General features: G+C 43.5%; 1 protein-coding gene across 3 annotated transcripts; it reads left to right on the forward strand.

Moving 5' to 3' along the window:
• Nucleotides 1-9958: 9958 nt before the first annotated feature.
• On the forward strand, nt 9959-55373 carry LOC121572212 (hippocalcin-like protein 4). 3 transcript variants are annotated; one of them, XM_041884149.2, is made up of 5 exons: nt 9959-10277; nt 52941-53118; nt 54603-54721; nt 54871-54967; nt 55160-55373. In XM_041884149.2, the coding sequence occupies exons 2-5, from the start codon at nt 52957-52959 to the stop codon at nt 55355-55357; spliced, it is 576 nt and encodes a 191-aa protein (XP_041740083.1). In that variant the 5' UTR covers nt 9959-10277; nt 52941-52956; the 3' UTR covers nt 55358-55373. The 3 variants fall into 3 exon arrangements, with proteins under 3 accessions (XP_041740083.1, XP_041740082.1, XP_041740084.2); XM_041884148.1 differs by lacking the exon at nt 9959-10277 and adding an exon at nt 37669-37899; XM_041884150.2 differs by lacking the exon at nt 9959-10277 and adding an exon at nt 37670-37957.
• The last annotated feature ends 16716 nt before the right edge of the window (nt 55374-72089 follow it).

Consider the following 72089-nt stretch of genomic DNA (forward strand, 5'->3'; position numbering starts at 1 on the left):
CTTGAGGTTCCTAGGGGTCTCCACCGAACGAGGTAAATCTGCTTTTGGTTTTAATGCACCGTATTACTGGAACTAAATTCAAAATACCGTTCATCTTGATGTTCTGGTGCTGTTCGGGCAATTAAAAAATATTGATTGGGGACTTATTTGTGGAGGAATGTAACTGTTTTTCTGGGTGATTTGTGATGTTTTATTTGTGCTTCCCATTACTGTGTTTTTATTATTTTTATCTGCAAATGTTTGTGTATATTTCTGTTGTATCTACGGGGCACATTAGTGTAAAAGAGACCTAGGTCTCAATATGTTTCCCCTGTTAAAATTAAAATACTTCTCATAAAACCACCTAAACAAACCTAAATCCAGGGGAAAATGCTCTGTGGACCAATGAAACTAAATTAGAGCTCTTTGGCAATACAAATCAGTGCTGTGTTTACTGACGACCAAATGAAGCATTCAATGAAAAGGACACCCTCCCTACAATCAACGATTGGGGAGGTTTGATAATGCTGTGGGGTTGTTTTGCTGCCTCTGGTACTGGGTGCCTTGGATCATTAAAGCATTATGAAATCAGCAGATTAGCAGGTGTTTTGTAGTCCAATATTCATCATAGTGTCCAAAACATTGGGTCCCCATTGAAGGTTGTGGGTCTTCCAGCAGGACAACGACCACAAAACCCACATCAAAAAAGCAGCCTGGAGTGGTTCAGGAAGAGATGCTTGACTGTTCTGGAAAGAATCCAGATCTGAATCACATCCAAAACCAATGGCGAGATCTGAAAGCAGCAGTCGGTGGAGGGCACTAGAGCAGATTGCTGATAGAAAAGTGGGATTGCCAGTAGAAAGGAGCAGCAAGCTCACTGATGGCTACAATAACCCGTTTGTCTGCAATTATCTTGACCAAAGGTTGTGCAACCAATTACTAGCTCTGGGGTGCAAATAATATTGTCCATGCCATTTGTCTTTATTTTCTCAATTGAAATTGTAATATTAAGTTTACAAAAATAAAAATTGGTTCTGTAATGTTGAAAATCTAATAACAAGGTGTGGAGACCAAAAGTGTAGGTGTTAATGTTGTCCAGGTGGGATAGAACAGTGTGAAGTGTAGGTGTTAATGTTGTCCAGGTGGGATAGAACAGTGTGACGTGCAATTGAGATTGTGTTGTCTGTGGTCAGTTGGAGTGAATCCAGGATATCTGGGATGATGGAGTTGATGTGGGCCATGACAAGTCTTTCCAGGCACTTCAGGATGACAGATGTGAGTGCTACAGGACAATAGTCATTTAGACAGGTTTCCTTTGATTTCTTGGGAATAGGAACAATTGCGGTCTGCTTGTAACATGTTGGGTTTACAGCCTGGGACAAGGAGAGGTTGAATATGTCTATGAAGATGCTTGCCAGCTGGTCTGCTCATGCTGTGTGGATGTGGCTGGGGATTTTGGCTGGTCCCGCGGCTTTGCTAGTATTAACCCCTTTTAAAAGACTTGCCGGTACTCAAATCAGCCACGGAGAATGAGATCCCGCAGTCATCAGGAACAGCTGGTCATCTGAATCACACAGTCCTCTGGAGCACACACACACACAGCAGAGAGAGAGAGAGAGAGAGAGAGAGAGAGAGAGAGAGAGAGAGAGAGAGAGAGAGAGAGAGAGAGAGAGAGAGAGAGAGAGAGAGAGAGAGAGAGAGAGAGAGAGAGAGAGAGAGAGAGAGAGAGAGATTGTGAATGTTGACAGCAGGATACTGTACTAAACCCCCCAAAACTGCAAGAAGACACAGTCCAAAGACTTTTGAGTGGAGTAGAGTGTGTATGAGAGTCTCTGTGCGTGTGTGCGTGCGTGTGTGGAGTGCAGTAGAGTAGAGTGTGTATCTCTGTTACCATCTGGTAAGCGCTATCGGATCATTGAGTCTCGGACCAACAGATTCCAAGACAGGCTGAACAGCTAACCCTAGCTGTCTCCCTGCACAGACCTGCACCTTAGTGACTATTTGCACAACAAGCTCTCACAGTCTGACCTCAGAATTAGACGTTCATCCATGTTCATCGATAATGAGCTCTTTAAAAAATGAACCCAAGACTGATTAACAATGCCGACTACCCAAGGAGGCAAGAAAATGGTCTCTTCTCCGACTTCTTTGCCTGTAGTTAAGCATCAGAAGACAGCCCTCAGCACTGAAACTGAGGCCTTTATAGCTGCCGCGATTTCTGAGGCGTTAGCCAAGCAACAGAACTCTGTCAAGGCTATTGCTACAACGGGTGTTAGCTGAGGCGGTGGAACGGGTGTTAGCTGAGTCGGTGGAACCACTCAACAAAAAAAATAAACATCAAGAGACTTTAGTCGCTGTTGAAGCTCTTACAATCGATGTTGAGAGACGGATGAAAGTGATTGACAATCTGACTACTAAAGTGGACAACCTGTAAGGTGAAAATAAGGTAAGCAAACGGAAAATCAACGACTGTTCTTCACTAATGGAGAAGATGCAGGGTCAAGGTATCTGTGATGGAGCACCGTTCACGTCGCTCAAATGTAAGATACATTTCTTTTAGAAGAAGGAGACGAGACCGATTATCCCATCGAATTCCCACAGGGAACGATCCCTAAAATGAATCCCATCCATATCTCACAAGGTTGAGATAGAAAGAGCCCGTCGCATCTACTCGGGACCTGGGACTGGTAATGCTTCAGTCAGACCCGAGGACGCTGTTCTTCAAGGTCCTCCGCTTAAAAACGACCGTCAAGCCATTCTACAAGGAGCCAGAGCAGCAGAGCTCATTCACCACGCCGGTAAGGTACTGCGGTTTTTCCCCTGACTACAGCACGCACACCTCCCAATGCCGCAAAGCCTTCAACGAGGTCCGGAACAAACTGAGACTGAGGGGCATGCAGTCATTCCCCGGTCTATCCAGCAATGCTCCGGGCCACACGCAGGGGAAATGTGCATGTCATTCGCCACAGCACAAGACGCCAAGGAGTTTGTGGCATCACTGGGAGAGGACAACCACAAGCACCACTGTGAGAACCACGCCGCTGGTCCTGTTGTGAGGAGGAAGACTCAACAACGGGGCCATGCAAGCACGGGGGAACCTATGGAAATAAGTGAACTTGGTCAAGAGGATTTATACACAACTTCAAGGAACTTTGAGGAACATTTGATCTAATTACTTGTTTTCATTACGAACTTCGACAACGGAGCACCAGCTAGCTAGCTAGCGAACTAGCTTTCCAGCTAGCTGGGTGATTGGGACAGTAGCGTAACAGCTACAGTAACGTTAGCAGCTAGCTAAGTAAGTCATTATCACCACCGTTAGCTATGTAACTGATTATCGCTTCAGTAGTATTCAGTGTAACCTACATGTTGTTGAATGTTTATCTAGCTTCTATAAACTAAAATTATATTTTACAACTAAGTTACGTTTACAACGTTCGCGTGATAACTTTATCTGGTGGTAGCTGGCTAGCTGACTTGTCTCATGTTGCTATGACAATAACTGCGTAACTAGAGAAGTCAACTATCACTATCACCGCTGAATTATTTCGCAAGTTAGTTCTCCATGTTTGTGCTACGTTTAGGCTTAATCATTCAGTCAATCGAGCTTTTCTTGCCGTTCTCACATCTCCATTGTGTCTGTTAATGCAAGATATTTAGGAAATGGAGTGAGATATTCAGGTGGTATTGGGAGGGTTTTAGTGATTAGACACCGCTGCGTTCAGTCACGGGTCTAACATTGAGTGGAGAGGGAGGACTGTTGTGTCCTAACCTGTCGGGGAGGGGAGGGATTCTTTATTTCAATTGTTCTGATACATTTTCGCTGGGTTATTGGGGTGGAATGGCAATCTGAATGGTTTTGTAATTATATATATATCATTTTATCCATCAAACTGGTATTCACATCACCGCAGAAGGATCGTGGCTAATTTATTTCCTGTAATCTGAGTGGTTCTAATGAGCCAAATGAGCTAATTAAATGTCTTTGACTTATTACATAGGAATAAAGTTGACATCGCTCTATTGAAAGAGACACACATCTTTTAGAGGGTGTAACCAGAAGCCTGCTCGATTTATTGGAGTATACGCTTATTATTGGAACTGACATGAATGCCGTTATCGATTCTAAACCAGATAGATCTGGACCTTCTCAGAGCTCATCACAAGTGAATGCTTCCAATGCACTTAAGCAATTAAAAAAAAAAATCTTAATGACTGTTTCGTAATCCCTCAACTAAGGACTATACATGCTTGTCTGGTAGATGTAAAGACTTTCTCGAGGATCGACTATGTTTTAACATCTACCGATATTACAGGTAACGTGGAATTTATGAAAACATTACCGGCCATTCCATCTGATCACAATCCCATTCTATGTAAATTTCAAATCTTCCCGATGAAAAAGCACTGAGACAGAGGTTTAATAATACTTTACTACACAACTCTGACTTCATCTTTCAATTTAGACCCAATTTAAAATACTTTTTTGAAATAAATGATCACTCAGTGGAGGACTCAACTACGGTATGGTTAGCTGTAAAATGATCCATAAGAGGAAGTAACACAAACGTTTCCTCTAATTTGCAGCAACGAAGACATCAGAAGATCAGTGAATTTTGAAAATCATTGTAAAATGCTGGATGATTCTCTTAAAAACAACTATTCAACAGAGAGAGAAATTGAACTGAAAACAAGTAGACTGGAACTCAATGACCTGTTTTGTGATGTACAACATAATTCATTATGCCAGAGGTTGCAACAAAAATACTATTTTCAAGGGAGTAGGCCTAGCCACTTGCGGCTGCAGCTTAAACATGCTGAAACAAGATCACCAATACAGCTGATCAGATCTCCTACTAAGGGACTTAAACATGCTGAAACAAGATCACCAATACAGCTGATCAGATCTACTGCTAAGGGACTTAAACATGCTGAAACAAGATCACCAATACAGCTGATCAGATCTCCTACTAAGGGACTTAAACATGCTGAAACAAGATCACCAATACAGCTGATCAGATCTACTGCTAAGGGACTTAAACATGGTGAAACAAGATCACCAATACAGCTGATCAGATCTCCTGCTAAGGGACTTAAACATGCTGAAACAAGATCACCAATACAGCTGATCAGATCTCCTGCTAAGGGACTGATATCTGATCCTACAGAAAAAAATACAACTGTTAGAGCATATTATTCAGATTTATACGGTTCCTCACATAGCTTTGATACTTCTGCTTTTCGGCAGTTCCTGGGAGAACCTTACGTTGCCCAAACTCTCTCAAGAAAGAAACAGTTTCATTAGAGGAACCTGTCACTTTATCTGAACTGAAAGCTGCTCTTTTAAATACGAAGAAAAATAAAGCGCCCGGCATTGATGGAATACCTCCTGAACTCATTCTCAACTTTTGTGATGAGTTAGGACCAGTTATTCTTGAATCGCTCAACATTGCTATTGAAAAAGGACAATTCCACAGAGACATCAATACAGCTATTATATCCCTAATCCCTAAGAAAGTAAAATACCTCACAAATTGTGTTAATTTTAGGCCAAATCAGTTTAATCGGAACAGAAAGGAAGATGTATGCCAAGGTTCTAGCCATGCGCCTATAGAAAGTTATTGACAAGCTCATACATCCTGACCAAACAGGGTTATTAAGGGTCGTCTGGCAGCTGATAACATGCTATCATTAGAAGCAGAGACAGCGTTTGACCACTTAGAGTGGGAATATTTCCTGAACATTTTGGTTTTGGGGCTAGATTTCTACATATGATCGGCACCATGTATGTGAATCTTTCTTTTGTTATAGCTACTGGCACTACCCATTCTAATCCATGTTACCAATAATTTGTCACTATTTCTGAGACTATATGATGTATTGTTCAGTAGATTTACTATGTAATATTAATATATTTGTTTTTGTCTCATGATTTATTGGTGTGTGTGGGGGGGGTGGACCTTTAAAAATATATTTATAAATGTATTGTATGAATCCTATGAAATCATAGCTAGACAGTACGACCTGCAGCATGGTCAAGCAAGTTATTGTTTTTGTTAAAGTTTACTAAACAACTACTGCTTTAGAACCAAGTCAGCCCAAAGACAACAGGACCACTGCCTCCACTATTCCAGCACCATTTCAACGTAAACATTTAAACATCAAATCAACTAGGCTTGGTTTTTGTTTTTTTCCCAACTTCTTCCATTTAAGAATGATGGAGGCCAATGTGTTCTTGGGGACTTTAAATGCTTTGGTACCCTTCCCCAGATCTGTGCCTCGACACAATCCTGTCTCGGAACTCTACAGACAATTCATTTGACCTCATGGCTTGGTTTTTGCTCTGACATGCACTGTCAACTGTGGGACCTTTATGTAGACAGGTTTGTGCTTTTCCAAATCATATCCAATCAATTGAATTGACCCCAGGTAGACTCCAATCAAGTTGTAGAAACATCTCAAGGATGATCAATGGAAACAGGATGCACCTGAGCTCAATTTCGAGTCTCATAGCAAAGGTTCTGAATACTTACGTAAATAAGGTATTTCTGTTATTTTTAATGAATAGGCCAAAACAATTACAAACCTGTTTTCGCTTAGTCATTATGGGGTATTGTGTGTAGATTGATGAGAATAATGTTTTATTTAATCAATTTTAGAATAAGGCTGTAACGTAACAAAATGTGGAAAAGGTTAAGGGGTCTGAATACTTTCCCGAAGGCACTGTATACGCTTAGTTTAATACAGTAAAAACAACTTAGTCCAATCAAATATCATGTGGCTGTCCAGGTACTGACTTCTGTCTGTGTGTGTGTGTGTGTGTTTGTTTGTATGTGCGTGCATGTGCAAGTAAAAAAAATAATGTTTTTGACTCGCCCTAGTTGGAGAATAGTGGAACGCCAATGCCATCGTCCTCTCTTTCATGTTGGCAAAACGATCTATGGCTCTGTCATACAGTAGGCTTTTAGTCTGAGCTTGCTAAACATGTCGAGAAATTCATGGCTTTACCCATTTCATGGATTTATCAGTTTAATGTTCTTACCAGTTTCATGGGATTAGTAGTTTCATGGGATTAGTAGTGTCATGGGATTAGTAGTGTCATGGGATTAGTAGTGTCATGGGATTAGTAGTGTCATGGGATTAGTAGTGTCATGGGATTAGTAGTTTCATGGGATTAGTTTCATGGGATTAGTAGTTTCATGGGATTAGTAGTTTCATGGGATTAGTAGTTTCATGGGATTAGTAGTGTCATGGGATTAGTAGTGTCATGGGATTAGTAGTGTCATGGGATTAGTAGTTTCATGGGATTAGTAGTTTCATGGGATTAGTAGTTTCATGGGATTAGTAGTTTCATGGGATTAGTAGTGTCATGGGATTAGTAGTGTCATGGGATTAGTAGTGTCATGGGATTAGTAGTGTCATGGGATTAGTAGTGTCATGGGATTAGTAGTGTCATGGGATTAGTAGTGTCATGGGATTAGTAGTGTCATGGGATTAGTAGTTTCATGGGATTAGTAGTTTCATGGGATTAGTAGTTTCATGGGATTAGTAGTTTCATGGGATTAGTAGTGTCATGGGATTAGTAGTTTCATGGGATTAGTAGTTTCATGGGATTAGTAGTTTCATGGGATTAGTAGTTTCATGGGATTAGTAGTTTCATGGGATTAGTAGTGTCATGGGATTAGTAGTTTCATGGGATTAGTAGTGTCATGGGATTAGTAGTTTCATGGGTTTAGTAGTTTCATGGGATTAGTAGTTTAATGGGATTAGTAGTTTCATGGGATTAGTAGTGTCATGGGATTAGTAGTGTCATGGGATTAGTAGTGTCATGGGATTAGTAGTTTAATGGGATTAGTAGTTTCATGGGATTAGTAGTGTCATGGGATTAGTAGTTTAATGGGATTAGTAGTTTCATGGGATTAGTAGTGTCATGGGATTAGTAGTGTCATGGGATTAGTAGTTTAATGGGATTAGTAGTTTCATGGGATTAGTAGTGTCATGGGATTAGTAGTGTCATGGGATTAGTAGTGTCATGGGATTAGTAGTGTCATGGGATTAGTAGTGTCATGGGATTAGTAGTTTCATGGGATTAGTAGTTTCATGGGATTAGTAGTTTCATGGGATTAGTAGTTTCATGGGATTAGTAGTTTAATGGGATTAGTAGTGTCATGGGATTAGTAGTGTCATGGGATTAGTAGTGTCATGGGATTAGTAGTGTCATGGGATTAGTAGTTTCATGGGATTAGTAGTTTCATGGGATTAGTAGTTTCATGGGATTAGTAGTTTCATGGGATTAGTAGTTTCATGGGATTAGTAGTTTCATGGGATTAGTAGTGTCATGGGATTAGTAGTGTCATGGGATTAGTAGTGTCATGGGATTAGTAGTGTCATGGGATTAGTAGTGTCATGGGATTAGTAGTGTCATGGGATTGGTAGTGTCATGGGATTAGTAGTGTCATGGGATTAGTAGTTTCATGGGATTAGTAGTTTCATGGGATTAGTAGTGTCATGGGATTAGTAGTTTCATGGGATTAGTAGTTTAATGGGATTAGTAGTTTAATGGGATTAGTAGTGTCATGGGATTAGTAGTGTCATGGGATTAGTAGTGTCATGGGATTAGTAGTTTCATGGGATTAGTAGTTTCATGGGATTAGTAGTTTCATGGGATTAGTAGTTTCATGGGATTAGTAGTTTCATGGGATTAGTAGTTTCATGGGATTAGTAGTTTCATGGGATTAGTAGTGTCATGGGATTAGTAGTGTCATGGGATTAGTAGTGTCATGGGATTAGTAGTGTCATGGGATTAGTAGTTTCATGGGATTAGTAGTTTCATGGGATTAGTAGTTTCATGGGATTAGTAGTTTCATGGGATTAGTAGTTTCATGGGATTAGTAGTGTCATGGGATTAGTAGTTTCATGGGATTAGTAGTTTCATGGGATTAGTAGTTTCATGGGATTAGTAGTTTCATGGGATTAGTAGTGTCATGGGATTAGTAGTTTCATGGGATTAGTAGTGTCATGGGATTAGTAGTTTCATGGGTTTAGTAGTTTCATGGGATTAGTAGTTTAATGGGATTAGTAGTTTCATGGGATTAGTAGTTTCATGGGATTAGTAGTGTCATGGGATTAGTAGTTTAATGGGTGGAGTAGAGTGTCTCTGTGTGGAGTAGAGTGTCTCTGTGTGGAGTAGAGTGTCTCTGAGTGGAGTAGAGTGTCTCTGTGTGGAGTAGAGTGTCTCTGTGTGGAGTATAGTGTCTCTGTGTGGAGTAGAGTGTCTCTGTGGGGAGTATAGTGTCTCTGTGGGGAGTATAGTGTCTCTGTGGGGAGTAGAGTGTCTCTGTGGTGGAGTAGAGTGTCTCTGTGTGGAGTAGAGTGTCTCTGAGTGGAGTAGAGTGTCTCTGTGTGGAGTAGAGTGTCTCTGTGTGGAGTAGAGTGTGTCCATGCTGGACGCTTACCTTGGACAGAAGGTCATTTCTCAGCCAGGGGCCTGAGTGACCTTCACAGCACTTCCCCTTTTCCCTTTTCTCACATAGGAACATTACCACTACACCACTACACTACAGCCCTCTGATCCTGATGCACACACATGGGGACATGCGCATGCATGCACACACACACACACACACACACACACACACACACACACACACACACACACACACACACACACACACACACACACACACACACACATATACACACACACACACACACACACACACACACATACACACACACACACACACACACACACACATAGTAGCTTGAATTTTTGTAAAACCCAGAAATAGTAATTATAGATTATAGGTCAACACATCTCTGCATGCAAATTTGCTAAGCACCCGCAGTTACAAAATACATACATTAACCTTCTCCCTGTCCTGCTGGCATGCTCTCTCTCTCTCGGTCTCTCTCTCTATATCTCGCTCTTTCTCTCTCTCTATCTCTCGTCGGCAGGGCTACAACTCTTCGCGCTGGCAGATAGTTGCTGTTTTGATTGACAAGGCAGATCATCCAATTATATCGTCCATATGTATTATTTGAGACTCGCCCCCAATTGGTGCGGGCACAAGGCGGTCCTTAGGCAAATTTGTTGACAAGGGAGACGCATGAATTCATTCATTTTCACTGAACGGAACGTAGAGAGCGAACGACAGAGTGAGGCAACGGGAAAACTTGCTGATTTGGAGTAGACTTCAGTTGTTTCAGAGCTTTTGAGAAAATAATTGTAAGAGCACCGTAAAAGGATTGATTTTTCTGTAAGGTTCTGAAGAGTCGTGTGTTCTACATATTTCAAGGTAAGGAAAGAGATACACTTTCATTGTTTTATGAATAGAGACTAGACAACTAAATAGTCATTTCTTGCGCAACGATGTTAATGTGTAGCGGCATGGTAGTCAAACTGTGTTATAGGTGGATTATTATACCCAAGTCAAAGGAAGGACATAGTGACACGCACGCAGACGCACGCACACACGCACACAATAACAACGAGGGCATGGGCAGCATGAGCGTTTGAAGCTTTCTTTGCGCAAATAATATCTATCTATCTATGTATCTCTCTCTCACACACTCTCATTCTCTCTCGCGCTCAATTCAATTCAACAAATGCCAAAGCAACGTATATGAAGTATCACAGAAATTAACTATATTTATTTGTTTGAAATGTTGCAGGATGAAATCTCTTAAAATGCACCATCTCGTTTTCAAGAATGTAAAAATTTTTATAAATAAAAATTAATACTTAGCAATAAGAAATACGTAATCAATATGTTTTGAGCAACAATATTAATAGATATGAACAAAAAACAATCATACATGGGAAATAATTCACTCAAAAGAAAATAAACTATTGAGAAATTAAATCTACAATTTCTCATGTATGTGACAGGGTGGAATCTACTCTCTCTATTATATAATGACAGGCCAGGACATAATCTGCAGCAAGATCTATTGTCTTATCTTTTCCCCTAACAAAATGCAGATTTTCTTGTCAACAGCTCTCTCTATCTCTCCCTCTCTCCCTCTCTCCATCTCTTTCAATTAAACTCTCTCTCTCTCTCGCTCTCGCTCTCTCGCTTCTCTCGCTCTCTCGCTCTCTGTCTCTGTATAACGGGAACGCAGTAACAGGTGCGTCTGATGGTTTGCCATGGTGACAATCTGTTAGCTCGCCTTCCATGCGCACTGACGCGAACACGAGCAAACATGTCGCCACTCGTCATGTATAAGATGTTGTCAGATGTATGTTAGTGTGCCCCAGAGTAAGGAAATAGAAGATGGACATGAGAAATAGACTGCTGAAATCCTGTTGAAATGAACTAAGCATCATGGTATGATTTTATGAGACATGTCGTGCTTGGATGTCCTTCATGCTTTAATGAACATTCAGAAAATAGCAATATCTATGGATGTGTCCCAAAGGCCACCATGTTCCCTAAGTAGTGCACTACTTTTGACCAGAGCTCTATGGGACCTGGTCAAAAGTAGTGCACTATAAAGGGAATAGGGTGCCATTTGGGACATAGCCTATACTGTTAATCTGGAACACTAGAAACTGATAGTTGAAGTTGTAAGGGTAAATTGAGATAGAGAGATACAGCATCATACTTGGCAGATAGAGAGATACAGCATCCTACTTGGTAGATAGAGAGATACAGCATCTTACTTGGTAGATAGAGAGATACAGCATCCTACTTGGTAGATAGAGAGATACAGCATCTTACTTGGTAGATAGAGAGATACAGCATCTTACTTGGTAGATAGAGAGATACAGCATCTTACTTGGTAGATAGAGAGATAGAGCAGCCTACTTGGTAGATAGAGAGATACAGCATCCTAGTCCCCTGTAGCTCAGTTGGTAGAGCATGGTGCTTGCAACGCCAGGGTTGTGGGTTCGTTTCCCACGGGGGGGCAGTATGAAAAATGTATGCACTCACTAACTGTAAGTCGCTCTGGATAAGAGCGTCTGCTAAATGACTAAAATGTACTTGGTAGATAGAGCAGCCCACTTGGTAGATAGAGAGATACAGCATCCTACTCTCTCTCTCTCTCTGTGTGCGTTTCCAAGCCCTCAGCACCACTAAACCTCCACTAGTGAGTCATGTCATTTTGGGGCACTACTTGGAAAAGGTGCACTTGAACATTGGGGAAGCGACAACATGGTACCAGCACCGTTCAACCAGAGAAGAGTTGCTACCAGCACCATTCAACCAACTGAGAAAGCCAACCACTACAATTAAAATGTAAACATTGTGAAGCAGAGAAGAGTTTCTACCAGCACCGTTCAACCAACTGAGAAAGCCAACCACTACAATTAAAATGTAAACATTGTGAAGCAGAGAAGAGTTTCTACCAGCACCGTTCAACCAACTGAGAAAGCCAACCACTACAATTAAAATGTAAACATTGTGAAGCAGAGAAGAGTTTCTACCAGCACCGTTCAACCAACTGAGAAAGCCAACCACTACAATTAAAATGTAAACATTGTGAAGCAGAGAAGAGTTGCTACCAGCACCATTCAACCAACTGAGAAAGCCAACCACTACAATTAAAATGTAAACATTGTGAAGCAGAGAAGAGTTTCTACCAGCATCGTTCAACCAACTGAGAAAGCCAACCACTACAATTAAAATGTAAACATTGTGAAGCAGAGAAGAGTTTCTACCAGCATCGTTCAACCAACTGAGAAAGTCAACCACTACAATTTTAAATGTTCTTTATTGCTTTGAGGCAGGTCAGTAGACTGAAACAACTGAACCAATCATAAGTACAGTAGTCTGATGACATCACAGTACAGTAGACCTATGGGATCGATAGGTCAGCTGCTATGGATCAGACAGTGACAGTGTGCCCGTTGATGCTACAGACCGCTCTCATGTGACAGGCCAAGCTTATCATGGGCACATTTATGTCCGAGAAATTGGCTGGTGTGTGTTGGCACATTTCATTCACTGTATAGATAACGCTCTATTGTAGACACACGTATACAAACGTACACAATACTTGCTACCGGTCACTGGTCGGGTTTCCTGCCCGATTACATTGCAGACACATGCCAGTTCTCCTGGATAGGTGTTTTAACATGTCAGTCAATGACGTGTCACACAACTATTGGTTGACGCAATGCAACGTCTGCAATGTGGCCGAGCAGGAACTCAACCAAATTGTCTGTGTCTGTTGGCACATTTTAGAGAGCATTAATTAGAACACTGTAACACAGTAACACAGACTGTAATTGGCTGATCAGGAAGAGGGCTGTAGCCCACCATAGTGTCTCAGGGCAGTGGTTTGGGAGTTGGGGGTGGGTACTCAGTAGTGGGTTACTAGTGGGAGTGGGTACTCAGTAGTGGGTTACTAGTGGGAGTGGGTACTCAGTAGTGGGTTACTTGTGGGAGTGGGTACTCAGTAGTGGGTTACTAGTGGGAGTGGGTACTCAGTAGTGGGTTACTAGTGGGAGTGGGTACTCAGTAGTGGGTTACTAGTTGGAGTGGGTGCTCAGTAGTGGGTTACTAGTGGGAGTGGGTACTCAGTAGTGGGTTACTAGTGGGAGTGGGTACTCAGTAGTGGGTTACTAGTGGGAGTGGGTACTCAGTAGTGGGTTACTAGTGGGAGTGGGTACTCAGTAGTGGGTTACTAGTGGGAGTGGGTACTCAGTAGTGGGTTACTAGTGGGAGTGGGTACTCAGTAGTGGGTTACTAGTGGGAGTGGGTACTCAGTAGTGGGTTACTAGTGGGAGTGGGTACTCAGTAGTGGGTTACTAGTGGGAGTGGGTGCTCAGTAGTGGGTTACTAGTGGGAGTGGGTACTCAGTAGTGGGTTACTAGTGGGAGTGGGTTACTAGTGGGAGTGGGTACTCAGTAGTGGGTTACTAGTGGGAGTGGGTACTCAGTAGTGGGTTACTAGTGGGAGTGGGTGCTCAGTAGTGGGTTACTAGTGGGAGTGGGTACTCAGTAGTGGGTTACTAGTGGGAGTGGGTGCTCAGTAATGGGTTACTAGTGGGAGTGGGTTACTAGTGGGAGTGGGTACTCAGTAGTGGGTTACTAGTGGGAGTGGGTACTCAGTAGTGGGTTACTAGTGGGAGTGGGTGCTCAGTAGTGGGTTACTAGTGGGAGTGGGTACTCAGTAGTGGGTTACTAGTGGGAGTGGGTTACTAGTGGGAGTGGGTACTCAGTAGTGGGTTACTAGTGGGAGTGGGTACTCAGTAGTGGGTTACTAGTGGGAGTGGGTACTCAGTAGTGGGTTACTAGTGGGAGTGGGTACTCAGTAGTGGGTTACTAGTGGGAGTGGGTGCTCAGTAGTGGGTTACTAGTGGGAGTGGGTACTCAGTAGTGGGTTACTAGTGGGAGTGGGTTACTAGTGGGAGTGGGTACTCAGTAGTGGGTTACTAGTGGGAGTGGGTACTCAGTAGTGGGTTACTAGTGGGAGTGGGTGCTCAGTAGTGGGTTACTAGTGGGAGTGGGTACTCAGTAGTGGGTTACTAGTGGGAGTGGGTGCTCAGTAATGGGTTACTAGTGGGAGTGGGTTACTAGTGGGAGTGGGTACTCAGTAGTGGGTTACTAGTGGGAGTGGGTACTCAGTAGTGGGTTACTAGTGGGAGTGGGTGCTCAGTAGTGGGTTACTAGTGGGAGTGGGTACTCAGTAGTGGGTTACTAGTGGGAGTGGGTTACTAGTGGGAGTGGGTACTCAGTAGTGGGTTACTAGTGGGAGTGGGTACTCAGTAGTGGGTTACTAGTGGGAGTGGGTACTCAGTAGTGGGTTACTAGTGGGAGTGGGTACTCAGTAGTGGGTTACTAGTGGGAGTGGGTACTCAGTAGTGGGTTACTAGTGGGAGTGGGTTACTAGTGGGAGTGGGTACTCGGTAGTGGGTTACTAGTGGGAGTGGGTACTCAGTAGTGGGTTACTAGTGGGAGTGGGTGCTCAGTAGTGGGATACTGTCCTCTGTTGGGTCGTGACTAAAGACTGAGTTATCACTAGAAACAATGTTCTCATGTGGCAGGTGTGATTTAGGTGTCTGGGCAGAGCCAGAACAGGTCCAAACAGCTCTGTTACCCTGCTTAAAGGGGCAATCTGCAATTGGTACATCCATTTTATTTGTATTAATCAAATCCCCTCAAAAATATTTGTCATATACACGTGTTTAGCTGATGTTATTGCAGGTGTAGCGAAATGCTTGTGCTTCTAGCTCCGACAGTGCAGTAATATCTAACAAGTAATATCTAACAATTTCACAACATATACCCAATAAACACAAATCTATGTAAGGAATGGAATTTAAGAATATATACATATATGGATGAGCAATGACGGAGCGGCATGGACTAAGATACAGTAGAATCGTATAGAATACAGTATATGCATATGAGATGAGTAATGCAAGATATGTAAACATTATTAAAGTGACTAGTGTTCCATTTCTTAAAGTGACCAGTGATTTCAATAGGCAGCAGCAGCCTCTAATTCTAGTCTATATCTATAGGCAGCATCCTCTAATTATAGTCTGCTGCAGCACCCCCTGAAAATCAAAACAAATAAATAGTATTAATTTTTTTATTTTTGTTTAAAACATTTCTTATCACAAAAGTAGTGCGCTGGGCCTTTTACTAGTGTCGTATCAGCGGACTGATATAGCCCTCTGTACAGAATAAAACATAAAAGATGTCTGCCACTCAATGCAGACCAGAGGGAGAAAACATTCAGGAAAATAGCATTGCGTCAGCTAGGCTGGACGCTGAGAGAGAATGAAGGCTAACTGACAGGCTCGCCGTTGAACTCGTCATCATTCTTTTAGAATCCAGAGGACATTAAACAATATAGACTTAAGATACACTGAGTATACAATACATTAGGAACACCTTCTTAATATTGAGTTCATTTTTTGAAGAGAAAAGGACAATATGAAAATCTGGATACGGTCAAAAATCTGGAAAATAGCATTGAGTCTGCTAGGCTGGATGCTGTGAGAGAATGAAGGCTAACTGACAGGCTCACCGTTGAACTCGTCATCGTTCTTCTCGAATCCGGAGGACATAAATCAAATCAAATCAAATCAAATTTTATTGGCCACATGCGCCGAATACAACAGGTATTCCCTTAACCAACAGTGCATTTATTTTTTAATAAAAAAGTCAAATAAAACAACAACAAAAAAGTGTTGAGAAAAAAGAACAGAAGTAAAATAAAATAACAGTAGGGAGGCTATATACAAGGGTGTACCGGTGCAGAGTCAATGTGCGGGGGCACCGGCTAGTTGAGGTAGTTGAAGTAATATGTACATGTGGGTAGAGTTAAAGTGACTATGCATAAATAATTAACAGAGTAGCAGCAGCGTAAAAAGATGGGGTGGGGGGGCAGTGCAAATAGTCCAGGTAGCCATGATTAGCTGTTCAGGAGTCGTATGACTTGGGGGTAGAAGCTGTTGAGAAGTCTTTTGGACCTAGACTTGGCACTCCGGTACCGCTTGCCGTGCGGTAGCAGAGAGAACAGTCTATGACTAGGGTGGCTGGAGTCTTTGACAATTTTGAGGGCCTTCCTCTGACACCGCCTGGGATAGAGGTCCTGGATGGCAGGAAGCTTGTCCCCAGTGATGTACTGGGCCGTACGCACTACCCTCTGTAGTGCCTTGCGGTCGGAGGCCAAGCAGTTGCCATACCAGGCGGTGATGCAACCAGTCAGGATGCTCTCGATGGTGCAGCTGTAGAATTTTTTGAGGATCTGAGGACCCATGCCGAATCTTTTCAGTCTTCTGAGGGGGAATAGGCTTTGTCGTGCCCTCTTCACGACTGTCTTGGTGTGTTTGGACCATGATAGTTCGTTGGTGATGTGGACACCAAGGAACTTGAAGCTCTCATGTTCCACTACAGCCCTGTCGATGAGAATGGGGGCGTGCTCAGTCCTCTTTTTTTTCCTGTAGTCCACAATCATCTCCTTTGTCTTGGTCACGTTGAGGGAGAGGTTGTTATCCAGGCACCACACGGCCAGGTCTCTGACCTCCTCCCTATAGGCTGGCTCATCGTTGTCGGTGATCAGGCCTATCACTGTTGTGTCGTCGGCAAACTTAATGATGGTGTTGGAGTCGTGCCTGGCCATGCAGTCATGGGTGAACAGGGAGTACAGGGGGGGACTGAGCACGCACCCCTGAGGGGCCCCCGTGTTGAGGATCAGTGTGGCAGATGTGCTGTTACATTTTTTACATTTTACATTTTAGTCATTTAGCAGACGCTCTTATCCAGAGCGACTTACAGTTAGTGAATACATTTTTTTTATTTTTTATTTTATTTCATACTGGTCCCCCGTGGGAATCGAACCCACAACCCTGGCGTTGCAAACGCCATGCTCTATCAACTGAGCTACATCCCTGCCGGCCATTCCCTCCCCTACCCTGGACAACGCTAGGCCAATTGTGCGCTGACCATGAGTCTCCCGGTCACGGCCGGCTGCGACAGAGCCTGGATTTGAACCAGGATCTCTAGTGGCACAGCTAGCACTGCGATGCAGTGCCTTAGACCACTGCGCCACTCAGGAGACTACCTACCCTTACCACCTGGGGGCGGCCCGTCAGGAAGTCCAGGATCCAGTTGCAGAGGGAGGTGTTTAGTCCCAGGATCCTTAGCTTAGTGATGAGCTTTGAAAAGCACTATGGTGTTTTTAAAATCTGGATACAGATGTAGGATCTAAATTTGAGCCAGTTTGCTACAGCAGGGAAATAATCCTGCAGCAACAAGACATGTGAGGTATTATAATGAATGGAAAAAAAAATTTAGGGGTTGATACAATTTTCATTAGAGCAAATCAAGTCTGAAATTTCTGTGGAAATTACAAACTTTAGAAGAGTTTTTAAAATAATTGTCAACAGAGCTCATTGCTTATTATCGGATGTATTAGGTTACAAAATCCGACATTTTGGATATGATGTTAACGATATGTTAGAGAAAGACTGAATGATTCAGAACATGAAGAATCATATATGTCTTGGTAAAAAGTATCTTACAACATAAGAAAGTGAAATGTCATCACCAAAGCGCGTTTTCACCCAATCTGGCCAGAGTGGGTGGACACCCTAGTGTATAGCCTCAAAACATGGTTATGGTTGATAGTGGTTACATTTCTCCAGCCTCATCCCTCTGCTGTGTTCCAAATCAGGGGCAGGGTTTCCACTTTGTTATTGTTTGAACTGCAGATTGCACCTTTAAGCTTTTTAGGTGTACTCAAGCAGTAGAATCAGATTTTTAAAAACAGGTAAAAATACACCTTATGGAACAACGGGGACTGTGAAGAGACACACACAAGGGTATAGACAGATGCATACACACACATTGTGATATTGTTGTATGGTGGTATACATTTTTTTGTATTGTAGATAGGTAGTGGTGTAATAATGTCATGTGATGTACTGTTTTATATTTTGTTTTAATGTAATGTAAATGCTTTAATATGTTTGGACCCCAGGAAGAATAGCTGCTCCTTGGGGATCCCTAACAAAAATAAAGTTAACAACATACCTCTCATTCACTTACAGCAATAATGGGACCTTAGCCTGGTCCCAGACCTGTATGTGCTGTCTTGCGACCTGCGATGGTCATTGTCACGCCCTATATAGGAGTTGGCAAGACACACAAACAGATCTGGGACCAGGCTAGGTGAAACCTAGATTGGTATTTCAGCAGAGCAAGGAGGAAGCGATTTTCGGAGGCAAAAAAAGCTACTTGCTAGTCAAGAGTTGAGTCACAAATGGCATCCTATTCCCTATATAGTGCACTTCTTTTTTTACCAAAGCCCCATAGGCCAATCTAGCGTACCTGATCCTAATAATCAGCTGGTTGATAAACTGAATCCGGTTGGTCACAACTGAGGTTGGAGCGAAAAGCTACACGATGGTAACTCTCCAGGAAATAGATGGGAATAGATGGGTGAGTCCTGACAAGGAGCCATTTGGGATGCAAATATGCTCAAAGGTCTTCTACAAATCTTTGAGTTAGGTTACCTAGGTTACAGTCTGGTCTGTATGTCATCACTGACGATGGTGCTAGCAGCTAGACTATAATCAACACGTGAGTCATACCTCTTCTGAGTCCCCAAATTGCACCCTATCCCCTTTTTAGTGCACTAGTTTTGCATGTACACTATATATAAAAGAGTATGTGGACACCCCTTGAATTTAGTGGATTCGTCTATTTCAGCCACACCCCGTTGCTGACAGGTGTATAAAATCGAGCACACAGCCGTGCAATCGCCATAGACACACGTTGGCAGTAGAATGGCCTTACTGAAGAGCTCAGTGACTTTCGACGTGGCACCATCATAGGATGCCACCTGTCCAAAAATTCAGTTTGTCAAATGTCTGCCCTGCTAGAGCTGCCCCGGTCAACTGTAAGTGCTGTTATTTTGAAGTGGAAACGTCTAGGAGCAACAACAGCTCAGCCACGAAGTGGTAGGCCACACAAGCTCACAGAATGGGACTGCCGAGTGCTGAAGCACGTAGCGTATAAAAATCGTCTGTCCTCGGTTGCAACATTCACTACCGAGTTCCGAACTGCCTCTGGAAGCAACATCAGCACAAGAACTGTTCTTTGGGAGCTTCATAAAAATGGGTTTCCTTGGCCGGACAGCCGCACACAAGCCTAAGATCACACAATGCCAAGCGTCGGCTGGAACGGAAATATCACATTCTTTTACTCAGTACTTTGTTGAAGCACCTTTGGCAGCGATTTACTGCCTCGAATCTTCTTGGGTATGACGCTACAAGCTTGGCACACCTGTATTTGTGGAGTTTCTCCCATTCTTCTCTGCAGATCCTCTCAAGCTCTGTCAGGTTGTATGGGGAGCGTCGCTGCACAGCTATTTTCAGGTCTCTCCAGAGATGTTAAATCGGGTTCAAGTCCGGGCTCTGGCTGGGCCACTCAAGGACATTCAGAGACTTGTCCCCAAGCCACACCTGTGTTGTTTTGGCTGTGTGCTTAGGGTCATTGTCCTGTTGGAAGGTGAACCTTCGCCCCAGTCTGAAAACCTGCTCCAGAGCGCTCAGGACTTAATCAAGGATCTCTCTCTACTTTCCCTCGATCCTGACTAGTCTCCCAGTCCCTGCCACTGAAAAACATCCCAACAGCATGATGCTGCCACCACCATGCTTCACGGTAGGGATGGTGCCAGGTTTCCTCCAGAGGTGACGCTTGGCATTCAGGCCCGAAGAGTACAATTTTGGTTTCAACAGACCAGAGAATCTTGTTTCTCATGGTCTGAGAGTCCTTTAGGTGCCTTTTGTAGCGGGCTGTCATGTGCAATTTACTGAGGAGTGGCTTCTGTCTGGCCACTTTACCACAAAGGCCTGATTGGTGGAGTGCTGCAGAGATGGTTGTCCTTCTGGATGGTTCTCCCATCTCCACAGAGGAACTCTGGAGCTCTGTCAGCGTGACCATTGGGTTCTTGGTCACCTTCCTAACCATGGTCCTTCTCCCCCGATTGATCAGTTTGGCCAGGCAGCCAGCTCTAGGAAGAGACTTGGTGGTTCCAAACTACTTCCATTTAAGAATGATGGAGGCCAATGTGTTCTTGGGGACTTGAAATGCAGCAGCAATTTTTTGGTACCCTTCCCCAGATCTGTGCCTCGACACAATCCTATCTCGGAGCTCTACAGACAATTCCTTTGACCTCAAGGCTTGGATTTTGCTCTGACATGCACTGTCAACTGTGGGACCTTATATAGACGTGTGTGCCTTTCCAAATCATGTCCAATCAATTGAATTTACCACAGGTGGACTCCAATAAATGTGTAGAAACATCTCAAGGGTGATAAATGGAAAAAGGATGCACCTGACCCCAACTTCGAGTCTCATAGCAAAGGGTCTGAATACTTATGTAAATAATGTATTTCTGTTTTTTATTCGTAAAAAATCTGCAAAAATGTATAAAAACCTGTTTTCGCTATAGTTAACTAGGGGAGCTGATGTTCATAAGGCAGTGATATAGTGTATGGTGCATTTCAGGCAAGTCTAGCTCCGATAACGGGTTGTTAGCATGACTGTTTTACCGTGTGTGTGTGTTCATGCATGCGTGTATGTGTGTATGAATGTGTGTGTTTGTGAAGAACAGTTGCTACCCAAAGGGTTTCTGTATGCTTCAGGCTAATGTCTGTCCCCTGTTGTCCCATGAACTGGCAGAGGCCGTAACCCAGATGTCTCCCGGGGTTCTCTCTCTCGCTCTCTGTCTCTGTCTCTCTCTCTCGCTCTCTTTCTCCAGTCTCTCTCTCTCGCTCTCTTTCTCCAGTCTCTCTCTCTCTCTCTCTCTCTCTCTCTCTCTCTCTCTCTCTCTCTCTCTCTCTCTCTCTCTCTCTCTCTCTCTCTCTCTCTCTCTCTCTCTCTCTCTCTTTCTCCAGTCTCTCTCTCTCTCTTTCTCCAGTCTCTCTCTCTCTCTCTCTCTCTCTCTCTCTCTCTCTCTCTCTCTCTCTCTCTCTCTCTCTCTCTCTCTCTCTTTCTCCAGTGTCTCTCTCTCTCTCTCTCTCGCTCTCTTTCTCCAGTCTCTCTCTCTCTCTCTCTCTCTCTCTCTCTCTTCTCTCTCTCTCTCTCTCTTTCCAGTCTCTCTCTCTCTCTCTCTCTCTCTCTCTCTCAGTCTCTCTCTCGCTCCTCTCTTTCTCCAGTCTCTCGCTCTCTTTCTCCAGTCTCTCTCTCTCTCTCTCTCTCTCTCTCTCTCTCTCTCTCTCTCTCTCTCTCTCTCTCTCTCTCTGTCTCTCTCTCTGTCTCTCTCTCTGTCTCTGTCTCTCTCTCGCTTTCTTTCTCCAGTGTCTCTCTCTCTCTCTCTCTCTCTCTCTCGCTCTCTTTCTCCAGTCTCTCGCTCTCTTTCTCCACTCTCTCTCTCTCTCTCTCTCTCTCTCTCTCTCTCTCTCTCTCTGTCTCTCTCTCTGTCTCTGTCTCTCTCTCGCTTTCTTTCTCCAGTGTCTCTCTTTCTCTCTCTTTTCTCTCTGAAGTAAACTCTTTCTAAACAGATAAATCGTTTTTAACTAGGCTATAACATTGTTTTGCAAATGGCTGTAATTACAGGGCACCTCTGAAACACTATCCGGCGAATTAGAGGACACAAACGCTGTGTCCCAAACGGGACCCTATTCCCTGTATAGTGCACTACTCTGGTCAAAAGTAGTGCTCTATATAGGGAATAGGGTGCCATTTGGGACACAGTCAAAAATTAATCATAATTAAAATCATAAATAATATGAAACAATTGTATGGTAAAACCTGGAATTAATCATGTTGGGAGATGTAAGAGCTAAATGTTAGCCACGCTTAGCTACCGTAGAGAGACCTGGGTAGTCATACCTCAGACAGAGACACAGACACACACACACACACGCACCCTCCCTGCTCTGTCCGTCCCTTGTGTATATCCCCAGGCTCTACATGCAGGGTGATCTTAAATTAGATTGTTTGAAACGTCGCTGAGGTGGGCTCCGTTTCTATAGCGATACATCCTTCCTCCCCTCTGTCTGTCTGTCTCTCTCTGAAAGAGGAGGAGGAGGAGGAGGAGGAGGAGGAGGAAGAAGAAGAAACACTTACATCAGCCTGGTGGGGGGGGAGAACAATATTAAGAAATGCTATAGATGGAAAAACATTTTAAAGTAATAATACAGTTCTAACCTTGGCAGTAGAAATCCTGAACAGTATACAATGGCAAATGGTTTGATGAAGAATTCAAAAACTTAAGAAAGAAGTTGAGAAACCTATCCAACCCAAAACATTGAGACCCATACAACCTTAGTCTACGCCATCACTAAAACAATACAGAAATAAACTACGGAAAAATAAGTAACAGCACGTCAGAAATCAGCACAATGTAATTGAAGAATCCATAGAATCTAACCATTCTGGGAAAATTGGAACACACTAAACAAACAACAACACTAAACGGAGATGAATGGGTAAACCACTTCTCCAATATTTTTGGCTCTATAACAAAGAACAAACAGGAAAAATATATACATGATCAATTACAAATCTTAGAATCAGCTATTAAAGACTACCAGAACCCACTGGATTCTCCATTTTACAGTGCATTCGGAAAGTATTCAGACCCCTTGACTTTTTCCACATTTTCTTACGTTACAGTGTTATTCTAAAATGGTTAAATATATATTTTCTCTCATCAATCTACACACAATACCCCATAATAACAAAGCGAAAACATGTTTTTATATATTTTTGCAAATAAATAATAAAATAAAATACCTTATTTACAGAAATACATTATTTACATAAGTATTCATACGCTTTGCTGTGAGACTCGAAATTGAGCTCAGGTGCATCCTGTTTCCATTTATCATCCTTGAGATCTTTCTACAACTTCATTTGAGTCCACCTGTGGTAAATACAATTGATTGGACATGATTTGGAAAGGCACACACCTGTCTATATAAGGTCCCACAGTTAACAGCGCATGTCAGAGCAGAAATCAAGCCATTAGGTCGAAGGAATTGTCTGTAGAGCTCCGAGATAGGATTGTGTCGAGGCACAGATCTGGGGAAGGGTACCAAATATTTCTGCAGCATTGAAGGTCCCCAAGAACACAGTTGCCTCCATCATTCTTAAATGGAAGAAGTTTGGAATCACCAAGACGCTTCCTAGAGATGGCATCCCGGCCAAACTGATCAATCGGGGGAGAAGGGCCTTGGTCAGTGAGGTGACCAAGAACTCGATGGTCACTCTGACAGAGCTCTAGAGTTCCTCTGTGGAGGTTGGAGAACCTACCAGAAGGACAACCACCTCTGCTGCACTCCACCAATCAGGCCTTTATGGTAAAGTGGCCAGATGGATGCCACTCCTCAGTAAAAGGTACATGACAGCCTGCTTGAAGTTTGCCAAAAGGCACCTAAAGACTCTCAGACCATGAGAAACAAGATTCTCTGGTCTGATGAAACCAAAATTGAACTCTTTGGCCTGAATGCCAAACGTCACGTCTGGAGGAAACCTGGCATCGTCACTACGGTGAAGCATGGTGGTGGCAGCATCATGCTGTGGGGATGTTTTTCAGCGGCAGGGACTGGGAGACTTGTCAGGATCGAGGGAAGATGAACGGAGCAAAGTACATAGATCCTTGATGAAAACCTGCTCCAGAGCGCTCAGGACCCCATACAGGGGTTAAGGTTCACCTTCCAACAGGACAACGACCCTAAGCACACAGCCAAGACAACGCAGGAGTGCCTTTGGGACAAGTCTCTGAATGTCCTTGAGTGGCCCAGCCAGAGCCCGGACTTGAACCCAATCGAACATCTCTGGAGAGACCTGAAAATAGCTGTGCAGCGATGCTCCCCATACAACCTGACAGAGCTTGAGAGGATCTGCAGAGAAGAATGGGAGAAACTCTCCATATACAGGTGTGCCAAGCTTGTAGTGTCATACCAAGAAGACTTGAGGCTGTAATTGCTGCCAAAGGTGCTTCAACAAAGTACTGAGTAAATGGTCTGAATGCTTACGTAAATTTAATATTTCAAAAAATATATAAACACCACCGGTCAAAAGTTTTAGAACACCTACTCATTCAAGGGTTTTTATTTATTTTCACTATTTTCTACATAGTGAAGACATCAAAACTATGAAATAACACATATGAAATCATGTGGTAACTCTTCAAATAGCCACCCTTTGCCTTGATGACAGCTTTGCACACTCTTGGCAATCTCTCAATCTGGAATGCTTTTCCAACAGTCTTGAAGGAGTTCCCACATATGCTGAGCACTTGTTGGCTGCTTTTCCTTCACTCTGCAGTCCGACTCATCCCAAACCATCTCAATTTGGTTGAGGTCAGGGGATTGTGGAGTCCAGGTCATCTGATGCAGCACTCCATCACTCTCCTTCTTGGTAAAATAGCCCTTACACAGCCTTGAGGTGTGTTGGGTCATTGTCCTGTTAAAAAACAAATGATAGTCCCACTAAGCCCAAACCAGATGGGATGGCGTATCGCTGCAGAATGCTGTGGTAGCCATGCTGGTTAAGTGTGCCTTGAATTCTAAATAAATCACAGACAGTGTCACCAGCAAAGCACCCCCACACCATAACACCTCCTCCTCCATGCTTTACGGTGGGAACTACACATGAGGAGATCATCCGTTCACCCACACCGCGTTTCACAAAGACACGGCAGTTGGAACCAAAAATCTCCAATTTGGACTCCGGACCAAAGGACAAATCTCCACCCATCTAATGTCCATTGCTCGTGTTTCTTGCCCCAAGCAAGTGTCTTCTTATTATTGGTGTCCTTTAGTTGTGGTTTCTTTGCAGCAATTTGACCATGAAGGCCTGATTCACATGGTCTCCTCTGAACAGCTGATGTTGAGATGTGTCTGTTACTTGAACTCTGTGAAGCATTTATTTGGGCTGCAATTTCTGAGGCTGGTAACTCTAATTAACATATCCTCTGCAGCATATCCTCTGCATTATCCTTAACAACAGACTTGTACATTTCCTCAGTGAAAACAATGTACTGAGCAAATGTCAAATTGGCTTTTTACCAAATTACCATACGACAGACCACGTATTCACCCTGCACACCCTAATTGACAAACAAACAAACAAACCAAAACAAACGCAAAGTCTTCTTATGCTTTGTTGATTTCAAAAAAGCTTTTGGCTCAATTTGGCAGGAGGGTCTGCTATACAAATTGATGAGAAGCTGTTTTGGGGGGAAAATGTACAACATTATAAAATCCATGCACACAAACAACAAGTGTGCAGTTAAAATTGGCTAAAAAAACACATACATTTCTTTCCACAGGGCTGTGGGGTGAGACAGGGATGCAGCTTGAGCCCCACCCTCTTCAACATACAGTTGAAGTCGGAAGTTTACATACACTTAGGTTGGAGTCATTAAAACTTGTTGTTCAACCACTCCACACATTTCTTGTTAACAAACTATAGTTATGGCAAGTTGGTTAGGACATCTACTTTGTTTATGACACAAGTAATGTTTCCAACAATTGTTTACAGACAGATTATTTCACTTATAATTTACTGTATCACAATTCCCGTGGGTCAGAAGTTTACATACACTAAGTTGACTGTGTCTTTAAACAGCTTGGAAAATTCCAGAAAATTATGTAATGGCTTCAGAAGCTTCTGACAGGCTAATTGACATCATTTGAGTAAATTGGAGGTGTACCTGTGGATGTATTTCAAGGCCTACCTTCAACTCTGTGCCTCTTTGCTTGACTTCATGGGAAAATCATGACCTCAACAAGTCTGGTTAATCCTTGGGAGCAATTTCCAAACGCCTGAAGGTACCACGTTCACGTCTGTACAAACAATAGTACCTAAGTATAAACACCATGGGACCACACAGCCGTCATACCGCTCAGAAAGGAGACGCATTCTGTCTCCTAGAGATGAACGTACTTTTGTGCGAAAAGTGCAAATCAATCCCAGAACAACAGCAAAGGACCTTGTGAAGATGCTGGAGGAAACAGGCACAAAAGTATCTATATCCTCAGTAAAACGAGTCCTACATCGACATAACCTGAAAGGCCGCTCAGCAAGGAAGAAGCCACTGCTCCAAAACCGCCATAAAAAAGCCAGACTATGGTTTGCAACTGCACATGGGGACAAAGATCGTACTTTTTGGAGAAATGTCCTCTGGTCTGATGAAACAAAAATAGAACTGTTTTGCCATAATGACCATCGTTATGTTTGGAGGAAAAAGGGGGTACTTCCAAGCCGAAGAACACCATCCCAATCATGAAGCACAGGGGTGGCAGCATCATGCTGTGGGGGTGCTTTGCTGCAGGAGGGACTGGTGCACTTCACAAAATAGATGGCATCATGAGGAAGGAAAATTATGTGGATACAGTATATTGAAGCAACATCTCAAGACATCTGTCAGGATGATAAAGCTTGGTTGCAAATGGGTCTTCCAAATGGACAATGATCCCAAGCATACTTCCAAAGTTGTGGCAAAATGGCTTAAGGACAACAAAGTCAAGGTATTGGAGTGGCCATCACAAAGCCCTGACCTCAATCCTATAGAAAATGTGTGGGCAGACTGAAAAAGCGTGTGCGAGCAAGGAGGCCTACAAACCTGACTCAGTTACACCATCTCTGTCAGGAGGAATGGGCCAAAATTCACCCAACTTATTGTGGGAAGCTTGTGTAAGGCTACCCGAAACGTTTTACCCAAGTTAAACAATTTTAAAGGCAATGCTACCAAATACTAATTGAGTGTATGTAAACTTCTGACCCACTGGGAATGTGATGAAAGAAATAAAAGCTGAAATAAATCATTCTCTCTACTATTATTCTGACATTTCACATTCTTAAAATAAAGTGATGATCCAAACTGACCGAAGACAGGGAATTATTACTAGGATTAAATGTCAGGAATTGTAAAAAAAAAAAAAAAAAAAAGGATTTTAAATGTATTTGGCTAAGGTGTATGTAAACTTCCGACTTCAACTGTATATATCAACAAATTGGCGAGGGCACTAGAACAGTCTGCAGCACCCGGCCTCACCCTACTAGAATCTGAGGTCAAATGTCTACTGTTTGCTGATGATCTGGTGCTTCTCTCCCCAACCAAGGAGGGCCTACAGCAGCACCTAGATCTTCTGCACAGATTCTGTCAGACCTGGGCCCTGACAGTAAATCTCAGTAAGACAAAGAAAATGGTGTTCCAAAAAAGGTCCAGTTGCCAGGACCACAAATACAAATTCCATCTAGACACCGTTGCCCTAGAGCACACAAAAAACTATACCTACCTCGGCCTAAACATCAGCCTTCTACGCAATCAAAAGGAACATAAAATTCGACATCCCAATTTAGGATCTGGCTAAAGATACTTGAATCAGTTATAGAACCCATTGCCCTTTATGGTTCTGAGGTCTGGGGTCCGCTCACCAACCAAGAATTCACAAAATGGGACAAATACTAAAATAAGACTCTGCATGCAGAATTCTGCAAAAACATCCTCCGTATGCAACGTAAAACACCAAATAAAGCATGCAGAGCAGAATTAGGCCGATACACGTTAATTATCCAAATGTTAACCTCTTAAGGATCTGACCCTTTTTTCAATAAATATAATAAAATATTATAATCAATTATTTCAAATCAAATCAAATTGTATTTGCCACATGCGCCAAATACAACAGGTGTAGACCTTACAGTGAAATGCTTACTTACAAGCCCTTAACCAACAATGCAGTTTTAAGAAATATATTTGTATGAACATAGACGTGAAATGGAACTGTTAAATGATATGCCATGGATTCTCTACGGCCTTCTCTCTGGTCACTGCATGATCAACTCTCAGAGTGGGGACCGACAGCCCATCTCAGTATGTAAACCTATCATCTCACCATGGTAACCTTTTTTATTTATTGTGACAGATGGACCTACATTTGCTGCAGCATAGCCTGTGCTACAGTAATATATAAAGACCGAATTTACCCAATCTCCATCTGGCTTTCGCGGGTCACCTTATATTTTATTTTATTAATATTGCAGCTGAAGAGTTTTAAAATACCTTATCACTCATGACTTATCATCTTATCATGGTCACTTTGTTTCTTGTGACAGGTAGACCTACATTTGCTGCAGCATAGTCTATACTACAGTAATATAATGACTGAATGTGCGTCTAATTTACCCATCTCCATCCGGCTTTCGGGCATCACATTCTAATTTTATTGAAACATTTTTATGTATTTATTGCAGCTGCAGAGTTTTAAAATACCTTATCACTCGAATATCGTTGCTTTAAATCAGGGCATGAGCGAGCACTCTCTCACAGTCTTTCTTTCTCTCCATCAACTCCATTCAAATTGCATCCAAAATAGATAATCCGGTTCTAGAATGATATATAGGCCTATATATAGATGTCCTAGCTTACCTCTTTCAGGTAATAAATTCAATGCAGTATTAGCCTTATATTGAGCTAATTAATGATGGGTTATGCATAGTAAGCTTCTAACTTATAGCCTCTGTCTCTTGCGCAATACGCACGCACCTGTGCTCCGCTGGCCTCTCTCCTTAAAAAACACTCCTTAGATCTTGGAGTCCCATGCAGGAAAAGCTAGACTAGCATAGCTTGCTGGACATTTTCGTTTTTTTTTGCATTTCTTATACCAATAGACTGTTGGAAGAGGGACTCAAGCTCTTGAGAATAGAACTCACGGGTAGTTTGAAAGAAGAGTGAACGCGCGATGGCGGTGGCCTATAGCAGTTATTTATTCAGACCCGTAACCATTCAATCTTCGTGAAGTTAAGTGAATAATTTCTGCATCTAATTCTAGTCCTATATTATTCAAGAATGTCATTAGAATAATGAAGATAAGGACAACAAAACGTATTTCATTTAACTGTTGAAAGTGAGAAAGGAATGAAGCAACACTAGAGAGAGAAGGAGGAGGTAGGCTAATAACATTATATATTATGAAAAATGTCAATCAAATACGCTAGCCTATACTTGTAACTTTGTAGGCCTCATGTGCTGCACCAGAATCGCATGTTCTCTCCCTGCTTTATCATGGTTTGAACGATGTGTGTAATTCCAGTCCATACTGTATAATACAATACAGTACAGTAATACAGTTCACACTAAAAATGATTAGCCTACTGGAGCTAGTTTCATTTATTTACCCAAGAGAGCATATAGCTAGCTACATCTATGGGCGTTATATAGCTAGCTACATCTATGGGCTTTATATAGCTAGCTACATCTATGGGCTTTATATAGCTAGCTACATCTATGGGCTTTATATAGCTAGCTACATCTATGGGCTTTATATAGCTACCTACATCTATGGGCTTTTATAGCTAGCTACATCTATGGGCTTTATATAGCTAGCTACATCTATGGGCTTTTATATAGCTAGCTACATCTATGGGCTTTATATAGCTAGCTACATCTATGGGCTTTATATAGCTAGCTACATCTATGGGGTTTATATAGCTAGCTACATATATGGGCTTTATATAGCTAGCTACATCTATGGGCTTTATATAGCTAGCTACATCTATGGGCTTTATATAGCTAGCTACATCTATGGGCTTTATATAGCCAGCTACATCTATGGGCTTTATATAGCTAGCTACATCTATGGGCTTTATATAGCTACCTACATCTATGGGCTTTATATAGCTAGCTACATCTATGGGCTTTATATAGCTAGCTAGATCTATGGGCTTTTATATAGCTAGCTACATCTATGGGCTTTATATAGCCAGCTACATCTATGGGCTTTATATAGCTAGCTACATCTATGGGCTTTATATAGCTAGCTACATCTATGGGCTTTATATAGCTAGCTACATCTATGGGCTTTTATGTTTTTCTGTTGTGAGTAATGTATCCTACGTATTGGAAAACGGCACAATAATTTGTGCTTTTTTGTGCTTGTGCTTATTAAATGTCTTTAATGGAGGGTTCATAAAATATATTTTATCAGGCTCAGGTTGCATCAGGCTTGAATTTTAGATCAAAGCTCTAATCAAATCCAGACATAGGCCCGGGAAATACCGGGTTACCCAGGAGAAAATATATTTTTTTCTCGGGATGGAATATTGTTAAAAACCGGAAAATATTCAACCCTATCAGTGACTGACATAACAACAGAAAAAGTGCTGATGCACAACCAAACTTCGAACTTGCACCTTTTAAAGCAAGTTTTCTGCAGTTCTACACATTTTGCCAGGGGCAGAGAGAAAATGTTGCAATTTTATAACATATTTCATATACAGTGAGCTCCATAATTCATTGGACAGTGACCATTTTTTTGTTATTTTGGTTCTGTACTCTAGCACTTTGAGTTTGAAAAGGATACAATGACAATGAGGGTGAAGTGCAGACTGTCAGCTTTAATTTGAGGTATCTTCATACATATCGGATGAACCGTTTACGAATTATAGAAGCTTTTTGTACATGGTCCCCCCATTTTTCGGGCATCAAAATCATTGGACAGTTTAACATAATGTAGAATAAAGTAATCATTGTTAATATTTGGTCGCATATCCTTTGCATGCAATGACTGCTTGAAGTCTGCGATGCATCGCCATCACCAGACGCTGGGTATCTTCCCTGGTGATGCTCTGCCAGGCCTGTCTGCAGCCATCTTCAGTTCCTGCTTGTTTGGGGACTTATTGCCTTAAGTCTCCTCTTCAGCATGTAAAATGCATGTTCAATTGGATTCAGATCTGGTGATTGACTCGGCCAGTCAAGGTTTTTCCACTTTTTGGCCATCAAAAACCCCTTTGTTGCTCTAGCAGTATGTTTAGGGTCATTGTCTTGTTGCGTGATTAAGTGCCGTCCAATGAGTTTGGAGGCATTTGGTTTTATCTGAGCAGATAAAATATTTCTATAGACTTCAGAATTCATTGTTCTACTTCTGTCTGCAGTCACATCATCGATGAAGACAAGTGAGCCTGTTCCCACTGGCAGCCATACAGGCCCAAGCCATAACACCCCTCCACCATGTTTCATGGATGAGGTGGTATGCTTTGGATCATGGGCATTTCTTTTTTTCTCCACACTTTTGTCTTTCCATCACTCTGAGTACATGTTAATCTTTGTCTCATCTGTCCACAATATTTTTTTCCAGAACTCTTGGGGTTCTTTTAGGTGCTTTTAGCAAACTGTAATCTTGCCTTTCTGTTCTTCAGGCTTATCAGTGGTTTGCATCTTGTAGTGTCCCTCTGTAGTCCTGCTGGTGTAGTCTTCTGCGTATGGTAGACTTTGACACATCTACACCTGCATCCAGGAGAGTGGTTTTTGATCTGTTGGGCTGTTATCAGGGGTTTTTTTCTTCACCATAGAGTATTCTCCGGTCATCCACTGCAGTAGTCTTCCTCTGTCTACCGGGTCTTTTGACATAATTTAGTTCACCGGTTGTTTTTCTTGTTAATGATGAACAAAACTGTTGACTTGGGCATGGCCAAGGTTTTGCAATGTTCCTGAATGATTGATTTTCATTTCTGAGCCTTATGACGGCCAACTTCATTTGCATCGACACTGCTGTCTTCCTCATGTTGTCACACCCAATAACAACCTCCAAAGGCAATAGCAACGTCTAGAATCATTACTATTCATCAACAGCTCTCCTGCATTCACTAACGACACAAATGAATACACCTGCCTAACGACACACATCTGTGAAGCCAATTTAACAAATACTTGTAGTACCTTAAAATGGGGGACCATGTACAAAAAGGTGCTGTCATTTCTAAACGGTTCATCCGATATGTATGAAAATACCCTCAAATTAAAGCTGACAGTCTGCACTTCACGCTCATTGTCATTGTATCCTTTCAAACTCAAAGTGCTAGAGTACAGAACCAAAATAACAAAACAATGGTCACTGTCCAATGAATTATGGAGCTCACTGTAATTCCACTCATTTTGCCATGGGGGTGCAGAGACATTTTTTCAGTTTTAAAGCAAATGTCCTGCAGTTCTACACATTCTGCCATGACTTACGCCATGTTAATGAAATCTGAGTGAGAGTGAATAACAATAATCAATGGGGTCGGTATTCAGCCATGATTACTACAGGTTTAGATAGCTGGCTAGACTATGGCCTGGAGCTCTAAGCGACTGATTATGTCGCTTATTTACAAATTTTAGTCATTTAGCAGACGCTCTTATCCAGAGCGACTTACAGTTGGTGAGTGCATACATTTTTTTTTTTTGTTCATACTGGCCCCCCCGTGGGAATCGAACCCCCAACCCTGGCGTTGCAAACGCCATGCTCTACCAACTGAGCTACACGGCCTGTAACCGGCCCCTATCCCCCTTCTTCAGCAGTAGTGACATCACTGTCCTCTAGCAGCTTACTGGCGGTACAGAGTGGGACTCCTGAAAGACCTGTGAGAGGTCCCTCCCCAATACGCCCCAGAAACGTTTAGAAAACTCAGCTGTCAGTCCATCGAGCTGCTGCACAGCCGCTGTAAGTTCCCAGAAAGGAAATATCCCCCTCCAGCCCAGCACTCTGCTCAGGCCCCATCTTAGGCAGCTCCTTTAGAATCTCCTGTGCACACTGTGAAACAGTGTTGTCACCTTATCCTAGCTGTCCCATGGAATAGTAGACCTTATCCTAGCTGTCCCATGGAATAGTAGACCTTATCCTAGCTGTCCCATGGAATAGTAGACCTTATCCTATCTGTCCCATGGAATAGTAGACCTTATCCTAGCTGTCCCATGGAATAGTAGACCTTATCCTATCTGTCCCATGGAATAGTAGACCTTATCCTATCTGTCCCATGGAATAGTAGACCTTATCCTAGCTGTCCCATGGAATAGTGAACCTTATCCTATCTGTCCCATGGAATAGTAGACCTTATCCTATCTGTCCCATGGAATAGTAGACCTTATCCTATCTGTCCCATGGAATAGTAGACCTTATCCTATCTGTCCCATGGAATAGTAGACCTTATCCTATCTGTCCCATGGAATAGTAGACCTTATCCTATCTGTCCCATGGAATAGTAGACCTTATCTGTCCCATGGAATAGTAGACCTTATCCTATCTGTCCCATGGAATAGTAGACCTTATCCTATCTGTCCCATGGAATAGTAGACCTTATCCTATCTGTCCCATGGAATAGTAGACCTTATCCTATCTGTCCCATGGAATAGTAGACCTTATCCTATCTGTCCCATGGAATAGTAGACCTTATCCTAGCTGTCCCATGGAATAGTAGACCTTATCTTATCTGTCCCATGGAATAGTAGACCTTATCCTATCTGTCCCATGGGCAGAGTCCTGCTGTCTAAACAGCCTTGTGTTTTCCCCACCTCCCACCATTGTCTTAGGTTCTCAAACTCCGCTTCCCCCCGTCTTATTGCACCAGGTCCTGTCTAAGCTGCTTCCCCCCGTCTTATTGCACCAGGTCCTGTCTAAGCTGCTTCCCCGTCTTATTGCACCAGGTCCTGTCTAAGCTGCTTCCCCGTCTTATTGCACCAGGTCCTGTCTAAGCTGCTTCCCCCGTCTTATTGCACCAGGGCCTGTCTAAGCTGCTTCCCCCCGTCTTATTGCACCAGGTCCTATCTAAGCTGCTTCCCCCCGTCTTATTGCACCAGGTCCTGTCTAAGCTTCTCAAAAACCTGCACCCGGTCAGCCCCCCTACTGGGACCATAGACATTAACAAACAGAAAAGGAAAAACCCCTATTTCTGCCTGAACCACTGACACCCGCCCCTTCTCCACCTCTGAGGTAGATATGACGTTAAGATCTAGGCCTGATGAGAACAGAACTAGATATGACGTTAAGATCTAGGCCTGATGAGAACAGAACTGCTACTCCTGCACTTACATTTGATCCATAATTAAGGAAGTACTGCCCCTCCCACTCCCCACACCCCACACGGCCTCATTACCACTATCACTGTGGGTCTCCTGTAAGAACACCACATTTTAAAGTGTATGCCTACTAAACTCATACACTACAGCTCTCCTATTGCTGTCTCTTCCCCCTTTATGTTGAAAGAGCTCACTCTTAAAGCCTCTATTAAAAGGTATGAAAATGAAAGCAAGAAAACCAACGGAAATAAATCCCCCTGTGAGGCATGATCAGACCCATCAGACTCGACTGAGGATTCCTCAGTGCCCCGCTCCCTGTGCGTGCATGGCCATCTCCCCACAATCAAAACACGTCAGACTACCTTTGGTTTCATAAACCATGTAAGCTTTCCCCTCATACCTCACCTGATACCAAATGTCTAAAGTTTTTGTCAGTGAGTCTAAAAACCTGCCTTCTACAAGCGGTAACATTTTTCAACAGTGGGTTTTTACATTCAAGTAATAACTCTCATTGGGCATTGGGTGAAATCCGCATAACGTGCGAGCTACATAGAAAGAGAGGAAGAGACGAGAGGGAAAGAGAGGGAAAGGGAGGGAAAGAGAGGGAAAGGGAGGGAAAGAGAGGGAAAGGGAGGGAGGGAGGGAGGAAGGGAGGAAGGGAGGGAGAGCGTACGGTTGTTGTACTGGGTAAGGTTGTTGTTGTTGTTGTTTTGGCGTTCCCAAGTCATGGGTTATTGGTTATTGGTTCCCTAGTTCCTTAGTCATGGGTTATTGGTTCCCTAGTTCCCTAGTCATGGGTTATTGGTTCCCTAGTAACCTAGTCATGGGCTATTGGTTATTGGTTCCCTAGTCATGGGTTATTGGTTCCCTAGTTCCCTAGTCATGGGTTATTGGTTATTGGTTCCCTAGTTCCCTAGTCATGGGTTATTGGTTCCCTAGTTCCCTAGTCATGGGTTATTGGTTATTGGTTCCCTAGTTCCCTAGTCATGGGTTATCGGTTATTGGTTCCCTAGTTCCCTAGTCATGGGTTATTGGTTATTGGTTCCCTAGTTCCCTAGTCATGGGTTATTGGTTATTGGTTCCCTAGTTCCCTAGTCATGGGTTATTGGTTATTGGTTCCCTAGTTCCCTAGTCATGGGTTATTGGTTATTGGTTCCCTAGTTCCCTAGTCATGGGTTATTGGTTATTGGTTCCCTAGTTCCTAGTCATGGGTTATTGGTTATTGGTTCCCTAGTTCCCTAGTCATGGGTTATTGGTTATTGGTTCCCTAGTTCCCTAGTCATGGGTTATTGGTTATTGGTTCCCTAGTTCCCTAGTCATGGGTTATTGGTTATTGGTTCCCTAGTTCCTAGTCATGGGTTATTGGTTATTGGTTCCCCTAGTTCCCTAGTCATGGGTTATTGGTTATTGGTTCCCTAGTTCCCTAGTCATGGGTTATTGGTTATTGGTTCCCTAGTTCCCTAGTCATGGGTTATTGGTTATTGGTTCCCTAGTTCCCTAGTCATGGGTTATTGGTTATTGGTTCCCTAGTTCCCTAGTCATGGGTTATTGGTTATTGAAAGAAGAAGCACACCAGTAATCTTTATGTTTTTGTTGTTTTTCCTCCATCTTGATGTTGATGGATCTCATCTAAGTTGTTGTATCAGTCGAGGAATTATACCTAACTACACTACATGACCATGAGTATGTGGACACCTGCTCGCCGATCATCTCATTCCAACATCAAGGGCATTAATATGGAGTTGGTCCCCCCTTTGCTGCTATAACAGCCTCCACTCTTCTGGGAAGGCTTTCCACTAGATGTTGGAACATTGCTGCGGGGACTTGCTTCCATTCAGCCACAAGAACATTAGTTAGGTCGGGCACTGATGTGGAGCGATTAGACCTGGCTCGCAGTCGGCGTTCCAATTCATCCGAAAGCTGTTTGATGGGGTTGAGGTCAGGGCTCTGTGCAGGCCAGTCAAGTTGTTCCACACCGATCTCAACAAACCATTTCTGTATGGAACTCGCTTTGTGCACGAGGGGATTGTCATGCAGAAACAGGAAAGGACCTTCCCCAAACTCTTGCCACAAAGTTGGAAGCACAGAATCATCTAGAATGTCATTGTATGCTGTAGTGTTAAGATTTCCCTTCACTGGAACTAAGGGGACTAGCCAGAACAATGAAAAACAGCCCCAGACCATTATTCCTCCTCAACCAAACTTTACAGTTAGCACTATGCATAGGGTCAGGTAGGGTTCTCCTGGCATCCACCAAACCCAGATTCGTCCACCGGACTGCCAGATGGTGAAGCGTGATTCATCACTCCAGAGAACACGTTTCCACTGCTCTAGAGTCCAATGGCGGTGAGCGTTACACCACTCCAGCCGACGCTTGGCATTGAGCATGGTGATTTTAGGCTTGTGTGCGGCTGCTCGGCCATGGAAACCCATTTCATTAAGCTTCCGACAAACAGTTATTGTGCTGACGTTGCTTCCAGAGGCAGTTTGGAACGCGGTAGTGAGTGTTGCAGCCGAGGATAGATTATTTTTTACCCGCTACGCGCTTCAGCTTGTGTGCCGAGGTCAGACAATTTTTATGCGCTTCACACTTTAGCACTCGGCGGTCCCGTTCTGTGAACTTGTGTGGCCTACCACTTCGCGACTGACCTGTTGTTTCTTCTAGATGTTTCCATTTCACAATAACAGCACTTACAGTTGACCGGGGCAGCTCTAGCAGGGCAGACATTTGACCAACTGACTTGTCGGAAAGGTGGCATCCTATGACGGTGTCACGTTGAAAGTCACTGAGCTCTTCAGTAAGGCATTTCTACTGCTAATGTTTGTCTATGGAGATTGCACGGCTGTGTGCTCGACTTCATACACCTGTCAGCAACGGGTGTGGCTGAAATAGAATCCACTCATTTTAAGGGTTGTCCACATACTTTTGTATACATTGTGTATTAGCCACTGTAGGGTCAGGTAGGGTTCGCCAAACCCAGCGGTGTCCACATACTTTTGTATACACAGTGTAGCTGCCATCCGTTACATTGTCACTGTTGTTATTGTACTTGGTGGTTGGAACTCTGGGGATACTGTCTGGTTAAAGGTCTGAATGGCCTTGTTGCTGTTTGCCAGAACAACTAATCATTCGTGATCTCTTGTGACAGTGCTATCGATCTATATATGTGTCAGTCTGTCTGTCGGTCTGTATTGGACTGGTATATTGATTGATCTGTTTGCTTCCTGTGCCCACTGTAGTTTTTCCATTCTGATACTCTCTCTCTCTCTGTCTCTCTCTGTCTCTCTCTGTCTCTCTCTGTCTCTCTCTCTCTCTCTCTCTCTCTCTCTCTCTCTCTCTCTCTCTCTCTCTCCCTCTCTCCCTCTCTCCCTCTCCCTCTCTATCTCCCTCTCCCTCTCCCTCTCCCTCTCCCTCTCCCTCTCCCTCAGTGCATGGTGAGATTTTTTTGGCGTTTGAGTGTTTGGTGTGGAGGGCTCTGTCCTAACTTATTTTCTATGGTGGAGGGTTAATGCACTGTTTGTTTTAGCAGTACCCACTGTTTATTTTTTTCAAAGTTAGGGAGAAAGAGGTTCAGTTTCCTGGGATTTTGAACGGTGTGGTGTGCGCAATGGTTTCGCAGCCTAGCGCGGAGGAGACGCTGTCGTTACGGCATGGATTCAGGTGTGTTCCCGAGAATGGAATTAAGGTGGAGGAGGTTCTGCTCGCGGTCGGCGAACAGGTAGGAGCTGAATGTATACATTCCGCTTCTAGAATGAACAAAGCTGTGGTTGTGTAAATAGCAAATTTGGTGGGTAGGCTCATTGCTATTGGAATATTTGTAAGGGGTGTGTTGGTGCCAATTTCTCCTCTTTCTACCTCTTCGACTAGGGTGGTAGTTGCAGATTTGCCTCCGTTTATTATGGATGATCAAGTCAGGAAGGAGCTGAGTCGTTTTGGTAGGTTTGCTAGTGGTTTTTGTGTACTGTCAGCAGGTTTTCAGGCAGATACCGTCAAGCATGTTGTTTCGTTCCGGAGGCAAGTGTTCATGTTTCTGAATAACAATGAGCAACAGTTAAATGTGCATTTTAAAGTGAGGCACGGGGAGGGGCTCTACGCAGGGTTTGCCAGCACATATAGTCTACGGTGCTTTGAGTGTGGGGATTTGGGGCATAAGAGCTTTGCGTGCCCACATAAAGGCCATAGACAAGGTGAGGGTTCAAGCGCCAGTGGAGGAAATCGAGGTCAACGTGCAGAGGGCCATGAGACGCAGGCAACAGAGGCTGGGCCTAGTCATGCTACAGATGGTAGTGTAGCTAAGGCTGCGTTTAGTAATGCTATAGACGGTGGTGTAGATGAGGCTGGCCTAGTCATGCTATAGATGGTGGTGTAGATGAGGCTGGCCTAGTCATGCTATAGATGGTGGTGTAGATGAGGCTGGGTCTAGTCAATCTATGGATGGTGGTGTAGCTGAGACTGGGTCTAGTCAATCTATGGATGGTGGTGTAGCTGAGACTGGGCTTAGTCAGGTTATGCTAGTGGATGAGGAGAGTATAGTGGGAATGGTAAACAACTATGGGGGTGGAGGAGGGTGTCATGCGGAAGAGGAAAAAGGGGGAGAAGAAAGGAGGTGGGAGGGGAGAGGCTGGTGTGGTCAATGGCAGCAAGGAACCTTTGTGCTGTGGGGGAGGCCCCGACTAGAGAGAAAGGGCAGGTGGTCAGGATGGGAGATGGAGATGAGGAGGAGGAAGGTGAGTCTGAGGAAGATGAGGAGGCTTTCTTTTCAGACTCAATGGGTCCAGAGCTGACAGCCAGTCAGTCAGAGGGGTCAAAGTACACGGTGAGGGAACTGTCAAGGTTCCTGAAGGAGACTAAGGGGGAAAAGGTTAATCTTGAGGCTTTTATTTGCGATCCGGGAAAGTTTGTAAGATCAGTACAACATGCTATGAAAAATGAGAGGCATGGTTGTTCTCTCACCCAGGAAACGGTTTAGGTTGAGGAAGTGGGTCACAACCGTGCGTAAAGGTCTACCTTCAGACGCTGTTTAGATGAATAGTTTCTTCCTGGCACTGGGGCTGTTTGAGCTTTGCTATTGGTCTCTTTCTTTGCTGGCTTTTCTCCCACTTCTTATGGAGACTCTTTGGGTAGACTCACTTAATATTAATGGTGCCAGAGATGCGGGAAAGAGGAATGTGTTGGGTGAATATGTAAAGCAAAAAAATTGACAGGTGTTGTTTCTGCAGGAGAGGAATAGTGATGTGGTGAATGAAGTCGATTGGGGGCACTGGTGGAAAGGGGCAAGTGTGCTGAGCCATGGGACAAATGTTAGTGCAGGGGTGGCAGTCCTTTTTGTACCGGGTCTGTCTGTCAACATTTTCTCCTCAAAAGAGGTTTGTAGGGGTAGACTGCTTGTAGTAAAAGCAGAAATTAACAACAGGGGTTTTGTCTTTATAAATGTGTATCCGCCTAACACAGGGAGAGAGAGGGGGCTTCTATTTCGGTGTCTTAGACAGGAACTCTCACAGGTATCGCCTGAGGAAACGCTGGTGGTCGGCGGGGACTGGAACTGTATGATGGATTTTACGAAAGACAGAAATGGATTGGAGCCTCATTCAGGCCCAGTGGGGTGTTAAGGGACATCATTCATCAGTTTGACCTAGTGGATGTTTGGAGAACTAGACATCCCAACACAAGACAGTATACATGGGTGAAGGTCTTTGGGGCTAGGGTGAGCGCAGCCCGGCTTGATCGATTGTACATGTCTAGGAATCAGAGCAATAGGCTGTTGGGCGCTAACATTCTCCCGGTGTGTTTTTCGGATCATCACATAACCATGGCTCGGCTGTCTATTTCACCAGGGCCTCGGCAGGCATCCTATTGGAAGTTTAAGGTAAAGCTCTTACAAGATGCCACTTTTTGCTCAGGTTTCCAGACTTTTTGGGAAAGGTGGGGACAGCGAAGAGAGGAGTGTGAGTCTCTGCGTCAATGGTGGGTTGTGGGAAAAGTCCCAAATTCGGCTTTTCTGTCAACAGTACTACAGCTCTCTCATCCTCAGAGGAGAGTATTGGGGGAACTCGAGCGTAGTATTAGTGAGATGGAGGTAGAGCTGGTGGGGCAAGGCAACGTAGGCCTCCAGGCTAATTTAGCTGAACTACGTAGGGACCGAGCGGTGAACCCAAGGGTATGCATTGTCTACGGCTTTCGGATGGGCGGGTGACCTCTGTGGTGGGGGAGATGCGGGAGCGGACTGTGGAGTTTTATACTGAGTTGTATAGTGCAGAACTGTGTGATCCTTTGTGTGCTCAGGTGTTGTTTGCAGAACTCCCTAAGCTCTCTCTGGCACAGAGGGATGAAATGGACATTCCCCTGTTGTCCCGTGAACTGGCAGAGGCCCTAACCCAGATGTCCCCAAGGGTTCTCTCTCTCTCTCTCTCTCTCTCTCTCTCTCTCTCTCTCTCTCTCTCTCTCTCTCTCTCTCTCGCTCTCTCTCTCTCTCTCTCTTCGCTCTCTCTCTCTCTCTCTCTCTCTCTCTCTCTCTCTCTCTCTCTCTCTCTCTCTCTCGGCTCTCTCTCTCTCTCTCTCTCTCTCTCTCTTCTCTCTCTCTCTCTCTCTCTCTCTCTCTCTCTCTCTCTCTCTATCGCTCCTCGCTCTCGCTCTCTCTCTCAGGAACTGAAGACGTTGTTATGTCCAACTGTTAATGGCCAATCGTTAACATCCCTCACAATGATTGACAGATACACACACACACACACACACTCCCTCTCTGCATAGTGATGCATCTGCACTCCCCTGAGGAGTTAGATGTATCTGTCTGCAGCGGGACTGAATGTTGCAGATAATTGTATTTCCTGAGGAACTGAGGAGGCGAGTCACCCTGTAAGTGTTGCACTATAAACACACACACTGAGAGAGAGAGAGAGAGAGAGAAAGAGGAGAGAGAGAGAGAGAGAGAGAGAGAGAGAGAGAGAGAGAGAGAGAGAGAGAGAGAGAGAGAGAGAGAGAGCGATAGTATCAGTGTGTGTGTTTATAGTGCAACACTTACAGGGTGACTCGCCTCCTCAGTTCCTCAGGAAATACAATTATCTGCAACATTCAGTCCCGCTGCAGACAGATACATCTAACTCCTCAGGGGAGTGCAGATGCATCACTATGCAGAGAGGGAGTGTGTGTGTGTGTGTGTGTATCTGTCAATCATTGTGAGGGATGTTAACGATTGGCCATTAACAGTTGGACATAACAACGTCTTCAGTTCCTGTCGGAGGTCATCCATGTCACAGCCTCTGACCTCCTTATAGGTTGGAAGCTGTGAAAAGGAGAGTGGTAGGGAAAGAGGGAGAGGGATCAAGAATGAGGTTGGGGGACGGATGGAAAGAAGTGATCAACAAACACAAACGGAGACAAAAAGAGAAAGAGAGAGAGAGAGAGAGAGAGAGAGAGAGAGAGAGAGAGAGAGAGAGAGAGAGAGAGAGAGAGAGAGAGAGAGAGAGAGAGAGAGAGAGAGAGAGAGAGAGAGAGAGAGAGCAAATTGAGCTGGCTAAATGTTGTGGAATTCAGGGAGTTCCTATAATTCAGGGAGGTTGCTATAAAAAGGAGATTGACAGCAGGAATGAGAGAAACAGATTGTCAATTAAAAGAAGAGAGAGAGAGAGAGAGAGAGAGAGAGAGAGAAGTGAATTGAATTGAGAGAGAGAGAGAGAGAGAGAGAGAGAGAGAGAGAGTTAGAAAGAGAGAGAGACCGAGAGATCGACACAGTTAGGAAAAAGGGAAAGTGGATACCTAGTCAGTTGCACAACTGAATGCATTCAACTGAAATGTATCTTCTGCATTTAACCCATCCCCTCTGAATCAGAGAGGTGCATAACCGACATCCACGTCATCGGCACCCGGGGATCAGTTGCTGTTGGGGGTAAACTGCCTTGCTCAAAGACAGAACGGCAGATTTTTCCACCTTGCCGGCTCGAGGATTCAAACTTTAAAAGCTAGAAAGAGAGACATAGAGATCAAGACAGTTAGCAAGAGAGCGACAGAGAGATCAAGACAGTTAGAAAGAGAGAGACAGAGAGATCAAGACAGTTAGAAAGAGAGACAGAGAGATCAAGACAGTTAGAAAGAGAGAGACAGAGAGATCAAGACAGTTAGAAAAAGAGAGACCCATAGAGAGGGTGAGAGAGAGATGGAAATCTAGTGAGAGATACCCATAGAGAGGGTGAGAGAGATGGAAATCTAGTGAGAGATACCCATAGAGAGGGTGAGAGAGAGATGGAAATCTAGTGAGAGATACCCATAGAGAGGATGAGAGAGAGATGGAAATCTAGTGAGAGATACCCATAGAGAGGGTGAGAGAGAGATGGAAATCTAGTGAGAGATACCCATAGAGAGGGTGAGAGAGAGATGGAAATCTAGTGAGAGATACCCATAGAGAGGGTGAGAGAGAGATGGAAATCTAGTGAGAGATACCCATAGAGAGGGTGAGAGAGAGATGGAAATATAGTGAGAGATACCCATAGAGAGGATGAGAGAGAAATGGAAATCTAGTGAGAGATACCCAAAGAGAGGGTGAGAGAGAGATGGAAATCTAGTGAGAGATACCCATAGAGAGGGTGAGAGAGATGGAAATCTAGTGAGAGATACCCATAGAGAGGGTGAGAGAGAAATTGAAATCTAGTGAGAGATACCCATAGAGAGGGTGAGAGAGATGGACAAAAGAGAGGGATACAAATTGAGAGAAAGAGACAGAGGGACAGTTTGAATCCCCAAGCCGACTAGGTGAGAAAAAAAATGTGTCAACGTGCCCTTGCTTAAGTCACTTAAACCTAATTGTGCCTTTAAGTTGCTCTGGATAAGAGCGCCTACTAAAATGGAGAGAGCGAGAGACTCTTGGAGTAAGTGTCATGGCTATCATAATGGGGTAGTCAGTGTGGGACATGTGTACTAGGACATTCACTACAGGTACGGACTAGACTCTTGGCTGACTTTATTCACCTCAGGAGGGAAACATGGCTCTACAGGCGTTGCCACGACAACACGAGCCCCTAACGTGTTCCAATTCCAAGATGCCGCTGTTACCTGCTGTCTGCGTCCTCCCTCCACTGTGCCTGTTGTGTTGCTGAAGACACAGCACCCCCCATCAGAACACCATCAACACACATATACAGAAGCACATTCGAAGTAGAGCCAACAGCCAACATTACTACAGAGACAGTTTCTATATCCTAGATTCCCATTCTGTTTCTGGCTGTCTGTCGGTCTGTCTGTCTGCGGTAATGAATGAATGACTCACCACCGAATGGATTAGTCTTGCATGTTTTAATAAAAATGTTTTGGTGTTTTGACATCATGTCTGATCTGGTTCCACAAATTGAAATAAACAGATGGTTGCTTCCTGTTCAAATCTGACCTTTAGGAGATTATGTGGTCAAAATATTAGGCTATAATCTAATAGCATCCTTCCTTCTGCTCGTTCTAATTCCCTCGTGATGGAGACTTTACCTGCTATCTCCTGTACCTTCTGCCTTTGTCCCATCTGACATTAACCCTCAACCCTCTCTTCTTCTTCCCTGTTTTAAACTCTAAACCGGCTCTTAGCCACTGCTTCACTATGAGTCATGTGTGGAAGTGTCATGGCAGTCATAATGCTATTTATAATGGAGGGGTGGTGTGTATGTGTGTGTGTGTGTGTGTGTGTGTGTGTGTGTGTGTGTGTGTGTCATGGCTGTCAAAGGGAGGTGGGTCAGTAAGTGAGTGACAGTGTGAATAGGGCCGTTTAGACACAACATCACACTGAGTGCCTGTGGCTGTGGGGCTATATACTAGGACATTTACTACAGGTCCCAACTAGACTAGCTAGTACCAGATAAAGAGATGGTTGCAGTCCTCCCAACAGACTAGACTAGTTAGTACCAGATAAAGAGATGGTTGCAGTCCTCCCAACAGACTAGACTAGCTAGTACCAGATAAAGAGATGGTTGCAGTCCTCCCAACAGACTAGACTAGCTAGTACCAGATAAAGAGATGGTTGCAGTCCTCCCAACAGACTAGACTAGCTAGTACCAGATAAAGAGATGGTTGCAGTCCTCCCAACAGACTAGACTAGTTAGTACCAGATAAAGAGATGGTTGCAGTCCTCCCAACAGACTAGACTAGCTAGTACCAGATAAAGAGATGGTTGCAGTCCTCCCAACAGACTAGACTAGCTAGTACCAGATAAAGAGATGGTTGCGGTCCTCCCAACAGACTAGACTAGATAGTACCAGATAAAGAGATGGTTGCAGTCCTCCCAACAGACTAGACTAGCTAGTACCAGATAAAGAGATGGTTGCGGTCCTCCCAACAGACTAGACTAGCTAGTACCAGATAAAGAGATGGTTGCAGTCCTCCCAACAGACTAGACTAGCTAGTACCAGATGAAGAGATGGTTGCGGTCCTCCCAACAGACTAGACTAGCTAGTACCAGATAAAGAGATGGTTGCGGTCCTCCCAACAGACTAGACTAGCTAGTACCAGATAAAGAGATGGTTGCGGTCCTCCCAACAGACTAGACTAGCTAGTACCAGATGAAGAGATGGTTGCAGTCCTCCCAACAGACTAGACTAGCTAATACCAGATAAAGAGATGGTTGCGGTCCTCCCAACAGACTAGACTAGCTAGTACCAGATGAAGAGATGGTTGCAGTCCTCCCAACAGACTAGACTAGCTAATACCAGATAAAGAGAAGGTTGCGGTCCTCCCAACAGACTAGACTAGCTAATACCAGATAAAGAGATTGTTGCAGTCCTCCCAACAGACTAGACTAGCTAGTACCAGATGAAGAGATGGTTGCGGTCCTCCCAACAGACTAGACTAGCTAGTACCAGATGAAGAGATGGTTGCGGTCCTCCCAACAGACTAGACTAGTTAGTACCAGATAAAGAGATGGTTGCAGTCCTCCCAACAGACTAGACTAGCTAGTACCAGATAAAGAGATGGTTGCGGTCCTCCCAACAGACTAGACTAGCTAGTACCAGATGAAGAGATGGTTGCGGTCCTCCCAACAGACTAGACTAGCTAGTACCAGATGAAGAGATGGTTGCAGTCCTCCCAACAGACTAGACTAGCTAATACCAGATGAAGAGATGGTTGCGGTCCTCCCAACAGACTAGACTAGCTAGTACCAGATAAAGAGATGGTTGCGGTCCTCCCAACAGACTAGACTAGCTAGTACCAGATAAAGAGATGGTTGCAGTCCTCCCAACAGACTAGACTAGCTAATACCAGATAAAGAGATGGTTGCGGTCCTCCCAACAGACTAGACTAGCTAATACCAGATAAAGAGATGGTTGCAGTCCTCCCAACAGACTAGACTAGCTAGTACCAGATAAAGAGATGGTTGCAGTCCTCCCAACAGACTAGACTAGCTAGTACCAGATAAAGAGATGGTTGCGGTCCTCCCAACAGACTAGACTAGCTAGTACCAGATAAAGAGATGGTTGCAGTCCTCCCAACAGACTAGACTAGTTAGTACCAGATAAAGAGATGGTTGCGGTCCTCCCAACAGACTAGACTAGTTAGTACCAGATAAAGAGATGGTTGCGGTCCTCCCAACAGACTAGACTAGTTAGTACCAGATAAAGAGATGGTTGCAGTCCTCCCAACAGACTAGACTAGCTAATACCAGATAAAGAGATGGTTGCAGTCCTCCCAACAGACTAGACTAGTTAGTACCAGATGAAGAGATGGTTGCGGTCCTCCCAACAGGACCGTACACCGTACAAACAGTTCGGTCACAGACTCGTTGAGCAATTATGACATCTTAATGGCTAATTAAATGACACATATTTAACACGAATTTGACGAAGACTTGCGGTTCAGAACAACAAAGACAAAAACAAAAAACCTTAAAACATACAGTACCAGTCAAAGGTTTGGACACACCTACTCATTCAAGGGTTTTTCTTTATTTGTACTATTTTCTACATTGAAGAATAATAGTGAAGACATCAAAACTATGAAATAACACATATGGAATCATGTAGTAACGAAAAAAAAGTGTTAAACAAATCAAAATATATTTTATATTTGAGATTCTTCAAATAGCCACCCTTTGCTTTGATGACAGCTTTGCACACACTTGGCATACTCTCAAATATATTCTGATTTGTTTAACACTTTTTTGGTTACTACATGATTCCATATGTGTTATTTCATAGTTTTGATGGCTTCACTATTATTCTACAATGTAGAAAATAGTAAAAATAAAGAAAAACCCTTCAATGAGCAGGTGTTCTAAAACCTTTGACCGGTAGTGTCTATTAATATATTTATTTTTGTTTTACCCAAATCAAAATGACCTCCCGGTCTTTAAAATTCCAAAGGGGCAGGTGTTCTGTACAGGAATAGCCCTATCTGGACACATGTCTGCCTCCCAATAGTATTCTATCCCTTTGACTTGAGCTGGTTATTTGATTGGGTGCATTTCCATCAATTCCTATTTGATTGAATAATTGATTTGTAATTTGATTGTCTCTTGACTGTTTGTGTGTGTTCCAGTCCAGAGGTGATTGCGTGCTTGCTTAATTGATTGATTGATCGATCGATCAATCAACTGATTGTGTGCATTGCCAAGAAATCTCAGTTGATTGGGTGACACGTTTAAGGGGTCCTTATTACAGTGTAATTACATGTGTAATTACACTGTAACATGTATTGTAGCTAACTGTAACGACTCAATATAATAACAACATGTACCTGGTAGTATGTTTTTTTCTTTTAACGCAATTCATATGATATGTTACGAATCCAATTCGTACTATATGCTACAAATTTGTTCAGCTTCAGATCCTGGAGTGCGTCTTTAAGTACCGGTGCTTTAGTTTACACCACTGCCGATAGCATTCCAACACACCATGTTTCAAACCCTGTGATATGTGTTAGCCAACTGACAACCGATCTCCTCATGAGACACAACTCTGCTTAGATCGCTACGTAGTAAGTTAATTTTGGTTGTTTTGTTTGCTAGTTTAGTGAGCTGGCTAACGCTGTCGCTGCTGGCAACTACTGAGCTAGCCTAGCTAGATTGCTAGTTGGCTGTTAATATTAAGTATACATACCTTCGTAATCAGTTAAAATAGGACAAAGCGTAGAATTGACTCCAATTTGCTTTTCAGCACTGACGTTGTGGCCCGGGCAATTCTTTGGACATCGTTTACGGTGAACTTTGGCATCTCCTGAAGGCACAGAGAGAGAGAACCTCTGCCATTTTCACGCACTGAGCGACGACTTCCGGCTGCGCTGGAAATAGTGGGTTGGATGTGATGAAATGGTGCAATTATTTATTTATCCCAGGAATTATGGCATGTCAAGGAATGAAGGCTTAATGTCTGTCCATCTGCACAGCACGCTCGATATAACGATGACCTCGAACGTGTCCCTTTGTAAAAGAACGAGGTCAGGAAGAAGGTCAGTGTGTGAAATCCAGACATGATAGATTGCTCCCGAGTGGCGCAGCGGTCTAAGGCACTGCATCTCAGTGCTTGAGGCGTCACTACAGACCCCCTGGTTCGATTCCAGGCTGTACCGCAACTGGGCCGTGATTGGGAGTCCCATAGGGCGGGGCACAATTGGCCCAGGTTTGGCCGGTGTAGGCCGTCATTGTAAATAAGAATTTGTTCATAATAATATGCCATTTAGCAGATGCGTGCATACATTTATTTTGTGTATGGGTGGTATGGGTGGTACCGGGATCGAACCCAGTACCTTGGCGTTACAAGCGCCGTGCTCTACCAGCTGAGCTACAGAGGACTTTTTTAACTAAATTAAAACATTGTTGTGTCAGACAAAAATGTCAAGACGTAAGTGTTCCATGCAATTTGTTTAGATTTTAATTATACGATTTGGTTGAAAGTAATAAATAGGGTAATAAGTAATAAATTATAGATAAATATTCTTAAATAGGGAATAGGATGCCAGACATAATAACACTAAAGAGGCCTGTGTGATAAAGAGCTGAACAGCTGCACTGACTGACAGGCTGAATGACAGACTGACAGACTGACTGACTGACTGACTGACTGACTGGCTGAATGACTGACTGACTGACTGGCTGACTGACTGACTGACTGACAGGCTGACTGACAGACTGACAGACTGACTGACTGACTGACTGACTGACTGGCTGACTGACTGGCTGAATGACTGACTGACTGACTGGCTGACTGACTGACTGACTGACAGGCTGAATGACTGACTGACAGACTGACTGACTGACTGACTGACAGGCTGAATGACTGACTGACTGACTGACAGGCTGAATGACTGACTGAGGCTCTGGCGAACTGTAGCTAGCTAGGTAGCTAGCGAGCTAGGAAACGTAGCTAGCTACACTACATGACAAAAAACAATGTGGACACCTGCTTGCCGAACATCTCATTCCAAAAATCATGGGCATTAATATGGAGTTGGTCCCCCTTTTCTACTATAACAGCCTCCACTCTTCTGGGAAGGCTTTCCACTAGATCATTGCAACCGCCAAACCTAGATTCGTCCGTCGGACTGCCAGATGGTGAAACGTGATTCATCACTCCAGAGAACGCGTTTCCACTGCTCCAGAGTCCAATGGCGGTGAGCTTTACACCACTCCAGCCAGCGCTTGGCATTGCGCATGGTGATCTTAGGCTTGTGTGCGGCTGCTCGTCCATGGAAACCAATTTCATGACGCTACGGACTAACAATTCTTGTGCTGATATTGCTTACAGAGGCAGTTTGGAACTCTGCAGTGAGTGTTGCTACCGAGGACACTGCAGTCCCGTTCTGTGAGCTTGTGTGGCCTACCACTTCGCGGCTGAGCCGTTGTTGCTCCTAGACGTTTCCACTTCACAATAACAGCACTTACAGTGGGGAAAAAAAGTATTTAGTCAGCCACCAATTGTGCAGGTTCTCCCACTTAAAAAGATGAGAGAGGCCTGTAATTTTCATCATAGGTACACGTACACTATGACAGACAAACTGAGAATTTTTTTCTCCAGAAAATCACATTGTAGGATTTTTTATGAATTTATTTGCAATTTATGGTGGAAAATAAGTATTTGGTCACCTACAAACAAGCAAGATTTCTGGCTCTCACAGACCTGTAACTTCTTCTTTAAGAGGCTCCTCTGTCCTCCACTCGTTACCTGTATTAATGGCACCTGTTTGAACTTGTTATCAGTATAAAAGACACCTGTCCACAACCTCAAACAGTCACACTCCAAACTCCACTATGGCCAAGACCAAAGAGCTGTCAAAGGACACCAGAAACAAAATTGTAGACCTGCACCAGGCTGGGAAGACTGAATCTGCAATCGGTAAGCAGCTTGGTTTGAAGAAATCAACTGTGGGAGCAATTATTAGGAAATGGAAGACATACAAGACCACTGATAATCTCCCTCGATCTGGGGCTCCACGCAAGATCTCACCCCGTGGGGTCAAAATGATCACAAGAACGGTGAGCAAAAATCCCAGAACCACACGGGGGGGACCTAGTGAATGACCTGCAGAGAGCTGGGACCAAAGTAACAAAGCCTACAATCAGTAACACACTACGCCGCCAGGGACTCAAATCCTGCAGTGCCAGACGTGTCCCCCCTGCTTAAGCCAGTACATGTCCAGGCCCGTCTGAAGTTTGATAGAGTGCATTTGGATGATCCAGAAGAGGATTGGGAGAATGTCAAATGGTCAGATGAAACCAAAATATAACTTTTTGGTAAAAACTCAACTCGTCGTGTTTGGAGGACAAAGAATGCTGAGTTGCATCCAAAGAACACCATACCTACTGTGAAGCATGGGGGTGGAAACATCATGCTTTGGGGCTGTTTTTTCTGCAAAGGGACCAGGACGACTGATCCGTGTAAAGGAAAGAATTAATGGGGCCATGTATCGTGAGATTTTGAATGAAAACCTCCTTCCATCAGCAAGGGCATTGAAGATGAAACGTGGCGGGTCTTTCAGCATGACAATGATCCCAAACACACCGCCCGGGCAACGAAGGAGTGGCTTCGTAAGAAGCATTTCAAGGTCCTGGAGTGGCCTAGCCAGTCTCCAGATCTCAACCCCATAGAAAATCTTTGGAGGGGAGTTGAAAGTCCGTGTTGCCCAGCGACAGCCCCAAAACATCACTGCTCTAGAGGAGATCTGCATGGAGGAATGGGCCAAAATACCAGCAACAGTGTGTGAAAACCTTGTGAAGACTTACAGAAAACATTTGACCTGTGTCATTGCCAACAAAGGGTATATAACAAAGTATTGAGAAACTTTTGTTATTGACCAAATACTTATTTTCCACCAAAATTTGCAAATAAATTCATAAAAAAATCCTACAATGTGATTTTCTGGATTTTTTTTCTCATTTTGTCTGTCATGGTTGACGTTTACCTATGATGAAAATTACAGGCCTCTCTCATCTTTTTAAGTGGGAGAACTTGCACAATTGGTGGCTGACTAAATACTTTTTCCCCCCACTGTACAGTTGACCGGGGCAGCTCTAGCAGGGCAGACATTTGATGAACTGACTTGTTGGAAAGGTGGCATCCTATGACGGTGCCACGTTGAAAGTCACTGAGCTCTTCAGTAAAGCCATTCTACTGCCAATGTTTGTCTATGGAGATTGCATGATTGTGTTCTCGATTTTATACACCTGTCAGCAATGGGTGTGGCTGAAATAGCCGAATCCACTAATTTGAAGGGTTGTCCACATACTTCTGTATATATAATGTAGGTAGAAAACGTTAGCTGGCACTTCTGTTAGTCCTACCAACTCGGCTAGCTAGCTAACTAGTTACCATAGCACATTCTACAGAATAGACTTTCCATGCAATCTGTTGAGTTGTGTTTGTATTAGCTAGCATGCTAGCTAGTTTTCTAACCTTGACTAGCTAGCTAGCTAAGTTACCTAACCTAAAGCTGGCAAAAAGCTATGCTATGGTCGCTACTCGCTAACTAACTAGCTAGCTAGCTGGGCTCACCATTGTGTGAAGCTACCCACAATAGTGATTAGCCACAACAGTAGAATTTACGTTTCACCTTCACAACAAAGGACCCCATTGCAAGTGATGCAAATGGGGCACATCCAGCATGTTAACATTAGCTAGCAACGTGTGTCAACATACACTATGAGGAACATTAGTTCCTTTTCAATGTCGCTAAACACTAGCTAACTTATTAGTGTTAGCACAGATAGGCCCAGATATTTCACCAGAAGTATAAATGAGAAGCATGCAGTTGGAGTTTCCTCTCCCCGACAAATATGGTGGGGAGAGGAAGCTCAGTGGCCGGCAGTGGGATGGTATGGAGCGAAATGGAACTGGGCTGACTTTCTGACGATTTTCTCATCGATTAAACATTTGATCTCAATACAGTTTTCTGTTCCCAAATTATTGTACGAAGAGTGAGGACTCTCTTTGCCAAAGTATTTTTTTTTTTATGCGATGTTTAGAAGGAGTGCAAGAGCGAATTGATTTATTGCACATATGCACTTCACAGAGTAGGCGTTCCCTAACAGAAATATGCAAATACATGCTAGAATGTGCCAATAGCATCTTGCTTGCTCATGCTTGGCCCTGCCCACCTCCTTGCTTGTTCTGCCCACTCCACTCGCTAGCTTCTCATTGGAAACAACAGGGTGTGGTCTATCTTGGGTTAGTTATAAAAATATTTGGTGTTAGCTTATTAATATTATTATTCATTTATTTTATTTTACCTTTATTTAACTAGGCAAGTCAGTTAAGAACAAATTCTTATTTACAATGACGGCCTACACCGGCCAAACCCGGACGATGCTGGGCCAATTGTGCGCCGCATGGGAAAATGCTTACAAGAAAGAAACATGTGAAGACAGAGACAGAGTTGTTGATTTCTATTGTTACTTGAAGTAGACAATGCCGTTTTTCTAAATTAGCTATCTAGGCTAATCACCATTCTATAGGCTACAGATTTGAGTCACCACTAGAATACTTACTTTTATATCTTTATTTAATCTAATTAATCTAATTATTAATTTAACGATAAAAATCCAAATGATTTTGTAAGAAATGTAATGTATTTTTACATGTTGCAATAAAGTTGATGAAAGTAGATGCTCATCTATTGTTTAAGTATTTTCACTTGGTAATGAATAGTAGGCCTAAGTAATTATGTAGAAGTTGCTAAATCCTGTGTAGTAATTACATTTTAGTTATGTAAATATCTGTGATGTAGTAGTGTGTTTACTTATCACTTGCATGGTCAGAAGCTAAACTATGCTTTGAAATAGTGTCTTATTCCTCACCTGGGATGACACTCGTATTAGATCTGTTTTCGTAAACTCAACCAAGTTAACCCAGATGGTATACTTTTTGGGGGGCAAGTGCTAGCAACAACGTTGACTGGAGATATATTTTTGAACAGTGCACATTCATGGTTAAGTAATTTGAGTCTATTGAGCGTAGTTTATAATCTCTCAGACACCCAGCGCATCCCACAAGGGATCCCAACCGTTGTCACAGTTGCTCATGTATCGGATGCAGCTGAGAAGAAGTTGGTGAATTTAGTGGAAACCTGCCCATTTGTATTAAGCATGGTAACAAGCATTGGTTGTTCAACCTCTGTAATTACAGACCGCAATTACTTCCAATTACATGTTATTATTGTTTATTGTCATGTAATAAGGACCCCTTAAAAGGAAACGTTGATTGTTCAATCATTGCTTGATTTGCTTGTGTCTCTGTTTGTTTCTCCAGAGAAGAGACTTGTGTGATGGGGAAAGGAAACAGTAAGCTGGCACCGGAGGTCCTGGATGACCTCACCAAGAGTACTGAGTTCAACGAGGCTGAGCTCAAGCAGTGGTACAAAGGCTTCCTCAAAGACTGTCCCACCGGTATACTGAATCTAGAGGAGTTCCAACAACTATATGTCAAGGTGAGGGAGGAGGGAGAGTCTCCTAAGCAAGCTGGTCCTGGGGCTCTGTTCACAAACACAAACAGAGCCCCAGGACAGCAACACAATTAGACCTAACCAAATCATGAGAAAACAAAAAGATAATTACTTCACACATTGGAAAGAATTTACAAAAAAAAACAGAGCAAACTAGAATGTTATTTGGCCCTTAACAGAGAGTACACAGTGGCAGAATACCTGACCACCGGGACTGACCCAAAATGAAGGAAAGCTTTGACTATGTACAGACTCAGTGAGAATAGCCTTGCTATTGAGAAAGGCCGCCGTAGGCAGACCTGGCTCTCAAGAGAAGACAGGCTATGTGCACACTGCCCACAAAATGAGGTGGAAACTGAGCTGCACGTCCTAACCTCCTGCAAATGTATGACCATATTAGAGACACATATTTCCCTCAGATTACACAGATCCACAAAGAATTCGGAAACAAATCCAATTTGGATAAACTCCCATATCTATTGGATGAAATACCACAGTGTGCCATCACAGCAGCAAGATTTGTGTTCTGTTGCCGCAAGAAAAGGGCAACCAGTGAAGAACAAACACCATTGTAAATACAACCCATATTTATGTTTATTTATTTTCCTTTTTGTACTTTAACTATTTGCACATCGCTACAACACTGTATATAGATATAATATGACACTTGAAATGTCTTTATTCTTTTTGAACTGTTGTGAGTGTAATGTTTACAGTAAAAAATGTATTGTTTAATTCACTTTTGTTTATCATCTATTTCACTTGCTTTGGCAATGTAAACATATGTTTCCCAGGCCAATAAAGCCCCTTAAATTGGAGAGAGAGAGAGAGAGAGAGAGAGAGAGAGAGAGAGAGAGAGAGAGAGAGAGAGAGAGAGAGAGAGAGAGAGAGAGAGAGAGAGAGAGAGACGGAGAGAGAGACTTTCCCAATGGCATTCTGAATCTAGAGTTCCAACCACTAAGTTATGTCAAGGTGAGGGAGGAGGGAGAGGGAGGGATGAGGAAGGAGACAGATGGTGATTATTGAAAGGGGGAGGAGTAGCAGTAAATAGTGGGGAAGAAGAGAAGGAAGGGAGAACAGTGGTACATGGCCTTCCTAAAGCTTTCCCACTGTCATACTCAAAGGAAGAAAGTCATTTGGAGTAGAGGGATTCTGGGTTTTACATCCTACTATTGTAGTACATTATTTTTTACCATGGCCCATTTCGGACGCAGCCATTCATATCCTCAGAAACCCTACTGCTCAATCTATTGACCTGACCTCCAGTGACCTCCAGTGACCTCCATATCCTCAGAAACCCTACTGCTCAATCTATTGACCTGACCTCCAGTGACCTCCAGTGACCTCCAGTGACCTCCATATCCTCAGAAACCCTACTGCTCAATCTATTGACCTGACCTCCAGTGACCTCCAGTCACCTCCAGTGACCTCCAGTCTGTCACATTTCTTTATCTCTTTTTCTTATTCAGTTCTTTCCGTATGGCGACGCGTCTAAGTTCGCCCAGCACGCCTTCCGGACCTTCGATAAGAACGGTGACGGGACCATTGACTTCCGGGAGTTTATCTGTGCTCTGTCAATCACCTCAAGGTACGTTTCATAACACAGGTGATGTCAGGTGTGACGGTGCGCACACACTCACACACACACACACACACACACACACACACACACACACACACACACACACACACACACCTGCATATTTATATTTGACAGTTCTTTCCATCAACCTTTAGGGGGAGCTTTGAGCAGAAACTCAACTGGGCCTTCAACATGTATGACTTAGACGGAGACGGCAAGATCACACGCATGGAGATGCTGGAGATTATAGAGGTGTGTGTTTCTGTGTGTGTGTTTCTGTGTGTGTTTGAGTGTGCCTGTCTGCATTATTGTGTGTATGCTTGTGTGTGCGCCCATTTGTGTGCGTGTGCATTTACTGGGTGTGTGTGTACTCACTGATGACTCACTGTGTGTGCATATTGCTTTACCGACCACCTCCTCTCTCTCCCTCTTTCTGTTTCCTAGGCGATCTATAAAATGGTTGGCACGGTGATAATGATGCGTATGAACGAGGACGGGCTGACTCCCCAGCAGCGCGTGGATAAAATCTTCTCCAAGATGGATAAAGATCACAACGATGAGATCACACTGGAGGAGTTCAAAGAGGCAGCCAAGAGTGATCCCTCCATCGTCCTACTGCTGCAGTGTGACATGCAGAAATAGAGGAGGAAGGGATAGAGGGAGGGAGGGAGGGTGGAGGTAGGAGGTGAGGGATGGAGCAGGAGGAGGAGGGAGGGAGGGAGGGAGGAGGTGAGGGAGGGAGGGAGGAAGATGACAAGTTTGACCTCTCATTGTACTATTGTTGCCAATTGATATGAGATGGGGGAGGGAGGAGGTGAGGGAGGGAGGGAGGGAGGGAGGAGGTGAGGGAGGGAGGGAGGGAGGCAGGGGGTGGAGAGCCTCTACTTCTGCTGTAGGATCTGCAGAAGTAGGGGTGGAGAGACTGGTAGGGTGAGGGAGTAGAGGAGGGGAGGTAGAGACAGAGGAGACCAGAGTAGAGAGGGGTGGAGAGACTGGTAGGGTGAGGGAGTAGAGGAGGGGAGGTAGAGACAGAGGAGACCAGAGTAGAGAGGGGTGGAGAGACTGGTAGAGTGAATAGAGGAGGGGAGGTAGAGACGGAGGAGAGCAGGGTAGAGAGGGGTGGAGAGACTGGTAGAGTGAATAGAGGAGGGGAGGTAGAGACAGAGGAGAGCAGGGTAGAGAGGGGTGGAGAGACTGGTAGAGTGAATAGAGGAGGGGAGGTAGAGACGGAGGAGAGCAGGGTAGAGAGGGGTGGAGAGACTGGTAGGGTGAATAGAGGAGGGGAGGGGAGGTAGAGACAGAGGAGACCAGAGTAGAGAGGGGTGGAGAGACTGGTAGGGTGAATGGGAGTAGGGAGGGAGGTAGAGACAGAGGAGACCAGAGTAGAGAGGGGTGGAGAGACTGGTAGGGTGAATAGAGGAGGGGAGATAGAGACGGAGGAGAGCAGGGTAGAGAGGGGTGGAGCGGGGTAGGTTGTGGGACCAGACAGTGTGACGTAAATAGAGACACTCTAGGAGGGGAGATGAGATGAGAGCAAAGTGTGAGACCGACTGAAAGAGTATAAAAGAGAGAGAGGGGAATAAAGAGATAGAGGGGGGAGAATGAGAGAGAGAGAGGGGAGACAGATATAGGGGAAAAGAGAGGGGGAGAGAGAGGGGAGACAGATATAGGGGAAAAGAGAGGGGGAGAGAGAGGGGAGACAGATATAGGGGAAAAGAGAGGGGGAGAGAGAGGGGAGACAGATATAGGGGAAAAGAGAGGGGGAGAGAGAGGGGAGACAGATATAGGGGAAAAGAGAGGGGGAGAGAGATATGGGGGAAAAGAGAGGGGGAGAGAGGGGAGACAGATATAGGGGAAAAGAGAGGGGGAGAGAGAGGGGAGACATATGGTAACAGCAGGGGAGTGATGTACCTTTATCTCCCCAGCTGAGTGAGTGAGTGAGTGAGTGAGTGAGTGAGTGAGTGAGTGAGTGAGTGAGTGAGTGAGTGAGTGAGTGAGCGAGAGAGAGAGTAACAGGAGGGGAGTGATGTACCTGTTATCCCCCCAGCTGTCAGAGAGATAGAGCGTTCACAGGGTCAGAAACGACATACTGATCAAACCACAGTGTGTGCTGGCTGGTGTGTGTTCTGATCAAGCAAAACGACAGTTGCCAACTCGTCTACTAAAAGACAGCTGTAGTACAGATTGAACCTTCTGAGAATATATTAGGCTTTTAAATCCCCCTTTATCTTACATTTAATTCATTTAGCAGACCCTCTTATCCAGAGCAATTAGGGTTAAGTGCCTTGCTCAAGAGCACATCGACAGATTTTTCACCTAGTCGGCTCGGGGATTAGAACCAGCGACCTTTCGGTTATTGGCACAACACTCTTAACCACTAAGCTAGCTGCCATCTCTTGATGTTCTGTTTTTTTTAAAGCCCCTCTCTTAGACAGTCTGACGTTATAATGATGAAGGATTGCAATGTTGATGATAGTAATGGTCTCTTCACCTTTAAAAGAGCATCTCTGTCTTTAAATGCCACAGGGGAACGAAACAAACATTTTACTTCAGTTTATGTTATGGTTGTTATTGATGGTACGACTTGCAGCTAGCTACAATACTCATCCACCAAATGACTGTGAAGGTCTTCAAAATGTCCAAGGGGAAAATAACAAACATTTAAAAATCAAGACTTATAATTGGAGTCAATGTTGTTATTGGTGGTAAGTTGTATAGTTAAAATAGTCATCCACAAAATGATTAAATGGCTTTAAAGCTGTTAGTCTTGCTTTACACAAATAACTCAGTACATGAAACAGCTGATGAAACTCATCCGTCGCCAACAATAGAGCCAGCATGGTGCCATAGTTTCATGTAGCTCAATGATAATTACAGGCTGTTTTGAAGAAACTGTAAACGGGTGGATCCGTTAAAGGGCAAAGCCTCCATATTTCTCTTATTTCCTGGAATAAAAAAGCCTCTCATCCTCCTCTTCCTCCTGGTCTTCAAATGTCAGGCAGACGGACGGATGTGACAGGTGGGTGAGGAGACGAAGATTGCTGAACTCCTCTCAGATCAAAAAAATCAATCGAGAAAAGAGCAAGGGGTGTGTGTGTGTGTGTGTGTGTGTGTTCGTGCCTATGTGCTATGTTTCTAATCCAATGGCTAGACACCAGAGATCTGAATGTCCTGTAGATAGAGGAGACGAAGCGATGGAACTGCCCTAGCCAATGCCGTTTTTTTCCCCTCATCTTTAGCCAATCAGAATGTTCCCTCCCTCAAAGAGAGACAAGCACTGGCCTTTTTTTTTTTGGTTTGTTGTTAAATGTAACAATAAGATGAAATGTCCATGACAATAACCGTATATATATATATATGAACATAAACAGTTATAATAATGTACTGTACATGTAAACGTAAACACTAACATGCAGCCTCTTCGATGGCCACACGGCTACAGCGGTTTGTGAATAACCTGTGTGTATAACAGAGATGCCTCAGCTGTCCAGTTTCTACAGTCACTGTGTAGACCAGGGTTCGCCAACTGCCCCCCCCTATAATAATAAAAATAAAAATAAATATTCATCGTTGTAAAAACACCAGGAAATCAGCGCCAAGTGATTTTCATTGAACAAATCTGTATTCCCACACATAATAGAGAGACACAAATATGCCAACATAAGCTAAGGTCAATTTGCAGTCTACAAATTATTTGTAATTATGGTCCGACCCCCCCGACCATCCGCTCCAGAAAAAAAAATCGGCCCGCGGCTGAATCTGGTTGATGATCCCTGGTGTAGACCCTCCCTCTCACCTCAATTACAAGTTGGGTTGGTATATCATTGAAATTACAGTTGGGTTGGTATATCATTGAAATTACAGTTGGGTTGGTATATCATTGAAATTACAGTTGGGTTGGTATATCATTGAAATTACAGTTGGGTTGGTATATCATTGAAATTACAGTTTGGATGGTATATCATTGAAATTACAGTTTGGATGGTATAGTTTGAGCAGCAAAGTTTAACTGTGTAGCTTACTCACCAACATCAAGGTAGCACTGTGAACACCGTTGAGTCACAGCGCCTCACAGTGGGTCAGAGACTGAGTTGCACGATGACTTCTAATGTGAGCTCTCAGACACAGCAGGGGGCTACGTCCCAAATCTCCATCTCAAACGGCACCCTATTCCCTGTAGTACACTACTTTTGGACCAGGACTCATAGGGACTAGGGTGCTATTTGGGACGTAGCAGGGCAAGACGACGGTTAGGATAAACATCCACTAAGTGAGAATTATATCTGAGTTCCTGTTGCTTCTTGTTTACGGGCTATCTGTTGAATGTTACTGAGGTTTGATTCTGTTATTATCTGTATTGATACCCCAGGGGAAATCTAAATGGGGATTTAAGAGTTGTTGTGCTTGCTTTCTTTCGGATAGTTAATTGGCCTAGTTGTCCCCTGGGAAACAAATGTAAATGCCAACGTTATTAGTAGGTTATTCACTTAAATCAATGAATTATTGGACATAAGAGACTGTTAATCAATTAATTAATTAATTCTTTGTTATATTATTTATATATATTATACGTGATAAAGATATGTTTGTTTGAATCTGGTTTAATATGGTTGACTGACACTGTTAAAATATACCACAATGGAATGTTGATTAGATAGAGGACCAACCTATTCAGAAATATCACATGCATATACGTAAACATAAAAGTTAGAATGAAACCAACCCCTAATTTTACTATGGATCTGTATAATTCTATTTATGAATATAAATATATCCTGTTTTGTGACAGGGGAACCACTTGTGCTCAGTTGTGCAATATAAAACAATTCTGCTGTTGATTTCAACATTTCTGTGCTGTTGATGTGAAGGTATGTGTCTCGTTTATGAATTTTGTTCAGTTTTATTTTTTATTTTCAATATTGTATGCCTCTTAGAACAAAGAACAATGTAATTATTTTTGTTACATAGAATGAAAACACTTGGATGTTGAAATGATCTGGGTCGGTGGATGTTTTGTCTGTCTTGTACGTGCATCGCAGCGAATCGGAAGGACACTAGCACACACACCACATACACACACACACCACATACACACACACACCACATACACACACACATCACATACACACACACCACATACACACACACCACATACACACACACCACAACACAACACAAAGTGTATGAGTCACTGTCTGGTGATGTCACAGTAATGCAGTAATGTCATCCTCCATGCCGTTCTCATGGTAACCAGGCTGTGTTCCAGAACAGGGGCAGACTTATGGACACACACACACACACACACACACACACACATCCGTAGTCTAATGACTAAGGAAATGAATTTTGTCCCTCCTATCTGAAGGTTGTCATTTGGTTAACTGGCCATTAATAGATCAATCATTGAAAGGAATGAAATGGAATGAGACACAAGGAGAGCAGAAAATACTTCCGTTGTTCTTCCTCCTCCCTGTAGAGGATTGTCAGCCAGTGTCACACCAGATCCACGGGCAGCATTAGACATTCATCCAGGTCCCCGGGACGTCAGGAGATGCCTTCAATACCGTCCGCTAGGGGCAACGTGAGCGTCCCGGCGTGCTAGGGCGTTGTGGGGACGGGGATATGAGTAAGGGCTACGGCTCCGAGTATCACGGGTCCTATCCCATAGCCTTAACCCTTACCCTTAACCAGTCAGAATGAATGAATGGGAGATTGGAATGGAGGGGAGGAGAGAGGATGGGAGGTTAGAATGGAGGGGAGGAGAGAGGATGGGAGGTTAGAATGGAGGGGAGGAGAGAGGATGGGAGATTGGAATGGAGGGGAGGAGAGAGGATGGGAGGTTAGAATGGAGGGGAGGAGAGAGGATGGGAGATTGGAATGGAGGGGAGGAGAGAGGATGGGAGGTTAGAATGGAGGGGAGGAGAGAGGACGGGAGGTTAGAATGGAGGGGAGGAGAGAGGATGGGAGGTTAGAATGGAGGGGAGGAGAGAGGATGGGAGGTTAGAATGGAGGGGAGGAGAGAGGATGGGAGGTTAGAATGGAGGGGAGGAGAGAGGATGGGAGATTGGAATGGAGGGGAGGAGAGAGGATGGGAGGTTAGAATGGAGGGGAGGAGAGAGGATGGGAGGTTAGAATGATAGATGCAGTAGTTAGAGGGATATCTTGTCTTAACCACTGTGTGTAGGATAATTAGCTTTCTATCTGTCCCCCCCCCCAATACGACCTCCCTTGCTTGAGGAGAGTGGGGGGGGAATAGACCCCTTGGGCAAGGCGTAATGGACACCGAGCACAGCTCATAACCTCAGAGGACACAAACTCATTAACACCACACTGAACATTAGACAGCCCCCCAGTAGCTAATTCACCATCTTGGCCACAATAAAATGTTCACATATGGGATTCATTCCTGCTCTTTATGGCATACTTAAGTATTCATCTCCTCTAATTGATGATTGAATATTTACTATTCAATATTCTCTTCATCTACACTTTTTCCTATCTCATTATGGATAGACAGTATCTACCTTCAATGTAGCCACCTTCAAAAGGTCTCTTTTACAGATGAGCTCTGAATTACATAAATTACAGGAAATACACAAATCAAAATTGAAAATACAAAATGCAAGCAGAAATAAATAAAAACACAGTCATAAAAAACAAAGACATTCATCAGTAAAAAGGTCCTCAAAACAGCCTTCTGAATCACTCTAGAGGCACCAGAACATCACAGTTCAGAACATTTTGAAGATTGTTCCACAAAATAAGGTGCAAAAAAACTAAAGGCTGATTTAACTTAACTCAGTAGAGACCAAAGGGAATTCCAGTGTTAGCCAGCCATCCTGAGACCTTGTGTGGCAACTCATATGTCTAAAGTTTAGTAATGACGTTTGGTACAGTGGGACTATGATCAACTGCATCTATGGCTTTAATGAAATAGCAGCTGCATTCATATAGATGATGTCGCCATAGTCTAGAACTGATAGGAATGTCGACATCCAAAGTACATATGCTTAAATCAGAGTTATTGAATACATTTATATGCAATGTAGCCACCTTCAATGCCAAAAAAATCTCTCTCTCTCTCTCTCTCTCTCTCTCTCTCTCTCTCTCTCTCTCTCTCTCTCTCTCTCTCTCTCTCTCTCTCTCTCTCTCTCTCTCTCTCTCTCTCTCTCTCTCTCTCTCTCTCTCTCTCTCTCTCTCTCTCTCTCTCTCATTATAGTTTACCAAGCTAGAAGAAATGTCATAGATGACAAATTGCAAGACAGATCACTTTGGAGTTAAATGTTAACAGAATGTGTAATTTAGCCTATTAAACACAAAAACTATTTTCAAGTGAGAATTGGGCAGGTCTAATGCTGAAAAAGAAGGAAATTATTGCTTATTTTACTTATTTCATGGTTGCCGAAAGAGTAGCGTGTAATTCCAGTAGTTAGCTACACTACATGACAAAAAAAGTAATTAACTACTGAAAACACTACATAGGTTTGAATTAAGTTAAACTACCACCAAGCTACTGCAAAATGTAGTTAAATTACTAGTTGAACCATACAGTATGTAGTTCACTACTCCCCAACACTGGCCGTTTTTTCCTTTTAAGTGGCATAAATGAACCTCTAGAAAGGTTTTTGGTTGTTGTTTAAACACTGTAGGGTGTAAAGCCTTTTTTGCATATTTCCCAAGGTGCCTTTCAAGTGGATTTTATACCACAGAGACGTTGTTGTTCCATTCAATGGCTTTCAGTCATGTAGTCTTCACCAAGTGAGTGTCTAAGTGAATATTTTATAATTGAAATTAAACTCTTTATGACAATACATTACATGTATGATAGGATCATACTTTGACAGCCTAGTTTTACCCCCAACACAGTAGTCTGAAACTCCTGGTTTGCACAGAAACATTTTAAATCAAGATAATATTTTTTTGTGTTGAATTGTGTTTTGCGAATGCCATTATGTGAGCAGTGAGGCAGACATGATCTAGGCCTAGGTTACCAGCCACACAGCGAGAGAGTGGAGCAGGGAGCTGTCCATTATTTGTGTGGTGCTGAAACATTCCTAAAATTGTCCATGTGCAGAGCTTATGTTCCCTCCCTCCATGCAACACTACATTGCCAAGTTTATTTTACCTGACTTCTATATCACGCGACAATGGCTAACATAACAGGAGAAATAAAAAGAAAGGTTATTATGGTGGAATACGCCGTCGTGGAAACAGGTGCTGTGGGAGTGAAGGATTTTGGAGTCATTGTGGACAAGGAGGACAACACTGCGGTAGATGGATACACACCCTGCAAAAGTGCAAGCAGGTATTTGTTTATGATAATTCAGATAATTATCAGTTAATCATTACAATAATTCAGGCTTTTGTTCATTTTGACCATACGCAGACCATGTAAAGTTTAAACCTGTGCGGCTGGTAAAAGTTTGAGTAGCCAATAGCGTGCAAAATTATTTTTGCAGCCTATAGCTTATTCGATTCTGGGAATTTTTTAAAAGTTTCAATTAAACTATTTGATTAACTAAACAGTATTAAATGTGAAGGTATTGCTTTGTTATATCGGCTATAGGCAGTGCTTAATTTGAACCGGATCCTGCCGGAACAGGATCCGGCACCTCTCAGTTTTGGACTGTTTTGTTCCTGACCTATTTGGCCGGATCTGTTAATTCTCATGGCATGAAGAATTATTTTCAATTTTTGCAATGTGAAAATTATAATAAAAGCGATCAAAGTTCATTCGAGTTGCCTCTTCGTTAATTCTCCTAAAAGTAGATTTTCAGCCCGGGCCTAATATTCTAAGAGTTGATTAGGGTTGGGCCGCCCGGGCTTATGGTTTGCTTCAAGTTCCTTGGCGTACACAACACCGACAAACTTAAATGGTCCACCCACGCAGACAGTGTGGTGAAGAAGGCGCAACAGAGCCTCTTCAACCTCAGGAGGCTGAAAAATTCGGCTTGGCACCTAAAACACTCACAAACTTTTACAAATGCACAATTGAGAGCATCCTGTCGGGCTGTATCACCGCCTGGTACGGCAACTGCACCGCCCACAACCGCAGGGCTCTCCAGAGGGTGGTGCGGTCTGCCGAACGCATTACCGGGGGCAAACTACCCACCCTACAAGACACATACAGCACCCGATGTCACAGGAAGGACAAAAAGATAATTAAGGACAATAACCACCCAAGCCACTGCCTGTTCACCCCACTATCATCCAGAAGGCGAGCTCAGTACAGGTGCATCAAAGCTGGCACCGAGAGAATGAAAAACAGCTTCTATCTCAAGGCCATCAGACTGTTAAATAGCCTTCACTAGCACATTAGAGGCTGCTGATGCCTATTGAAATCACTGGCCACTTTAAGAAATGGAACACTAGTCACTTTAATAATGTTTCCATATCTTGCACTACTCATCTCATATGTACAGTGGGGGAAAAAAGTATTTAGTCAGCCACCAATTGTGCAAGTTCTCCCACTTAAAAAGATGAGAGAGGCCTGTAATTTTCATCATAGGTACACGTCAACTATGACAGACAAATTTAGGAAAAAAAATCCAGAAAATCACATTGTAGGATTTTTTATGAATTTATTTGCAAATTATGGTGGAAAATAAGTATTTGGTCACCTACAAACAAGCAAGATTTCTGGCTCTCACAGACCTGTAACTTCTTCTTTAAGAGGCTCCTCTGTCCTCCACTCGTTACCTGTATTAATGGCACCTGTTTCTCGTTATCAGTATAAAAGACACCTGTCCACAACCTCAAACAGTCACACTCCACTATGGCCAAGACCAAAGAGCTGTCAAAGGACACCAGAAACAACATTGTAGACCTGCACCAGGCTGGGAAGACTGAATCTGCAATAGGTAAGCAGCTTGGTTTGAAGAAATCAACTGTGGGAGCAATTATTAGGAAATGGAAGACATACAAGACCACTGATAATCTCCCTCGATCTGGGGCTCCACGCAAGATCTCACCCCGTGGGGTCAAAATGATCACAAGAACGGTGAGCAAAAATCCCAGAACCACACGGGGGGGCCTAGTGAATGACCTGCAGAGAGCTGGGACCAAAGTAACAAAGCCTACCATCAGTAACACACTACGCCGCCAGGGACACAAATCCTGCAGTGCCAGACGTGTCCCCCTGCTTAAGCCAGTACATGTCCAGGCCCGTCTGAAGTTTGCTTTTGGATGATCCAGAAGAGGATTGGGAGAATGTCATATGGTCAGATGAAACCAAAATAGAACTTTTTGGTAAAAACTCAACACGTTGTGTTTGGAGGACAAAGAATGCTGAGTTGCATCCAAAGAACACCATACCTACTGTGAAGCATGGGGGTGGAAACATTATGCTTTGGGGCTGTTTTTCTGCAAAGGGACCAGGACGACTGATCCATGTAAAGGAAAGAATGAATGGGGCCATGTATCGTGAGATTTTGAGTGAAAACCTCCTTCCATCAGCAAGGGCATTGAAGATGAAACGTGGCTGGGTCTTTCAGCATGACAATGATCCCAAACACACCGCCCGGGCAACGAAGGAGTGGCTTCGTAAGAAGCATTTCAAGGTCCTGGAGTGGCCTAGCCAGTCTCCAGATCTCAACCCCATAGAAAATCTTTGGAGGGAGTTGAAAGTCTTAGTTGCCCAGCGACAGCCCCAAAACATCACTGCTCTAGAGGAGATTGTGCGTATTGGGTATATGTTGTGAAAATTGTTAGATATTACTTGTTAGATATTACTGCACTATCGGAAATAGAAGCACAAGCATTTCGCTACACCCACTATAACATCTGCTAAACACGTGTATGTGGACCTCTGTAGCTCAGCTGGTAGAGCACGGCGCTTGTAACGCCAAGGTAGTGGGTTCGATCCCCGGGACCACACATACGTAAAAATGTATGCACGCATGACTGTAAGTCGCTTAGGATAAAAGCGTCTGCTAAATGGCATATTATTATTATTATGTGTATGTGACAAATAACATTTGATTTGATTTGATTTGACGGGTGGCCATGGCCGTGTGAGAAGCACGCCTGTATCTCTCACAGAACTAGAATGAGATTCACTTTCTATGATCTCTCTCTCCCACTCTCTGCTCTGCTCTGTGGTCCTCTGTAGCTCAATTGGTAGAGCGTGGCGCTTGTAGCGCCAGGGTAGAGGGTTTCGATCCCCGGGACCACCTATACGTAAACACGTATGCACACATGACTGTAAGTCGCTTTGGATAAAAGCATCTGCTAAATGGCATATTATTATAGACATGAGTCTGCAACTATCATCTCTCCAGCGTTGCACTTCATCATTTATTTCCTTGTAGAATCATTTTGAAGGAGCTGCAGCACCCGTGATGAATTGAAATACATTTGCCAAAGTTATAGAATTACTGCTGTCTGTTCAGAAAGAAATGAAATCATTCAGAATAGCCTAGTACACCATGGGAAGGCCTGTAATTTAGCCACAGAGGACCAATAGCTTAAAGGATCAATAGCTTAAAGGATCAATAGCTTCAAAAGCTCCTTGTGGATTGTAGACCAACAACCAGGAATAGCCAACAGTCGGGAACGGCGCGTCACATATGTCAGTGAACAAACAGCGTGCAGATAAAAACAGGCCTTTCGCAATATTTCAAATACAAATCCGAGGGAAAACGCAGGTATGGAAAGCAAAATGGCTCCTGCTGAAAATATAAGACTCTATCCTGTAGGCTACCAACATATTTTATCAACTTCCAAATATTGTTTTACAAAGTTTTACAACGTGACACAAGAGAGTGATAGGCTTTTGGCACGAGCGCATCGGCTATCACCAGCGAGTGAGCTGCGTGTCAATGGGTGAGTCGGTGAAACTGGAAAGCATTTTTAGCACTATAATTTCCTCCTCATATTGTAGCCTACAATATGTGTCTCCACACACCTAGGCCTCGGCTATTGATGGATTCAAGACAAGGTCGTTTTTATTGATCTCAAATTCTCAGTTTGTCAGTGTAAAAGTAGCCAGCCATTTCGATAATTTGTGGGGTATAAAAAAAAAGATTCAACCAAAGGCTCCAGTCATGTAAAATATTAGCCACTATCAGTAGCCACCGTCAGTTATACAGACGTACATTTATAACTGTCGCTTTAGTGTAGGTTTCCTTAGATTTTTTGCATCATTCCATTACGTCGTTAGATTACTTTTCTTACCTCTGTCAAGTTCGTGTGGTTGTTCCTGAGGATCGCTAGCAACAGCGGATCATATAACGCTAACGTATTACAAGTTATGCAATAATTTTGGACATGTAAACCTAATTGAATAATTTATGGAACGCAGACCATGTGTATCGGTTTAAACCTGGAGCCTGGCACACGGTCCACAACGACTGGGACCGTTGTCATCACAGTTCCATGATTAGTGAGGATTATTAGGGTAGATTTATTGGACTACTGTTCAACCTCTATTGTACACTTTTCTCACCTAACAAATCTCCCAGAGTGGCGCAGTGGTCTAAGGCACTGCATCGCAGTGCTAGCTGTGCCACTAGAGATCCTGGTTTGAATCCAGGCTCTGTCGTAGCCGGCCGTGACCGGGAGACCCATGGGGCGGTGCACAAGTCGTCCAGTGTAGGGGAGGGAATGGCCGGCAGGGATGTAGCTCAGTTGGTAGAGCATGGCGTTTGCAACGCCAGGGTTGTGGGTTCGTTTCCCACGGGGGGCCAGTATAAAAAAAATAATAATAATGTATTCACTAACTGTAAGTCGCTCTGGATAAGAGCGTCTGCTAAATGACGTAACAGTATTTCATGGATTGAACAATAGAATATGGCAACTTTCAGGATGAAGCAAACCACTCTGTTTTATATTCACCGATAGATTTTGTGCGTAAAGGCTCTCCAAAAATGCTTTCCTAACACTAGATAATATACAAGATCAGAGTGCTGAAAAGGAGACGGATATGCGTGTATTTACATGGCTTTCTTTCATTGATCCCTACTATTCTGAACAGTTCTCTCCATACATTCTAGTGAGTCTGTTGAGAAACTTCAAATGAAAGCTACACCAAATTTAAAAGGATGGCTTTAGTTAAATGCGCTGAAAACAATATTGACTGAAAACTGTTGGCCAGCATGTGGGAGGGATCAGCGGTTGAACGTATTCAGCGCACGCAAGGGAACTACGCCTGCAAAGCCCGTTACACACGTGCATAAGGTAAGTCTGAATACAGTGCATAGGAAAGGCGTACATTTCCTAAATCTGAATCGGGCCCAAATCATCTCAGAGTAGGAGTGCCGATATAGGATCAGTTTAGCCTTCTAAATCCTAATAAATAAGATTAAAAAATCTGAATCTGAATCGGGCCCAAATAAATAAGATTGTATGGACAGGGGGAACATCTGATTCTGGATCAGCACTGCTACTCTGAGACACTTTGTAATACCGACCCAGTTATAAAGTTCTATGGAATCAACCAGCCTATATTATATGTTTTGCTTTCCCTGTGAAATGTTTCTTTCTATTTTTCATGAATGAGTGAAAAGAAAGCAGAGGTCGTGTTTGATTACATGAATCATTTTAGTTCAACGTCATGCTCGAGATACAAGATGACTCACTCAGCAAACATTGAAACCTTTTTCAAGATAAAGCACATTTGTATGTCAGAGATACTGAGGTTTAAAAAAATGTAAGTTATGCCCATGTAACAAGTCTTACTAACCTCCAAGCATCTGCATTCTTTAATAAATAAAATGTCAAACCGCTTGTCAGAGTGGCTGTTTGTTTAAATCCATGGGTTCAACACTGGGACAAGCAAGCCTTAAATTAGCTGCAATATTACACTGGCTTCATCCCAAATAGCACCCTATTCCCTACAGAGTACACTACTTCTGACCAGAGCCCTATGGATAGTACACCAAATAGGGAATAGGGTGTAGTGTGAAGGAATGTAAAGTAAGAGAAACATGGTGGTTAGGTGGTAGTGTTGGACATGCCAGAGATAAACCACTGCAGTGACACAGAGAGACAGGGTGGTTAGGTGGTAGTGTTGGACATGCCAGAGATAGACCACTGCAGTGACACAGAGAGACAGGGTGGTTAGGTGGTAGTGTTGGACATGGCAGAGATAGACCACTGCAGTGACACATATAGACAGGGTGGTTAGGTGGTAGTGTTGGACATGCCAGAGATAAACCACTGCAGTGACACAGAGAGACAGGGTGGTTAGGTGGTAGTGTTGGACATGCCAGAGATAGACCACTGCAGTGACACAGAGAGACAGACAGTAGGGATAGACAGGTGCGTCAGAATCTCCCATGATCCTTTGGGAGGACTTAACAGTATGTGGGGGAACAGGGGGAGGGGCTTCTGAATAAGGAAGCATGCCTTCCATTGGCGAGGGGCGGTGAGTGGGTTTGCATATGGAAGCACCTTGCTAGATGAGAGAGAGAAACAGAGAGAGAAAGAAACAGACAGACAGACAGACAGACAGACAGACAGACAGAAACAGAGAGAGAGAGAGAGAGAGAGACAGAGAGAAACAGAGAGAGAGAGAGAGAGAGAGAGAGAGAGAGAGAGAGAGAGAGAGAGAGAGCAGGCTGAGCAGTATAGAGTACACCCTGCTATAAAAAGCATTATTCAACACTACACTGGACAGGACCTTCAAAGGACAACCTACGTGTGTATGAGTAAACCTGTGTATATGAGTGTGTGAGAGAGTGTGAGAGAGAGTGAGAGAGTGTGTGAGAATGTGTGAGAATGTGTGAGAGTGTGTGATAGAGTGTGAGAGAGTGTGTGAGAGTGTGTAAGAGAATGTGAGAGAGTGTGAGAGAGTGTCACAGTGTGTGAGATAATGTGATAGAGTGTGTGAGAGTGGCAGCAGCAAATGGGGATCCATAATAAATTCAGTACAAATAATCCTTCCATATCCTTGATATCCTTCGTCTGTACTTATGGACTGCGCTCTTCAATTCAAACCACAGGTTTTTCAATGGGGGTTCAAGTCTATAGACACAAACATTTGATTTATTAACCATTTATTTTGTGGATTGTGATGTGTGCTTGTGGTTATTGTCTTGCTGGAAGATCTACTTGTGGCTCATGCGTTCTCATTTCGACGCCACCGCTGGTTTACTTACTGACATGTCATCTGACCAAAGCAATGGTTCCAATCCAAGTGCCAATGCCGTTTAGCAAACTCCAGGCGTTTGCATTGGTTGGACGACATGGAAATAGAGCTCTTTTGACCACTCGCACCAGTGGTGGGTTTGGCGTCGAAATGAGAACGCATGAGCAGAAAAATAACCACGTACTTACTGTAAATGGTCCCGGGGCCATTGTTAAGTACAACGGCATCATGAACTTTACGTAGTACAAGGACATGTAAGCTGTACCGTTTGAGGATTACTCCAAGAGCACTGGCTTATTTTAATTGCGTTAACTCTGCAGCAATGAAACTACAGCACCATCAATCAAAATATGGCCGCAATAACAATCTGAAACCAACGAATTCAGGGACACAAATACACCAGACTAGAAACATCTGTCATTGACCATACGTGTTACATAGATTTATGATTTTAATATATAAAACATGTGCAAAAGCACATGAGTATACATTTTGGTCATTTAGTAAAGCCATTTAGTATAGCGATGTCAATAGTATCGATAAGACTCTACAGATGATAATACTGTGAGCTATTCAGGTCATTTACACAGTCAGTAATGGACTGCATATACTGTAGTACCCTTTGGGACGCTTCCCTGGGAAACAGAGGAACCCTAGTCCTGGACACACAAAAAAAAAGCATGTTCAGTGGATAAATACTATTGATGAAATAGCTTTTTTTAGTCTAGGACTAGGCTTAATCTGTGTCCAGGAAACCAGCCCAAAGAGGGTTTATGGGTAAAAAAAAAACTCTAATTTCTCTAACGAAATGACTGTGGCTCCTGTGAAGGTGTCTGTGCAATAGGAGAGCAGTACTATCGTAGTATCCTGGAGAGAGGAAGAGAAAGGGGGATATCTAGGCAGTTACACAACTGAAATGCATTCAACTGAAATGTGAGTAATTACAATATCAATGTATACTATTACTTTAAGTAAAGTTCAGGCTATAACGGGTTAGTTGCAATGCATTTAATGGGATTTGTGGTTGAAGTGCTTTAAAACACATATTGGTTCAGTAATCAAATCACATGGGCTATCTATGAATCTTTTGCATTATTTTAAAATGGTAATCAGCAGTAGAAACAATAACAAAGTGTCCTGGATGAGGGAGGGAGCTGGACACTGTGATGCTGTAGGGTGGTGGTGGAACAGGCGCTTAGTTAGTGCCCTGTAGCTCAGTTGGTAGAGCATGGGCGTTTGCAACGCCAAGGTTGTGGGTTCGATTCCCACGGGGGGCCAGTATGAAAAATGTATGCACTCACTAACAGTAAGTGGCTCTGGATAAGAGCGTCTGCTAAATGACTAAAATGTAAATGTAGAGAACACTATTCTACTGTAGTGGTGTAACAGGAGGTTAAATTGAGATTTTGTGGCACTGATCTACACACAAGACCCCATAATGTCAAAGTAGAATTTTGTTTGTAGAAACCTTTTGAAATTAATTTTTAAAAAAAAACTGAAATGTCTTGATTCAATAATTATTTAACCCCTTTGTTATGACAAGCCTAAATAAGTTCAGGAGTAGAAATGTGCTTAACAATTCACATTTTTAAGTTGAATAGACTCATTCTGTGTTCAGTAATAGTGGTTAACATGACTTCCCCGTCTCTGTACCCCACACATACAATTATCTGTAAGGTCCTTCAATCGGATAGTGAATTTTAAGCACAAATTCAACCGCAAAGACCAGGGAGGTTTTTCAATGCCTCGCAAAGAAGGTCACCAATTTACATTGCAGAGTACTTTATGTAGATCGTTTACCAAAAATGACAATGAAATCCATTTTCAATACTTTCTGAAGGCACTGTACATGCCCCTTTCATGTAGAGCTTTCCAGATGCCATGAACTATATGCCGCGAACCACCGCATTTAACCATGGCAAGGTGACTGGGAATATGGCCGAATACAAACAGTGTAGCTACTCACTCCGCAAGGCAATTAAACTGGCAAAACATCAGTATAGAGACAAAGTGGAGTCGCAATTCAATGGCTCAGACACGAGACGTATGTGGCAGGGTCTACAGACAATCACGGACTACAAAAACAAAACCAGCCACGTCGCCAACACCGACGTCTGGCTTCCGGACAAGCTAAACACCTTCTTCGCCCGCTTTGAGGATAACACAGTGCCACCGACGCGACCCACTACCAATGACTGTGGGCTCTCCTTCTCCGTAGCCGACGTGATTAAGACATTTAAGCGTGTTAACCCCCGCAAGGCTGCCGGCCCAGACGGCATCCCTAGC

Source organism: Coregonus clupeaformis, chromosome 8 (assembly GCF_020615455.1).
Source record: "Coregonus clupeaformis isolate EN_2021a chromosome 8, ASM2061545v1, whole genome shotgun sequence".
In the NCBI taxonomy this organism is placed as follows: domain Eukaryota; kingdom Metazoa; phylum Chordata; class Actinopteri; order Salmoniformes; family Salmonidae; genus Coregonus; species Coregonus clupeaformis.

What these genes read in the sequence shown, in the direction of transcription:
- LOC121572212 (XM_041884150.2), top strand. Translation starts at nt 37,890, where the DNA reads ATGGATTCAGGTGTGTTCCCGAGAATGGAATTAAGGTGGAGGAGGTTC. An exon ending in TGCTCGCGGTCGGCGAACAG is followed by an intron (nt 37,958 to 52,940) that starts GTAGGAGCTGAA and finishes TTGTTTCTCCAG; the next exon opens with AGAAGAGACTTGTGTGATGG. An exon ending in AGATGCTGGAGATTATAGAG is followed by an intron (nt 54,968 to 55,159) that starts GTGTGTGTTTCT and finishes TCTGTTTCCTAG; the next exon opens with GCGATCTATAAAATGGTTGG.